Here is a 72,089-nt window from a genome sequence, read left to right as displayed (position 1 = left end):
GGAAGATCCCAGACTCACCAGATGCTGATCAAGAACAAAAGAACTAAGATGGCAATTGCTAGGTACTTTAGTATGAACATGAGACTTACAGATGCAATATGTTGTTGTCTTTGGAATTAAAATGTGATGTTGTATGACTAAAGATCAGTTGTATATAACAAAAAAGAAAAGTAGAAGACAGGATGATCGTGTCTATTCTCATACTTGAAAAAAAAGATTGACTAATTGAATTTCTTAGAGGAAGCAGTCAGTTAACCTTATCCTGCAGCATCGCAATCTGTTCATTCATTCTTTCTCGCTCACCTTCCTCATAAAATGACTTCAATCTGCATTAGAAACAATGGAGATTATCAAACTAGTGAGACATGGACTACCTAACAACAACATACCCAGTGTATTCCCACAAGTGGGGTATGGGGAGAGTAGTGTATATACAGACCTTACCCTTACCCTATGGGGGTAGAGAGGTTGTTTCCAATAGACCCTCGGCTCAAGAAAAGCATTCAGACAAAGAAAGGAGCCAAGAAAAGCATTGCTAAGCAGGTAGACATGGACTACCTAATATAACTAAAAGATTTTTGTTTTATCTCCAAGATTCGGACAAAGAAAGGAGCCAAGTTGGAGGAGTGCATGTGCATCTACGATAACTAAAAGAGAACATAAATAACATGCCTTCCGATCTCTTCTTTTAGCTGTAAATTCTCCATGGCAAATCTTGTAACTTCTTGGTTGCGATCAACCTGATTCCGTAAGACCTCTATTTCCTTCAAATGCTCCTCTTTCTCCTTTAGCAAGTGCATCTCGGCAGATATCTTTCCTGAAGCAACTGATTCGAGCCTTTTTATTGAAGCTTCTCGAAACCTTAGTCTCATCTTCAAACCCTGTATCTCAGCTTCCCTTTGTTTGATCTGATTACCCACAACATTACAAAATTAGTTTCTCTATATAAAATTCAGATCATTTCATTCTGTATCTCTCTTTTTTTCATTTACTTTCCCAAGGTATATATCGGTATATCCTAATCAAACATAGCAAAGAGGAGACGGACTACCTAATATAACTAAAAGATTAATGTCCAAGAAATGGATTGTGTCCAAGAAAAGTATTCCAGATAAACAATAAGGATAGATTTGTCAATTAAGTCCTATTTGTGTTTATGTATTCCACAGTTCTGAATTAGATGTTTGCTTGGACCCTCTGGCCTCATTGTAAGACCTTTTGACACCTACGAATATATAAAATGGCAACTCAAGTAATGAAAACCTCCGTAAAACATACCAGCTGCATCGCTGCCTGATTTTCAGCAGTTAATGCTTGTAATGCGATGTCTTTATCCTTCTCCCTCCTAAAAGCTCCAATAAGGGCAACTTCATAGTCTTTTTTCTGAAATTACAAGAGACTTAACCCCTCAGTGCAAATAATGGAAGAGATTTTTCCTCATTGCCAAGTTAAGATATACCTACCTTAGACATCCGTTTATCTGATGTAAGCGGACTAGATAATCCATGAAGCCCTTCCCATCTAACAGTTGCAGGCGATCCTGGAAAAGCAACAGTCCAAGCATCATTTTCATGGTTTTCAGCTCCTCCATCAACCTTACTCCTAAGATGTGCTACTTCTTTCTGAAAGGTAAAATAAAGTTATTAGGCACATCAACATTTAGAATATGGCCATTAAGAGCACAGATCATTGGAAAAACTTTTATAATCCCTATCATATTACTGCTGTACCGGAAAAGCATATGACAAGACATATTGTGATTGGTGACTAAATCAAAAGCAGCAGTGCCTATACTTCTGCCATAAAATAGACATATAACTTTCACCAGTATAAGAAACTAAATCTGAAAATTATTAACACAGAAGGGGAACACTAACATGCATATTCAATTTTACTTCTAAGATACATAATGGATAAAAGCCAGAAGGTTATGCAAGTTATTCAAGGGAGTTCTGTCTGCCTATGTGAAGTAAAACCTCATTATATCACAAAATCCTTTCAGCGAATACCAGCCAACATCAGCACCTAGTGGCATAAACAGCTATCATGTCACACACGAACACATCTCAAAGAATGTCGTGGGACATGCACAAGATATTATTCGTATGCCTAGACTTCTGGTATTACTTGTTGCCTTCGCTTCGGTTTTCTAATTGCACTACTTAGTGATAGTTTGTGTCTTTGCTTGGTTTGCTTGTCATCGCCCCTTCCCTTTATTTTTCCTAAGCCGAGGGTCTACCGGAAACAACCTCTTTGCCTTCTTAAAGCTGGGGTAAGGTCTACGTACACACTACCCTCCCCAGACCCCACTTGTGGGAATACACGGGGCTTGTTATTATTGTTGTATCATTGTCATTTGTCAATCAATTAAACTCCTGGTTGTCATTTGTCCATCAATCAAGGTTTTCTCTCAGGATTTGTATAAATTACCGAGGTGCAAAATTCTCTTGGTCTCATGTTCTTCTTCCTTTTGGAATTTGGAGGGTTTTCTCTTTTCCTTTTTTTTCCTTTTGGGCAGGGGGGGTGGATTTCAAGCTGCTTGAATCAAGAGAAAAAAATAAGAACGTTGAAAATATACCTTCAGATTTTGAATCTGTATCCTCATTGCAAGAACGTCTCCAGAAGCATCTTCATTTACGACAGCCTGGGAAAGTAAATAGTTATCAGGGAAAAAAGGAAAATGGTTGAGCCTTTATCGATTATAGAGAAGTAAGAACTAAAAGCACATATCTTCATCAATGTCGTAAAAGTAAGATTATTGAAAACTCCTACGCAGAGAATGAGAAAACAAAATGTCTTTGCATCAAGAAAGTAATCTGTTCCCCTATAACTTGTAGCATCTCATAGACTATGAACCTAAATTTCTAATACTATGCATAAGGTACTTGAATTGCAGTATCGCACACGTTAGATAAAGTGGCATATCGAGGATACTAGCATTTAACTTTCAAATATTCTCTTGCTGATAGCTGCATGTTTATTACTTTATTTAAATACCAAATGAAAAAGAAAATTCTCTTATTAGGTGATTTCATAGGGGGGAAGAAATTGAAAGCACATATGATCAGGTTATTTGCTTGTGAAATGACCATAAGAAAGCCACCAGTGTCCAAGAGTAGCATACATGATTTTTGATGAATTTGGCACGTTGAGCAAACTTCAATGTGCTTAGAGTCTCCAATGAACAGCTGCAAGAATCAATCATGTGTTATAGATTATAAAATCACTTGCTTAAAAATTACAACACTTAGTAGGGTTTTGATCTTAAGTACATACCAGCTGGAAGGACTAATATTTGCAATTATACATGTTTTTGCATTCCCTCCCAATGAATCCTGAAAAGAAGGAAGAAATATAAAGTCAATTCAACAGAAAACTTTTAGATATTCTGCAGTAGGTCCAAAAAATGTAGCAGGAAGACAATCTTATGTTTTCCATGTTAAGAAAATATGAAGGCTAGAAAAGGTTACTTTCACTTAAACTACTAGCCTAAAAGCAGAGAAAATGCAAATGAATCACGTTCTTAAGTTACAGCTCCTCATAACAAAAATATAAAAGTAAAATCTCTTTGAGTGTCGAACAGTAAGAAAACTATGTTACAGCTCCTCATAACAAAAACATATTAAAAATGAGAATATTTCTGGACTAACTGAATCAATTAGATGTATTCTTTCAAGCAGATTAACTCATAGAGAAAACAATTGATTTTCCTTTGAAAGCTAAAATAAACCTATTCACCTGGAGTAGAAATGTGAGCTTTGAATCTCGGTAAGGAACATGTTGTGACTTTCCATTAGATATGCTGACCAAGTTCATAATCACTAATCTGCACATCAGAGAACCAGATCGGTAGTGTACTTGTAGAAAGACAAAACAAGAACAGAAGAACCATAAATGATTAGGATTAAAACATGATATTTACCCCAATGTTGAAAGAGATTTGTTGATGTTAGTAGCTTCCTTTAGACGTTCACCTTCAGCTCCTGAGCTTTTCTGCCTGTGATTTAACAAGTGCAGTTAGAAGAAAGTTTCGACATCAATTATCTTCTCCGTTTTTCAGAATTATTCTCCTTTTTACCTTTCAGAGCCTGCCAAATCGACAAGGTTAAGACGAGCAAACCGGTGGTGAGTTACTCCTTGAGATTCCCACTGCAGATCAGTAATGTGTAAATTTATGTACCGGTATGGAGGCATATGTATGAAAAGACTAATTCTGACGAGCTGAAGTTAAGATATTGCACTTACTTTGCTCTCTATCACACATGTAAAAACACTGTGTGAACGGCTACTAGCACGATTCATGTTGGTTGCAGCTACCTTTCTGTTTGCAGCACCCTGAAATGTAAAGAACATTATGAACGTCAAAACCATAACTAACAAGAAATTGGTGGTTTTACTTTTTGCGTGCAATTTATTTCATTTTATTTGTGCTTTTCTAGGTTAAATTAATAAAGGATAAGATTGTGTCACATTAATCTGGTATCAAAAGACAATCTGGCCTTACTCTAATGAAGCTTGGCCAAGTTTGGCTATAAGGAAGTTAGCTTCAACGCTTTGATCAAAAAATTAGAAGATGCCAAATTAGTGCACTCTGTATGCACTTTTTCACCTTGTCATGTATACATTTATGTACCCATCGATAAGTTTAAAGGAAAATTTAGGAAGTAAGACGAAGAAAGACAAAATGTTGCACAATTTGAGTTGTAGTATTACAGTATGTACCCATACTGTTATTTTTTATCATCAGTGCCCACAGAAATTAGTAGCTAAACTAACCTAAAAGTCATCAGTGACAGTCACAGATTAAGAAAACTAGGTCAAAACCAGATATGATATACTTCGTAGAATTCCCAAATACATTGTAAATATTACAGTAGCACCTTTTAGGCTTTTAGGAAAATCATACACAGATTTACTGATAGTGATAACAGTATTGATCATACAACTTCTATATTCAGTAACTAATGATAGGATTATAGCATGTTAAACCAGGAAACAATACAAACATCTCATCACTAGTTTAGCAAGATACCACACTTATTTATGGGAAAGTGAATGTGAATGGTTTGAAAAGCTACAGAAAAGATGGAAACAACTCTCTTCAGTATATAAACAAAAGACAGTATTTTAACTTTGGAACAAGCAATCTTTAACATTGCCAACAATTCACTTGCTAGTAACAAAGAAAAGATACAACCGGTCAACCGTCTCACCCTTCATGTTAAATATGTGCACATTTAGAAACATAATGATCAGTGGAAGTAACAACAACAAAAATTGTTAAAACTGGCTATTAAGGATGGTATTCTTGATCAGCTATTAGGAACTCATATTTCTATCTTCAAAATCTTCAGCCGTGCAGGTGAATTTGTAACCACCTCAAAAACTATCAACAGCTTCTTGTCCTCGGTCTTTAGTGGAGTTTATACCAGAGAATTCACAGCCAAAAATAATAATAATTGATTCACTTAGAAGTGAGGAATATACCTGAAGAAGCTGCTGCATCACATCTCGAGCACTCGTAACTTCCACTTCTTTGAGATCTTCTACATGAATCCCCTTTTTAGTATCTTCCCTAATCTGTACAATACAAGAAAAATCTTCAGTTGTATTCTTCCATTTGGTAATGCAGTTTGCAACTTTTAGATCAAGCAATACATTCACTTTTGTTCAGGCAATTTGTTGGCTGCATTTAGAAATGAGGAATGAAATTATTATACTAGTTATATGTTGCAAGCCCAAAACACATTTATTAAGCATGGATTAGTCCTCATTTACACACCTAATTTAACGAACCATGGTGGAGTACTTATTATCAAGCAATACATTCACTTTTGTTCAGGCAATTTGTTGGCTGCATTTAGAAATGAGGAATGAAATTATTATACTAGTTATATGTTGCAAGCCCAAAACACATTTATTAAGCACGGATTAGTCCTCATTTACACACCTAATTTAACGAACCATGGTGGAGTACTTAGTTTAGCCTTCTGGAACAGGATTGCAAGCAATTAGCGGTTATCTTGCACTCAATAATTTCAAGGTCCTCAAAAAAGGGAGGACACTATTTCACCATGTTAAAAATGATGAATAATAGAAAACAATACATTGTCCCAGAAATGATTTCATGTTTATTTCGACAAGACTTCACTAAATTGCAAATTGGACGAAATGTTAGCAATTGAAATCAATACCTGCAAGTTGACTGAGGAAGGATCCAAAAGGTCAAGAATTTGCTCGTTATATATTTCTAAGAAAGAGCATCTACAAGTGAACCTTATATTTTCCTCCCTGCGTGCCTCCCTTTCCTGTACCAAAATACAGAAATGATCAACTTGAAATTAAAAAAATAAGATCAGCCTTATAATTGAAAACTGCATCCTAACTCTTCTATTCCAATCAAGAAGTCTTACATTAAATTAAGGCAAGAAGTGATCTAAGATACATCTATGTTACCCAAACCAACATATATAGAGGTACTTATTTTCCACAAGAAAACAGGAACAGTGAAAAGCAAAGAAACAAACACCTAGAAGTTGGACATATATGTATTCCACACTCATATCCACTACTTATACCCAGCATTGGGTGACAGTTGACCCATCCAGAGAAGATTGAAGTTTGTTGCCAATACTATATCAAAATCAAACCAACTTAGTTCCGAATTAAGTCAACTGTGGTACTGGTTCTCCACAATGCAGCGTATTGTATAAACTTTTGATGTTTTAACAGTATATGCCACATGCTTAATAGTTGTTCATTACTAATGCAAATATTCACACTTACCTTTTGAATTCTTGAAAACATGTACTCAAATACCCTAGGAGTCATCCCACAATCTGCACTATGTCTTCGGGTGCCTCCTTCAATATCTCCAAGCATGGTGTGTGTTTTTCCACTTCCAGTCTGTACAGGAAGACATAGGGTTGCTAAATACAAAACCAGTATAAAGTTCAAGTCTTCTTCACATTGCGATATGAAAATTGGAAAGTATTTCTGAAAGCAGATACTTGAAAGCTTAAGCTATTATTGAGCAACATACTTGTCCATAGGCAAACATACAACTATTGTAGCCTCCCACACAGTTTTCCACCATTGGTACTCCAGCAGCCTTAAAGAGCATCTCCTGTTAACCTAAAGATATGAGAACAGACCACATACATGACAAAGGAAAGACAATAATAATCAAGAAAAACAAACCTGAGTAACATTCTCATCAGCAACCATATCAAATGTAAAACGTGATTCTGGGTGTCCTGTCCAAGTGATGGTCTGAGAGCTTTCTTGTCTTACACATTTAGAATGCCCTTGTAAAGATATCTCAGAATTACTCAAGGGGCGTATTCTTATAATAACCTGCAGAAATCAGTCAAACAGAATAAACTTATCTCATGAGTAATTTAAGTTTTATCCCAATTCAGTAAGATATAACCAAAAACTACTGTATGGTCTACCAGGGAGATTGTTAGCAACTCACTATACAGCATTTTCAACCAATTCTTTTTCATTTATTTTCACTCCAAAGAATCACCTTTTTCTGTATTTCTCACTCCAAAATAATCACTTGATATGCTGTATTTTTTACACTATCAGTGTATTTTAACAAGTCATAGCAGGTTACTTACCATTTATTCTGGATTACAAATCAATGTTATTAAATAGATTTATCTATAATAATTACTACCTTTTAAGTAACCTGACCGTGTAAAAAGGCGCATAGAACTTAAACTCTTTTTTTAGAAACGAGCAAAAAAATGAAGGAAAAAAAACAGAATAATTACCTGGACATTGTGCTCTTTCCAGAATGAAGGATCTTCGCAGAACTCAAAGCTCCGGTTTTGAGACTCCAACATATCCTGGCTGTGGTAAGTGTCGATCCTGTCCTTAGCAGCTGATTTGAAGAGTCTGAGATTAGGAGTGCTCTTTACTGACGACAATGTCATTGAAGCCGGCGTGTCCATTGGAGTTGCTGTAGAAGAGTGATCTTGTTGTGACCTAAATCTGGACCTAATAGCGCTTGAATCTTCCGAAAATAACGGCATTTCTGAACTGTTAGGGTTTACAAATCGAGTTAGAGGAGATTTTGAGGGCAAAAGAATGGAGATTTCAAGGACCTTTTGGGGGATTGACGAAGAGTTAGCAGTGAGTACTAGAGGGAGAAGGGTTTCTGTAAAGGTATGGGGAATGGGGATTTGGGGTAGAGGAGAGAGAGGGGGGGGTATGGATTTTGAAATGTAGAGAGGAGGAGGAGACCGTTTGAGAGGAATTTGAAATTTTTGAACGGTAATATGGAGCCAATTTCTAGATAACCTCATAGTCAATAAACCCGACCCGACCCGCGTTTTGATTTTCTTTTCCCTTTTTGAGATATATCCCATTTTAATACTCCTAGTAGTAATATCGTTTGTAAAAATTACTATGCATTATTAATTGGGTGTTTGGTCAAAACAATTGGTCAGTTACGAATTATGTTGTTCATACGAATGATATACGTATAACTATGCAAGAATTTATATGTTATTTTAAAAAGAATAAAATGTGAAATGACAATACGTGTATAACATTATCTAGTTATGAGCACCTTAAATGACTTAAGTGCCCTTAATATAATGGTACGTATGTATAGTAAATTTCAAATGCATGGCTTTTATACTAAAACTTGTATTTCAAAATTTAAAAAACTTGAGAGCACAAATTCAATGTCACTCATTGATTTATTTATTTTTCTTTAAGAAAACAGGAAAGGATCTTAACTCAAAGGAAAGATTAATAAGAATAATTTTGTTTTCTTTCTCTTTTCTGAAATTCTGAAAAATATACAAAGCAACATATATATATATATATATATATATATATATATATATATATATATATATATATATATATATATATCCACTTTTGAAAAGTCAAAGAGGTGCTAGCTTGGCACCCTAGCATTAGCCCTTCTTCCAACGGTTACTTGATATTAGATTTCTTTGTTCAAATGATATTTAAAAGTACTAGACATGTAAATATAAGATATTTGTCTGATCTATATAAAACTCAATCATAGATGAAATTTTTGTTTATGTGGATGTATCATATTGTTCAACAAAATAAACTACTATTGCCGCCTTTTGAAATCACGCCGAGATAATAGAATCGATAAAGTAAATCGAAAATATGTTTTATTATGATCGATAAATCAACACATCCAAGAAATATGTGATCTTTTTTTTGAAAAGAGAAAAATATTGTTTGAAAAAGATGTTGCACGCATAGATCAAATGAAAAGAAGATACATTAAAGGAAACATAATAACAATTAAGTTTGCTAATTTGATAGATTTGTTCTCTAAGATATTGCTAACCTCAAAACTTGAGAAGTTGGTATACAAATTGGAACATGTCATCTTAATGAAATTATGTTTTCGTCAAGAAATGTATGCATTGTACTTTTTTTCCTTAATTAAGGAGTATTTTTATATATTAAAGTTTTGTCCTATTAAAGTTTTTAGTGAACTTTATAATGAGACAAGTGGTAATGCGTGTTAGTAATGATGTAACAATAACAACAAATTCAGTGGAATTCCACAAGTGAGATATGAGGAGGGTAATGTATACACAGACTTTAATTTTATCTTATGAAGGTGGAGAGACTGTTTCCGATAGACTCTCGGCTCAAGACCAATGAAAGAAAGCAATAACCAATTAATAGCAACAATAAGGTAAAAGGTAGCCGAAGCAAGTGGCAAAACATGTAATAATCAAGACCAAGGAATATGAGAAACAACTACCGGTAATAGTGAAGCACGGTGTAATAACAAGGAAATGGGAATAGAAAAAATATAAGACTAATGCTAATACTACCGGTAGGACAAGAAGCGTGTTAGTAATGATGTATATTTTTTTTTTTCCTTCGGTCAAACTTCTCCACACGATTTTTTTTTCTTCACAAAAACCATCATTGTGGATATCAAGGAAAGTTCTGAGATAAGTACTATTATTTGTGAAAATCCTTAAATTCTAAAGAATAACTCCTATCTCTTCATATTTATAATTGCTAATAGCCCTTATTTTCTGTTACTCCCAAATGGTTAGTAATTTATGAATCATGACACCATTTGGCATTCTGCTATGTAATCTTATAAATAGAAGTATTAGAAGTCATGTTTGACACACTTGAAAAGTAAAAAAGAAAAAATCTATCTTTTCTCTCAATATCTTATGATTTCTTCCTATATTTTCTTCTAGTTAATTGTATAAAAGGAGTAAATATATTTTTTTATTAATAAATATTACTCTGCCAGTGTAGACTCTGTTAGTTTTGCAGACAGGAACAACAAGACAAACACATAAAAACTAAAGGACCCCTTAATTTAAATTAAGGAAAATGGCCAGACCTGCACCTAACGTATCAATTCCAGTTTATAAATTCCCCTCGTTAACCTATTTTGCTATGAATGACCCTACAATTAAAAATCTAGTATAGTTGTGCCCTTAGTTCTTACGGCTTACTTACGATTTAAATAAATATTTTCTTAATTCCACGTGGCTATTTCTGACTGGCCATTAAATATGGCACACGCCAATTCGGATTTTAGCCCATCCATTACCCATCCAGATCGACCTGACCCAGTAAATATTCTTTTACCCACAAAACACCTGATGTTAGTTTATTTTCCATATATTTCATTACCAAATTACAGCAATTTCTCTCATCTCTCCTCTCCCATTTTTTAACTCGAAATCTTTGATAAATTTGAGTTCTTTTCTTTTTTGCTTCAAATGGCTGAATATTTCTTCTACTTCTTCTCGTGACCCAGGTGACGCTCGTGCTTGTTATTGCGGGCTGATAGCCAATTATTTTACTGCTACGATACTTATAAATGGTGATCATAGATTCTATAAATGTCCTTGTTACAAGACTAATGGTTGTCGTTATTGGGAATGACGAGATGAAGAAATTCTACCTCACGTATCAATATTTATCCACAAGCAAAAAATTACAGTGGATGTTGTTCGTCAATAAAGGAATAAGTTTAGGAAGATGGGAAAAGTTTATACTACGATAATATAGAGAAGTTGTTGTTTTGGTTAGTAGTATCCAAGTGTGGTGACCATAGGAATCTGCTGATCGTTGTGGCTTACAAAATTTGCAGATTGTTGTTCTCTTTGTGACTTGCAAGATGATGTAGAGAAGTTGTTTTGCTTAGTAGTGTCGAGATGTTATGATGTTTAATGCCTATTAGTGTTGGCATAATTGTTAAATGAAGAGAATTTGCAGGTTTTAGTTAGTTTAATGTATATATGTTTTAGTGTTAGTAGTTGAATTTGCACTTGTCTTTGTAATATATTTGGGTATTACTGTTTTCATTAAATTTGCAGTTTTCATTTCTTTTTTTATTGGTATGTTATGCTCATTGAAATCTAAAGTACTGCCACAAGAACCAACATCATGTTATGCATATTCGAACACAAACAACATCATCAATAGATAACAAGGCATTGTTATATGTAGCCAACAAAGATACTTATCAACCAATTGTCATAATGTACTTCACCCTAATATAAGCCCAACAAAAGATTTTTGAGATGAATCAATACAACAACTTTCACAACTGATTAACCACAAAAACAACAAAAATAAGTTTTGAATCAGTCATCACAAAAATAGAGTTTTGTTTCCTAAGTTTTAAAAGTCATTCGAACACAACAAACATTGCTAATGCTTGATCTTCTTAGCCTTCAATTTACCAACTTTTTTTCCTTTTCTGCCAATAATTGTCTTGATGTCATTGCTGCTTTGCCTTTCCAAGTGACTTTTCTTGGTGAATAGGGCAAGTTTATAGGCACACTGGCATCAGATTCATCACCCTTGAATACAATCTTCCTGGTACCAGTTGGCAATTGCCTATGCTTTTTCTTTTGAAGCATAGTCTTAGCTTCAGATATCACCTTAGGCCTCAAAACTGGATGTTTGTCTTCATCTTCAGATATTGCATCTCCATCTTCATAGTCATGGTCATCATCCAGAACTATTGATGGTGATGTTGGTGCCGATGGTGTGTTGGTGCTGCTGGTGTTTCACTGTGAGGGGATTGAGTAGAGGTGTTTTGTTGATGTGTGTCTTGGGATGTTGTCATTAGCCTCATTCCAGGTGTAGGAACAAAAATAAATTTAGAAGTTTGACTATTTTAGGGTGCTGTCAAGGGCACATCTTGTACTTCTTGGGAAGATCCTTCATCTTGGAAGAAGTGGCTATGTCTCCCTTTCACCTAGAAGATCAAGCAATTAAGGTATCACATTTAGAGTTATTGTTAAATTATTTGAAGTTAATAAAAAGGGAATGAGTAGCATTACCAAAGGACATTTTCTGATGTTGTGACCTCTCTCACTGCAGTATCCACATGTCATGACAAGTTCTTTTCTTGAAGCTGACCAAGCCCCCTCTCTCTTTCTTTCCTCATCCTTCTCTCTCTTTCTCTTTACCTTTGGTCGATCAACCATTTTGACTATTTCTGGTGGCTCCATTGTATGATGTGGTTCCACCTTTCAAAACTTTTCACCTCTAACTGGTTGTATTTTATGCATATACACATTCATGTGAGCTTCCTTTGAGTACCATCAATGCACTTCACTCAATGGCTCTTCTTTCTTGTCAATTAAAGCTCTAATTGCATGGAGACATGGGATTCCTGCCAAGTCCCATGTGCACTTCTTTAGTTGAAAACTAACAGTATACTTCCCTGGACCTACATGCACTTCATAATCAAAGTCACCATTAAAAATCAACTTCACACTCTTGTGCAATTTCTCTGAAATCACCTAATAACTCCATGGCATATGAACTGAATTCATCACTCCAAGTCCTACATTCATCTTCACGATCTTTTAACATTTTCATTACCTTTAAAACAAGGGAAAACCAATAATCAAACACTGATATAATAATACATAAAATCAGTTAGTTTCATAAAATACTATAATTTACCTTGATTTTAACCTCTTTCAACATCTTGATTATTGGTTTGTGTCTTGCCTCTAGAATTCATTTGTTAAATGATTCTGTAAATTTGTTGTCAACCAATTGGTTCTTGCATGTTGTGTCAAAATAAGCCATGCACTAGTTTTGTGGTGGGTACCAAATTAGATCTTTAGCAGCTTATTCAGAAATAGTTCCTAGGGTCCTCAATTGATCCTTGAATTATTCATCATAAGAGACCCAAACACACCACCACAATAGCTTTTTCATCTCTACACCCATCTAGTTCTTGCTCCAGTTAGCTTCTATGTGCCTAACACACCATCCGTGATGTGATTTGGGAACCACTGTTACAACAACATCAATCAAAACCTACAATAATCAAAATAAATAAAGAAGGTGAGTCTTTTAGTAGTTAAAGTAAACTAACAGTGAAAAATAATGGAAGTTGTTAATGATATTACCTTTTGCATGTCTAAAATGATTGTCATTCCTTCACCATCTCCCAACTTTAAGGAAGATCTCAACAGCCCCATAAACCACTTCCAAGTTCTATTTGTTTCTCTATCCATCACTGCCCAAGCAAGTGGATAAAAGTGTTTGGCAGAATCTTGTGCCATAGCTACCAGTAAAATGCCTTTGCATTTTCCTTTTAGAAATTGCCATCAGACCTATGAGGCCTCAACCCTACTTTTCATCCACTTTTCAAAGCTTGGAAGCATATATACATTCTAAGAATTCTACTCTTTCCCTCTTCTAAAATATCTTTTGATATGCTTATAACCACATATGCACCATGGTTACAGTCCCTCAACTCTTGAGCATAGGCCTTTAACCTATTATAGTTATCAATGTAGCCACCCTCCAACTTCTCTAAGACCATTCTCTTTACCCTCTTCATCTTTGAATAACTAGCATTAACTCTGAATTTATCCTCTATGTCCACCCTCATATCTTTGACCTTATACTTAGAATTATTTTGGACTTTGTTCTTGAAATAATGGGCTAAAGTATTGGGAGTAGCTTTTCTATTCTGAAATGCTAGACCACACTCATGTTTTGTATTCAAAGTCTTGATCTCTATTATCCTTGGATATAAAATACACAAAAAGACATCCAATATCACATTTGTATCTAACTCTACCAGTGTCACTCTTCTTAACTTTAAGGCCCTTCTTATTAGCAGCTGCATAGTACCCCACAACTCGTTTAGCTTCAGCCAAGTCTTTAAAACTCATACCCATCTCCAAGTTTTTATACTTGTTTAGTTGTCATTAACTTCTTTGTTCCTTTCTTTTCTAAATAGTTCTAACTCTTCATTATCATAATCACTAGAGTTAGTTTCATTAGCTTTCTCGTTATCAGTAGTTTCATTAGCTTCCTCCATATCAGATGAATCACAATCAGTTCCAACATCTACTCCTACTGTTAAGTTATAAGGTTTATCATGGTAAGTGATGCTAGGAGCTGGCACATGTAATTCACCATCATCTACAATAAATATTTGAATCTCATTGAATTGTTTTGACAGTAAAGACTGTAATATTCTAATGTCTGCATCACCCTCAATTAAAAAGCACCTGCCAGTAAAGCCTGTTACTAGTAATTGTTTTACCTCATTAAAACCTAACTTCTCAGTGTATTCAGAATAAATGTTTATATAAGACAAAAATCTATATCATAACCTATCAATACATGCTTCCTTTTATTAAGATACACCACTTGAGGTTCCAACACCCACTTACCCCTATGGTTAAAGACCAAATCAACCTTCTCAATCATTCTTCAAAGAAAACAGATGCAAACCATAAAAGAAACAAGAAAAAGGACCATCAGTAATATATAAAGAGAAAAGTTAAAGAGGGAATCTACCAATAAAAGGACAGAGATCACATACGGCCAAAATAAAGTAAACAAAATAAAAAATAACGAATAAACAACTGAAATCAACAAAGAAGTAGACCCCATATGAATAAAAAAAATAGATATCAACAACCATTGAACCCCTAAGTCTAATCCAACACAAAAAGGGAAGGGGCAACATGCATTCAATAATTGAGTAAACAAAGGCAAAAGCTTTGGATAAACGACCGGAATCGACAAACAAGTTGAGCCCATATGAATATAAAAGTCAGGCATCAACAATCATTGAGCCCCTAAGTCCAGACCAATACAAAAAAGGGAAGGCACCACATGCAACTGAAAATTTAGTAAACAAAGATAAAAGCATTGAATAAACAACTGGAATCGACAAAAAACGACAACCCCATACGAATAAATAAACCAGATGTGACCAAATTAAAACCCTAAGTTCATACGACATTAATCTAAGTGAGACCACATGCAACAAAAAATTACTACAATAAAGACATCTACTAATATTGAAGATACAATTGAAATATCACAGAACATCAAAAGCAACACGAGATGGAAGATTCCAAAAACCCTAAGCACGAAAACAACAATAAAGTCTTACTTGAATGGAAACAAGACTTTAACTTTAAAGAACAACTTGAATCCATCAACTTCAGTACAAAATCGTAGCAGGAAATTCCAAGATGTCAAACTCCAAAATAGCCGACCATTTTGCCATTTTTCCTTACAATATATGAAATAGGTGGAAAATGACCTAACATCGGGGGTTTTGGGGGTAAAAGAATATTTACTGGGTCGGTTCGGTCTGGATAAGTAATGAGTGGGGTAAAATACGGATCGGGGTATGTCATATTTAATGGCTAGTCAGAAATAGCCACGTGGAATTAAGAAAATATTTATTTAAATCGTAAGTAAGCCGTTAGAACTAAGGGCACAGCTATACTAGATTTTTAATGGTAGGGTTATTCTTATCAAAATAGGTTAACGGGGGGCATTTATAGACTGAAGTTCATACGTTAGGGGCGGATTTGACCCTTTTCCGTTTAAGAGCCCGTTTGGGCATAAGATTTTTTTCACTTTTTTCGATTTTTTTAAAACTTTTTTTCGAAATCAGTGTTTGGCTTTAAAATTTCCAATTTTCACTTGAAGATGAATTTTGAAATTTTTCGAAAATTTGAAAAACTCCAAAAAGTTATTTTTCAAAATTTTCACTCAGATCACTCACAAAAATTTAAAAACAACCCAAAATTATATTCATGTCCAAACACAACTCTAATTTTCAAATACCATTTTCACTTGAAAAAAAATCATTTTTTTTTTTTTTGAAATTTACAATTTTTATGTCCAAACGCCCACTAAATTATTACATATAGAGCAAAACACCAAGCATAGCAATAAAACAAGAAAACAGACGGAACAAAACAAACAAAAAGAAGAAGAATTACATTTTTAAGGAAAACCAAACTTTATTAGCAATAAATTTCTTGTATCTTCTTAAGAAGAATTGTCTCGAATGAACTTCTTGATAGTGAGCATCAACTTCTTGGAAGGCTTTGAATTAGGATAAATAGTGAAAAAACCATGTTGTTGTCCTTCAAACTCCACATATTCAATCTTCTTTCCCCATTCCTTCAATCTCTTTGCATAGTCTTCAGCTCTGTCTTTAAGAAGATCATATCCTCCAACAATTACAAGAATTGGGTCAAGATCAATCTTTTCCAAGTCTGGGCTGTTGGGCCCAAATGGGTTCACAAGTGGATGGTCAGTTGTTTCCCCTATTGGTACTGATAACCTCCAAAACCTGTAAATGAGGAAAGCAATATTGAATGAAATATACAATGAGTATCCAACATTTAGAGAAATATAATTGTTTTGACGTTCTAAAAAATAATAGCCAACAAAATTATATATATATTTATTATATAATATACAAATTTTATACTTAGCTAGGAAATGCAATTAGTTTCGGTCCCAACCAATTTTGTAGCCCAAACATTTAGATTGAGAAATTTTGGGTGAGCTAGCAGAGGACTGTTGAAAATTTGTGTCATTTACACTTTAGGCCATAGCTTTTGGTGGCAATTACTAGAAAAATTTGGTTATATCTAGAATGACGATGTATTTAAGCTAAGTTTTTTATTTTTATTGTGGAATCCACATAAGCTAGAGTTCTAAGAAAAAGAATCCTTAAACAAAATACTTCTTCATCGAAATCTCAAGAACAAAAGGTAAAATTTCAAAGAAGAATCATAAGAAAAAGCTGATTAGAATCTTCTATGAAACATAATTTGATTTTAAACAGAAACAAAATAAGTTATTTGATTATGGAACTCAATGTAATAATAAGTTTTTTGAATAAAAGTAAGAATTCTTGAGAACCTGTCAATGAGCTCAATGTTTAAAAAAGCTTCTTTAGGTCCCTCAGCTTCAAACTTTGTCCTTGTAGTCCCTCCAAAGAAAGGAAGCAAATATACATAACCTCTAACTCGAACCGGCGCCAGCTCGATTGATCCAACTCTAAGCCGAATTGCCAAATTATGCGCGATGTTGCCACCGGCTGAGTCACCTGAAATAAACACTCGGCTAAAGTCAGCAACATCTGTAAGCCACGTGTCAGGCTCATTAGACATGGCTTGATCTTGGAGCCATTTCACAGCCATGTAACCATCTTCAATGGCAGCTGGGAGCCGGTTCTCAGGAGCCAACCGATAGTCGGGGGAGATAACCACGGCTTGGAGCTCAGAAGCTAGCTTGAAACAATAGTTTTGGCAATTTGGCCACGTCCGTGAGCCGATGCAAAAGCCGCCCCCATGAATGTAGTAGAAGATGGGCAGCTTAGTGGCCGAAGTGGCCAAAGCCGGCTTGTAGAGCCGGAGTTGAAGGTTATGCATGGCGTCAAATACATCATCTTTCCAAAGAACTGAGCCATCATCTTGTATTGGTACTTCAAAACTTGGCTTACTTGATCTTACTATAGTTCCATCACTATACACCCTAAGAACACCTCTACATTCTTCGACTTCATGTGGCTGAACTGCACTAGTACTGTCCTCCATCACTCTCAATATGTGTTCTTGCTAGTGTGTGGAGTGTGCCTGTGTTTGTGTGTGTGTGTGTGTGTGTATTAAGATTAGAGGTGGAGGGGAGAAAACAAAGGAAGAGTTAATAAGGGGTGATTTTTTTGTTTTTTGTTTTATTTTATTTGGTGATGATAAGAAGGACAAAGTATTTTACTATACTACAAAGTTTGTATTTGTTTGTCACATAGTGTTAACACACACGGATTAGGTTTGGCACAGAACAAAATGATGACGGAAGAAATGAAATCTTTTGCCAAAGGAAATAAGTTTATGTGCCGGCAAATGCTATTTGACAAGGCTCAATAATCAACACCAGTTTGGTGGGATGTAACTATCCTTAATCTAGGCATAATTTGTAGTAATTGGAAGCCTGTAGAGTTCTCTTCAATTTATCAAAAATTCTTACCGTAAAATTATGATCTGAGCTTCTCATTTGCCCATATTTAGAACCTTTGCACAATAATCATTACCTTGTATAACCACCTATTTGACAATATTAATAATACTAATAAAAAAAATAGCAACTCGGTGCATAAAATATCCCGCATTCGTGCAGGGTCCCTGGAAGGACTGCAACTTAAGGGTGTAACGTAAACAACCTACCCTAATGCAAACACTAATGACTGTTTTCACTGCTCGAACATGTAATATATAGGTAATATGAAAATAACTTTGCCAATATTAATATTGACAAGAATTCAGAACAGGTGACTAAATTATACCCCTTCCTGTTCTTTACTTTTTTGGACTTGGCATCCATAGTCGCTTATATATGCATTTGGCGATCATTAGATTAAGTGATTACTTGATAAACTACTTCGGATAATTTATTTGATCTTTGTTCAGAAGAGGCGCTAGCTATATACTTAACACATGTAAACGTTATTTTCAGGGACGTGAGTAGAAGTACAAGAGGTTGCTTGCTAAAAATAGCTTGTCTAGCCTAGGAGGTGGAAGAGTTGGCTGGAAAAATAGTTAAAAACTCTTTCCTTACAATCTTCTCTGCTTTGGATAAAATAAGCTGTTATATTATTGCTCTAACATTTTAATGTTTCCATAGTTCTGACGCAACACTTAGCTAACCAGATGTTCAGTTTTTCAAGTATAAATACCACAAAAGCATTAAAAAGGAACCAGAAAAGAAAACAAAGAAGACTTGCTCATTCAGAATGCAGCTGTGCAAATAAAGTACTCTCCGGTGGTGATTTTTCACTATTTCCACATTTCACAGTTCAATTGTTATATTCAAAATTAAGCTACATAGGTATGCAGAATAAACCATTGTAAAGCTGTAGGATGAAAGACGGAAAAGTCATCTGCCATAGGAGCATAATATTGGGATTAAACCCTCACAGAAATAATATTCACGGTACTAAAAGCGAAATAATAATGTAGCACTGAGATACGGTAATTAACAAGAATAAAAGTGTGACAACGACACCAAGATTTTTACGTGAAAAACCCTTTTGAATAAGGGAAAAAACCACGACCCCGAGACGAGCAACTAATATCACTATAGCAAAGAATTTTATATTTTGTAGGTCCGAGTAAAATACTCCAAAGACTACTACAACACTCAAAAGAAATAACCCTCTTTTGATATTCCACCTCAGTACAATATCGCTCACTCTCTATTTTCCTCTACACAGTCTATTTCTCACAATGCCTGAGAAATACTCTCTGCAACTATTGTGTTGCTTCTCTTTCTGTGTGGTGAAATGAAGAAGCCGAAGCTCTCCTTTTATAGGAGAAATAGCCTACCTCTTCAACCAATCAGAATGAAGTATTGGTTGTAAATTTACAATGCAAATTTTTTCTTTCTTCTGCCTAACAATTTGACATTTTCCTTCTGCAGCCTACCATATTTGACAATGCAAAAGAAAAGATGGTTGCCAATCAAAGGAAGAAAGTTATCTTCCTTAATTTATGGGATGGACACCACAAATTTCCCCCTCTAGTCTCATTCACCTGAAGGAGGTAGCATTGTCTTCTAGTTTGAGTGCATGCCGACAAGTTCTTTGCATAGCTCGAACTTGTCTCTTGGTACCACCTTGGTTAACATATCAGCAGGATTTTCACTCGTGTGAATCCTTTTGACCTGTAAAGATTCGTTTTCCACCTGCTCACGAATCCAATGATATCTCACATCTATATGCGTTGTTCTTGCATGGTACATGAAGTTCTTGCTCAAGTCTATTGCACCTTGACTGTCACAATAGACGACATACTCCTTTTGATGCAATTCCAGCTCTTGAAGAAACCGCTTGAGCCATACCATCTCCTTGCCAGCTTCTGTAGCGGCAATGTACTCTGCTTCAGTTGTTGAAAGTGCAACACACTTCTGCAATTTAGACTGCCATGATATAGCTCCCCCTGAAAGTATAAACAAATATCCAGTAGTGGATTTTCTGCTATCAATGTCACCTGCCATATCAACTTTTTTATAGCCCTTCAAGATTGGATGAGATCCTCCAAAGTACAAACAATCTCCCGTGATACCTCTCAGGTACCTGAGTATCCACTTGACTGCTTCCCAATATTCCTTTCCAGGATTTTTAAGGAATCTGCTAACAACACCAACTGCATGAGCAATATCAGGTATGGTGCATACCATTGCATACACCAAGCTTCCGACTGCTGAAGAATAAGGAACTCTAGCCATGTTCCCTTTCTCCTCCACACTTGTAGGCCACATCTTCTTGCTTAACTTTAGATGACTAGCAAGAGGTGTGCTGACTGGCTTAGCATTCTTCATGTTAAAGCATTCCAGTACACGTTCAATGTACTTTTCCTAAGATAACCACAACTTGCTGCTCTCGAACTATTTTCATACCCAGAATTTGTTGTGCTGGGCCCAAGTCCTTCATATCAAATAACTTGGACAAATCTCCCTTCAACTTTGCGATCAACCCCTTATTTTTTCCTACAATTAACATGTCATCCACATACAACAACAATATAATAAAGTTATTTTCAGAAAATCTTTTGAAATATACACATGGATCAGAATATGTCTTTGTGTAAGTTTGACTTTTCATGAATGAGTCAAACTTCTTATACCACTGCCTTGGTACCTGCTTCAACCCATAAAGACTCTAATTCAGTTTGCACACCATGTGTTTTCTTTCAGCTACTTCAAATCCTTCTGGCTGCTCCATATAGATCTCCTCTTCCAAATCTCCGTGAAGAAATGCAATTTTCACGTTCAACTGCTCCACTTCAAGATCTAGGCTAGCTGATAAGCTCAAGATTGTTCGAATAGAAGTCATTTTGACAACATGTGAGAAAATTTCGTCAAAATCAATACCTTTCTTCTGCTCGAAGCCTTTTACCGCCAATCGAGCTTTGTATCTGACCAACTTGCCATTTCCATCTTTCTTGAGTTTAAAGACCCACTTACATTTGAGTGGTCTTTTACTCTTTGGAAGTTCAACCAGCTTGTACGTGCCATTTTTCTGCAAAGATTCCATCTCCCCTTGAATGGCTTTCATCCACTGGTTCTTTTCTGGATGAGACATCACCTCCTTAAGATTTTCTAACTCCCCCTCATCATTGATGAGGACATACTCCGTGGAAGGGTACCTGCATGACTCTGCCCTTGGCCGTTCTGATCTCCTCTAAGGTTAAGGTTGTTCGTCTCCCTGAGTGGGGTGATCCACTTGCTCGACATCATCATCAAGTTGCTCCCCCTGCTCAATAGCCTCACCAAGTTGCTCCCCCTGCTCGACAACCTCGTCGGTCATACTTTCTGCACTTGTGGGATTTCTAGAAGTAGAAGGAATAGTAACAAGGTTAGGAATAATACCATTCTTGGCCTTCTCTAGCATATCATCATCAGTTCCAACTTCACTTTCTCGGAAGACTACATCTCTGCTTCTGATGACCTTCTTCTTTACGGGATCCCACAATCTGTATTCGAATTCTTCATCTCCATATTCGATGAATATGAAAGGAACAGATTTATCATCCAGCTTTGTTCTATGCTCCTTTGGTACATGTGCAAAAGCTTTGCAACCGAACACCTTCACATGCGAGTAGGACACCTCCTTGTTGGTCCAAACTCTCTCTGGGATGTCAAACGCCAACGGAACTGATGGACTCTTATTGATCAGGTAACAAGCTGTCTGAACTGCTTCACCCCAGAATGACTTAGGCAGTTTAGCCATTCTGAGCATGCTTCTCACCTTCTCCACAATGGTGCGGTTCATCCTTTCGGCTACGCCATTGTGTTGTGGGGTTCCAGGAACTGTCTTTTCATGTCTGATCCCATGGTTCGAATAATACTCTTCAAATTACTCAAGCTTTCATGATATCATGTATTTTGGCATCAGCATCTAGTACCTTGTGTAATCCTTGTTGGATGAGCAGATCTCTCATCCTTCTTTGCCATGTTGAGAAACCGCTATATCCGTTAAATTTTGCTACCTCGTACTTTACTCCGGACATTTTGTTTTTCACCGAGTATAGTACTACCGACAATGAATAGTATTTCTGTGAACGAGCAGAACCTGTGCTCTGATACCAGTTATTGGGATTAAACCCCCACAGAAATAATATTCACGGTACTAAAAGCGGAATAATAATATAGCACCGAGATACGATAATTAACAAGAATAAAAGAGTGACAACGACACCAAGATTTTTATATGGAAAACCCTTTTAAATAAGGGAAAAAACCACGCCCCCGAGATGAGTAACTAATATCATTATAGCAAGAAATTTTACACTTTGTAGGTCCGAGTAAAATACTCCAAAGGCCACTACAACACTCAAAAGAAATAACCTTCTTTTGATATTCCCACCTCACTATAATATCGCTCACTATTTATTTTTCTCTACACAGTCTATTTCTCACAATGCCTGAGAAATACTCTCTGCAACTATTGTGTTGCTTCTCTTTATTTGTGGTGAAATGAAGAAGCCGAAGCTCTCCTTTTATAGGAGAAATAACCTATCTCTTCAACCAATCAGAATGAAGTATAGGTTGAAAATTTGCAATGCAATTTTTTTCTTTTTTCCGCCTAACAATTTGATATTTTCCTTCTGCAGCCTACCATATTTGACAATGCAAAAGAAAAGATGGTTGCCAATCAAAGAAAGAAAGTTATTTTCCGTAATTTATAGGATGGACCCCACACATAATATCATCAAGATATGCATTTTCTCACTTCACGATGAGAAGATAAGGACTTTGGGCTTACCCGTGCACAAAGCAATCCCAGGCTATAGCAGGGGTAGGGGTAGAGCGATACATTTTGAAAAGATATGAAAACAAAATATTTAAACAAATAGAATAGCCTCATATTTGTGCTTTAAATTTTCGTGTATTAGTGAATTAGCCTCAGAATACACGTCAATAATTACAAGACAAAAGAGAGAGAGTAGTATAGGTCATAGCCGTTTTGAGTATCCAGAACCAGCACATTTCTTGCAGAATACTAATCCTACAAAAAGAAGCACCCAACAAAAAGAGATTCTTTTAGCTTCAGAGTGCAGTAATATAGTATATTACACGAACCGATGGATGCAATCATATTTGAGACCAGATATTAGTGAAAGATCACTTGAATTATGTATCATTCATATATCCAGACGCAATTCATAGTTATCTAATCCGTTAAATGTTATAAGCATTCCATATTGATTACTTGAAGTTGGTTGGGAAATAAAATTGAAGCTGAAAGGTACCTGCACCCTTGCAAACTTTGCAGTCAACTAATCCTTTTTCAGTTGTCATCTTACCATCATTGCAGAAGACACACTTTGTACCACCTATGCATCAAAACAAATTAATTACTTGAATCTTCTTTTGCTTTAGAAACAAAATGAATACCATCAGCAATACAATGAATTTTGTAAAAATAATAATATACACATGATTTTGTACTTTTACGCTTGAGTTAGACCTTTTTGTTAAGTCAGATGGCTTCATTCATCTGTGATGGTAAAAGCTACATCAGAAAAGACTACACAAACAAAACGAGCACTTTCCTCTTGCTACCCTCTTTCTCCACAGGGGGGGAGAAAGAGAGAGGAAAAAGAGTTAAAAAACAAAACTATCAGAGTCCAATCCTGAAGTTAACTACAAACTATCACTAACATTTACTATACTCTTCCACAATAACTCACAAAGTTGTTAGCATCTTCCTCCTTAATCCTTGTTTGATACCTTCAATAAGTTATAACACTATGGACGAAATGAAGACTGCAGGAAGAACTAGGCTTCTGTTTTCCTTTTTTCTCCAGTCTTAAGCTATTAATATTTGTTTAAGTGCAGGGTCGACGGACTCATCCTAAAACAGAATTAGTAATACACAAGTACATCATAGATTAAGCGCACACCACCTTCGGGTCTGTCATTGCCAGGTATGCATGGCTAGCGGAAACATACCCTTCTACTTGATTATGAAGGCAAAGAAATTACCAATCCACTTGTTTAGAGTTATGTATATTCCGGATAATAGTTGCCTGCATAAATCAATAAAGCAGGACCTAACATAGCATATATGAACATCTTACTAGTTATTGATGCAGCGTTTAAATGGCTAATGGAGGAAGCTGTAGCTTATCGAACAATCCTGTAAAGCTTTACCATATCAATCAGTTGTCATTTATCTAGTTTTGATCGTGATCACAACTCTTACATGATTTTACAATACCATACAAGTACCTTTTTTTTTTTTTTAACAACCATACAAGTACTTAAACTGCTCTATTTAGTACTAATAGTTATGAATGGAGGTATCTTACAACTTTGGATCCCTCAGAGATTCTTAATTATACAGTTGGACTTGGCTTGTACAGATAGTTTCCTCTTAGGTCAATTACATCATTCTACATGAGGAATTATATATATGACATCGTTTATAGTTACACTAAACACCAGAATTACTAAAAGAAATTGGTATAATAATAGCTTCTTTGAGTTTCATTACTTCATCAAATCCTAATATATTCCCATTACTGTTGGTGTTTGAAGTGTCAAGGTTGAAGTTAGAATTCTGTGTTAGAGATTTAAAGAAATCATTATTCTAGGTAAGTGGTAACCATGTCATTAGCAGAATTAGTACAACTAAAGTAGTGTAAAAAAGGGGTAAAATTGCAAACAGCATAAGTTAAAAGACTCACCATTTCCAGCACACCTATCACAAGGAACTGGATCTCCCTGCAAATATTAATAAAAACCCAACTTTAAAAAAACCTAAGATAGCTTGATAAAGTGATCAAAAGGGGAACTTTATGACCTCCACAAGAAAAGAGATGCAATAAAAAGGAAACTTTATGAAACCCACTGAAAGAAAACAGAGAAAAAATTGTATACCTTGAGGCCAAGAAAGAGGGAGAGAGCAATGGCACCTAAAACACTGAAAGTGGCAAGAAATGTTTGGGTATCCAAAGGGGGTGAGTCAACACCAACGAAGAGCAAAATGGGGTGATGATGCTTTATTGCGAATGGGAATAGTTGCTGAATTTGGGAATAACATGATGACAATACTGGGATTTCAAGATTTGTTGAGAACTGAGTTGGGAAAGAAAATGAAGAAGGACAGCAAGTGAAAGGGCATAGAGATGAACAAATTGTTGAAGAAAAACAAGAAGAGGAGAGAGAATGGAGGGGATAGAGTGAGGAGTGAGAGAGTGTTGTTGCCATTGCAAGTAAATTTGTGGAGCTGAGAGTTCGGTTTATGCTCACTTGTCTCACTCTTGTTTTTCTTTTCTTTTTAAAATTTTCTTTTATCTTCCGTTTTTTCATTTTTATGGAGTATATTATTTGTTTCCTCGAGTATTAACAATTTTTCGGGAGAAAATACATCACTATTGACTTTCTAAAAGGAATTAAGTAATTGAGGATTTTGCATTAACTTATCCAATTTTAAACTCCACCTGGAATTTTAAAAAAAGAGAAGGGGAAGTAGGTAATAATAATGGCAATAGCAAGTTATCTCCTCCTATATAGTACTCTTTGTTATTCTATTTTTTTATCTCTTTTGGTGCTTATCAAATTCCTTTTGTTAGAATTGTTATTCACATAGTTTTCTCTATATCCTAGAATTCTCTCTAATTTGTTATATTTTTTTTTACAGCTTTTATGTACTGCACTTGGCTATATAAATTCAACCCCGTAATCAATACAACACAAGTTTTTCTTCTACCTTTATTACTCTTTATGGTATCAAGAGCTCCACTGTTTCAACGAGCTTGATCCTAATTTTTTTTCTACCCACCCACCGCACGCACAAATGGCTCCAAGTTCTCCAACTGTTGTCAATGCTGATAACACCTCCGGTTCAAAGACTGTTGTCTAGTTCAATCCCGTTGCTCAACTTCCCATCAAACTTACTGGTAGCCATAACTTCTCGCCATAGAAGGCTCAGGTCTCCATGCTTATGTGTGGGCGCAATCTCTTTGGTCACCTCGATGGATCGAAACCAAATCCCTCTCAGACTATCTTTGCAAATAACCAAAAAGTATCCAATCCTCATTTTGTTGCTTGGTTTCAACAAGATCAGCTCATACAAAATGATGTCTTGACATCTGTAGGCTCAACAATTTCCAGTACAGTTGCTTCTGCCGCCAATGCCAAAATGGGTTGGGATGTCTTGCATACTGCTTATGCAAACAAGTCCTAAACTCGTATCTTTAGTTTTCGAGACCGTCTAGCCCACCTTTCCAAGGACTCTCGCCCTACTGCAGATTATCTCCATCAAGTTCGCTTACTATGTGGTGAACTTACCACTGCTGGATCCCCCGTTTTCAATGAAGAATTGATTGTCAAGATTCTTACTGGACTTGGATTTGAATTTTGAGACCTTTCCGCTATTATCCGAGCTCGAGATTCAACAATCTCATACGAAGAACTATATGAAAAGTTCCTTGATTATGCGCTTTTTCTTCAGCACGAGGAAGTCAAAAAGACTCTTCTGTTCCAATAACTATTAATATTGCTCAAAGGACTACTTCAACTCCTACACGCCAGGGATCCAATAATAATCGGCGATCAAATGCGCCCAACAACAACAATCTCAATCAACAAAGTAACAATCAATCATGGCGCAATAATCAGCAGTAAATGCGCAACAATCAGCAAACAACAACCTTCCAACAATAATATTTACTGCCAACTTTGAGATGGTAGAGGATATACTGCTCGTGTATGTCAGACACGGTCTCACAATCATTTTCAAGTTTGCGCTAATTACGTTGCGCGCTTCTAAAATTAGCCAGCTCCGTAGATCATTGATAGTGGTGCAACACATCATGTTGCCTCGTACACTCAGAGTTTAGCCACTATGCAAGACTACCATGGTTCGAATGTTATAGTCATGGGCAATGGTAATACTATTCCAATCTCCCATACTGGTAATGTGAATATTAATGCATCAAATCACAAATTCCATCTCCAAAATTTCTCTGTTCTCTGGCCATTAAAAATAATGTACTCTCTGTCTCTAAGTTTTGACAAGACAATAACACCTCTATTGAATTCTTTTTCCGTTTTTATTTTGTGAAGGATCTAACTACGGGGGCGCCATTGGTTCGCGGATGGACTAGAAATGGACTGTATGAGTGGCCACTGGGCGATGTTGAAGGTCCTCCCAAATGCAATGTTGTTGTCCCATATCACCTGTGGCATCGACGACTAGGCCACCCTAATCATCGCGCTATGAATAAATTTCTACTTAATTTTTGCATTCCAGTTTCTGATTCAAAAAACTAGTATTATCTATAATTCATGTTATTTCAATAAAAGTCACAAGATGCCTTTCTCAAAAACTTCTTTACACAGTGACAACAAATTACATTTAATTTATAGTGATTTGTGAGGATCGTCTTCGGTATTATCAATCGACAAAAAATAATACTATGTTTTAATTGCTGATCAATTTTTAAAATATATGTGGTTGTTCACGCTCAAAGCTAAAACAGAAGTTTTGAAAATCTTACAAACCTTGCATCCCCTGCTTGAAAGACATTTTAACACAAAAATATTATCCTTGTACATTGATGGTGGTGGTGAGTTTCAAAATTTAGATTCCTATCTAAAAACACATGGAATTGAACACTTAGTGTCGCCCCCATACACACCCCGGGTCGACTTAGTTGAACGTTGTCATCGGCATGTCATTGAAATGGTGCGCACCTTGTTACACCAAGCATACTTACCTTTAATTTTTTGGAGTTATGCATGTCATCAAGCAGTTTATTTGATCAATAAGATGCCTACACCAAATTTATAAAATAAATCACCTTTTGAAATCCTATTTCAGACAGTGCCTAATCATAATTCCATTAAAGTCTTTGGGTGCTTATGATACCCATGACTCAAACCTTAATCCAATAAAAAACTAGAACCTCGATCTACAACATGTGTTTATTTAGGATTTTCTAATAAATTTTATAGCCATCAGTGTTTTGATCAGTTAATTCCAAAATATATATATATCCAGGGATGTAATTTTTCTAGAAGATAATTTTCCCTTTCAAAATATTTTTCCAGCTTTTAGAAGTAAGGATAATGTATCTTGAGATAATATTTCTATTGAACAACCAGCCAAAGAGGATAAAAATTCAACTTAAAAATTCCTCTTATCAACTCCCCCCCTCGGTGACTACATTGTCCACGGTCCCTCAACGCCCACAAGCTATCTCATCCGCTTCTGATGGTGTCTCTTAACAATCAGGTAATATTAATTCTCCTCATATTTTGACTCTTATTTCTCCACCTTCCAAACAAGCTCCACAACAGCCGAGAACTACTTCTCCTCCTTCAATCTTGGCACCTGGAGTTTTGCCATCACGGTCATTTATCACATATCAAAGAGAGAAAGATCGTCCACTCCTAGCCAAAATCCAGGTTTGTCCCACTCTACATCTACTTCGGCACTACATCGGACGCAACTGGCTTCTTCCCTACCTCGACCAGAATCCTCTCCCCCTATTCAGTCGGACCCACCAACCCAACCCCAACCAAACAAGCCAGCCACCAAAGTGCACCGAATGATCACCTGATCACAGAATAATAGTCTTAAACCTAGTCAATTTCTCACAACCACTACTTCATCTCAAAATATTCCCATAACCCATAAGAAAGCCAAGCTAATTCTCCACTAGAATTCAGCAATGCAAGCCAAATTTGATGCTCTTGTTCGCAACCAGACTTGGGATTTGGTTCCATGAGACTCTTCCAAAAATATGGTAGATTGTAACTACTATTCCGTATTAAATATAAACCAGACGGTTCTGTTGACAGGTATAAGGCTCGTTTGGTTGCCAAGGGATTTACTCAGCGTCCCGGACTTGATTACTATTCCACCTTCAGTACAGTCAAGCATGCTATTGTCCGCCTTGTCCTAGTTATAGCCGCTCAACTTGATTGGCATGTTCATCAGCTGGATGATAACAATGCCTTCTTGCAGGGTAGTCTTGATGAAGAAGTCTATATGCGTCAGCCACCGGGATTTGAAAGTTCTGAGAATCCTACCCATGTATGTCGTCTTCAGAAGGCAATTACAGCCTCAAGTAGGCTCCTCGTGCTTGTTATACTATACTCAAAAAAATTTCCTGCTTACTCTGGGTTTTTTTAAATTCGATCTGATTCCTCGCTCTTCATTTTGCATAAATATGGATTCAATGTATATATTTTGGTCTATGTTGATGATATTTTAGAGACTGGTAACCACTAACGAGGTGTTCATTTTGGTCTAAATATGGATTCAATGTATACACATTTCACTGAAGGATTTAGGACCTCTTCATTACTTTCTTGGTGTTTAGGTAATTCGTTCCTCTACTGGTCTCTTGCTCTCTCAACAGAAGTACACTATGGATCTACTGCATGAGGTTGCTATGGATAATTGCAAAGGTGTTTCTATAGGCATGACATTTACTGTTGTTTTTGACCCCTCACCCGATGATCATCTAATTGATGGTTCCTTTTACCGACGCATTATTAGTAAGCTTCATTAGCTTTCTTTCACTCGTCCCGATATAGCTTATGCTGTCAGTAAGTTGTCACAAGCTATGCATCAACCACTTATGTCGCATTGGGTTACACTTAAGCGGCTTCTCTGCATCTCCGTTCCACTACTTCCTATGATGTACACATTGCCAAGGAGAGTGACCGTAGACTGCTTGCTTACTATGATTCATACTGGGCGGGAGATCCTCATAATCGAACCTCCACCACTAGTTATGTTATCTATCTTGGTTGTTCTTTTATTTCATGGTCTTCGAAGAAACAACGTTCAGTTTATCATTTTTCTATGGAGGCTGAATATCAGGCAGTTGCAGCTGCTGTTTCCGAGACTAATTGGCTCACCCATCTTCTTCAAAAGCTTCAATTTCCTTTGACTGTTGTTCCGAGAGTTCTCTGTGACAATATCAGCACCACTTATATTTGTGCCAACCCTGTTCTCCATAGCCGCATGAAGCATGTGGCTATCGACTTCCACTTTTTCCGTGAGCAGTTTGAGCACAAACAGCTCGAAGTTACCCATTTACATGATGCAAATCAAGTTGTTGATCTTCTTACAAAGCCTCTTGCACAAGCAGTTTTCAATAAACATTTTTCCAAGTTGGGCGTGGTAGACCTTGATGCCAACCTTATCAGATTCCTTTTGTTAGGATTGTCATTCATATAGGTTTCTCTGTATCCTAGATACTCTCTAATTGTTACATTTTTTACAACTTTTATGTACTACACTTGGCTATATAAAGCCAACATACAACGCAATTTTTTCTTCTACCTTTATCACTCTTTAGGTGAAAGCTTGATGAATAGAGCTAAAGGTGTTAAAATTGGCAAAAGTACCACATCGGTGGATGACAATTTTGAATGGGAATTTCACCCTATAAAAGGAGGCCTAATGTTTAGGATTTAGACACACCTCTCATTTGCCTTTTATCTTCTTAAGGCATTTGTATCTTCTCTCTTTAATATTATTTCACTTGTAATTTTGGAGTGGAATAAAATATTAATTGTGTCTGAGGAAGTAGGCAAAATTGGCCGAACCTCGTAAATTCTGGTGTTCTTTTATTGTTGTCTTATTGTCTTATTGTCTTGTTTATTATTTAGTGGTTGTCATAATTTTTGGTATAGTAGTTGTGACTCATTCACACTATATACATTTGGCTTCCGCAACAATTGGTATCAGAGCCAAGGTACTGTCTAAGTATGCTCTGTGGTTGCAGCATAGTCTGATCTTCCACATCAGAAAAGATCTATCTTGGTAACTGAGTCAAGGTTCTGTCTGAGTATGCTCTGTGGTTGCAGCTTAGTCTGATCTTCCACACCAGAAAGGAAATAATCTTGATTTGTGTCGTCAGCTACTAAATAATATTTGTGTCAAAATGGGAGACAGTAAACAAGAAGAATCTACATCAAGTGTCAATAATACGTCATCGTTGGCATCTTCACTTATGACAAGAATTGTGTCAAATGCGAAATTTGCGGTAGAAATTTTTGACGGGTCAGGACATTTTGGGATGTGGCAAGGCAAGGTTCTAGATGTTCTTTTTCAACAAGGGCTAGATCTTGCCATTGAAGAAAAGAAGCCAGATGTTATTGGAGAAGAAGATTGAAAAATTATCAATCGTGTTGCTTGCGGTACCATTCGATCCTACCTTGCTAGAGAGCAGATATATCCATACACAAAGGAAATTTCTGCAAGTAAATTATGGAAAGCACTGGAGGATAAATTTTTGAAGAAAAATAGTCAAAATAAATTGTACATGAAGAAGAGACTGTTTCGCTTCACCTATGTTCCTGGTACCACAATGAATGAACATATCACCAGTTTCAATAAGTTGGTCACAGATTTGCAAAATATGGATGCAACTTTTGATGATGGTGACTTGGCCTTGATGTTGTTGGGGTCACTTCCTAATGAGTACGAGCACCTTGAAACTCCTCTACTCCATGGAAATGACGAAATTTCTCTCAAAGAAGTTTGTTCGGCTTTGTACAACTATGAACAAAGAAAGGGAGAAAAACAGAAGGGCGGAGAAGGAGAAGAACTAATTGTGAGGGGTCGTCCTCAAAATCAAATGAGGACTAAGAAGGGAAGATCCAAGTCGAGATCTAGACGCAGCAAAGATGAATGTGCCTTTTGTCGAGAAAAGGGGCACTGGAAGAAAGACTGTCCGAAGTTGAAGAATAAGGCCAGACATAATAATGGAAAGGCCATTATGGATTCAAATGTAGCTGATTGTGATGATTCAGACTTCTCATTAGTTACAACAGAGTTATCAACATCATCAGACATATGGTTGATGGACTCAGCTTGTAGCTATCATATGTGTCCCAACAAGGACTGGTTCGTGAATTTTCAAGAAGGAGAATATGGAGTCATCCATACAGCGGATAACAGCCCTCTTACCTCATATGGCATTGGTTCAATCATATTAAGGAGCCATGATGGAATGATCAGAACATTAACAGATGTTCGATATGTACCGGGTTTGAAGAAGAATCTCATCTCTGTGGGAGCCCTAGAATCAAAAGGGTTCAAAATCATTGCAGAAAATGGAGTGATGAGAATATGCTCCGGTGCACTAGTGGTAATGAAGGCCAATCGGAAGAACAATAACATGTACTGCTATCATGGTAGCACAGTTATTGGGACAGCAACAGTGACATCGAGTGATGACAAAGAGGCAGAAGCAACCAGGCTATGGCACATGCACTTGGGACATGCTGGAGGGAAATCCTTGAAAGCTCTATCTAATCAAGGATTGTTAAAAGGCGTAAAGACTTGCAACTTGGAGTTTTGAGAGCATTGTGTCAAAGGAAAACAGACAAGGGTTAAATTTGGTACAACGATCCATAATACTAAAGGCATTTTGGATTATGTACACTCTGATGTTTGGGGTGCTTCCAAAACACCTTCATTGGATGGGAAGCACTATTTTGTAACCTTTGTTGATGATTTTTCCCGAAGAATATGGGTGTATACAATGAAGAGGAAAGATGAAGTGTTGGAAATTTTTCTCAAATGGAAAACGATGGTGGGGAATCAAACAGGCAGGAGGATCAAGTGTATTCGCACAGACAATGGAGGTGAATACAAAAATGATCATTTCAATAAGGTCTGTGAAAATGATGGCATCGTCCGACACTTCACTATCAGACATACACCACAACAGAATGGAGTGGCAGAACGTATGAACCGGACTTTACTGGAGAAGGTACGGTGTATGTTGTCCAATGCTGGCTTGGGCAAAGAATTTTGGGCTGAGGCAATTACATATGCATGCCACCTCATTAATCGTCTACCATCTGCTGCTATTGATGGCAAGACACCATTTGAAAAATGGTATAGAAAATCTGTTGTAGATTATGACTCTTTGCACGTGTTTGGCTCAATTGCATACTATCATGTGAAAGAGTCAAAATTGGATCCAAGAGCAAAGAAGGCTATATTTATGGGGATTACTTCTGGAGTCAAAGGATACCGCTTATGGTGTCCAGAGACAAGGAATATTATATTCAGCAGAGATGTTACCTTTGATGAATCTGCCATAACAGATAAGGTGACAGTTGAAGATGTCAAACAAACTGGTGGTGCATCAAAGCAGGTGGAGTTTGAGGGAAAATTTATTTTTCCTACACAAGAAGCAGAGGAGGAAACTCATAAAGATTACCCTCTGGAAGAAGAGCCAGTAGAAAGGGAGATTCCAACTCAGGAACCTCGACAATAACTTGAATCAATAGCAACCAGCAGGCCAAAAAGGACAATAACGAAACCTGTTCGTTTCATAGAGACAGTTGCTTGTGCAACCTCAATTGTAGCTGATGGTGTTCCTACCACTTATAAAGACGCAATCCAAAGTTCAGAAGAAGATAAGTGGAGGATTGCCATGAATGAAGAAATGCAGTCCCTTCATCAGAATCATACATGGAAATTGGCCAATCTCCCGAAGGGAAAGAAAGCAATTGGGTGCAAATGGGTATTTGCAAAGAAAGAAGGATTTCCTAACCAAGAAGATGTTCGCTACAAAGCAAGATTGGTGGCCAAAGGATATGCTCAAAAGGAGGGAATTGATTACAATGAAGTATTTTCTCCAGTTGTAAAACATTCCTCCATTAGAATTATGTTGGCTTTGGTAGCACAGTTGGATTTGGAACTAGTTCAGATGGATGTAAAAACTGCATTTTTACATGGAAACTTGGAGGAGGAAATCTACATGAATCAACCAGAAGGATTCAAAGTTGCTGGAAAAGAAAATATGGTATGCAAACTTGAAAAATCGTTGTACGGATTGAAACAATCTTCTAGACAATGGTACAAGCAATTTGACAAGTTTATGTTGCGGCAAGGGTACAAGAGAAGCAAATACGATCATTGTGTGTATTTGCGCAAACTTAATGATGGTTCCTTTGTATATCTTCTCCTATATGTTAATGATATGTTGATAACTTCCAAGAATTCGGAAGAAATTGATAAGTTGAAGATTCAACTGAAGGAGGAGTTCGAGATGAAGGATTTGGGTGAGGCAAAGAAAATTCTTGGCATGGAGATAATAAGAGATAGACGTTCAAAGAAACTCTGTTTATCTCAGAAAGAATATTTGAAGAGAGTACTACAGCGTTTTGGCATAGATAAGAAGACTAAGCCAATTAGTACGCCACTTGCTCCCCATTTTAAGCTAAGTACTACTATGTCGCCAAAGGATGAAACTGAACAGGAGTATATGTCAAGGGTACCATACGCAAATGTTGTTGGTAGCTTGATGTATGCAATGGTTTATACGAGACCTGACATTTCACAAGCCGTTGGAGTTATTAGCAGATATATGCATAATCCAGGAAGGGAGCATTGGCAAGCTGTGAAATGAATTCTACGGTATATTCATAGTACTGTAGATGTTGGGTTAGTTTTTGAGCAGGAAGGCAATCGGTCTGTAGTTGGATATTGTGACTCAGATTTTGCGGGTGATCTGGACAAACGAAGGTCAATTACTGGTTATGTGTTTACTTTTGCAAAGGCACCAGTTAATTGGAAGTCTACTTTGCAGTCAACAGTTGCTTTGTCTACAACAGAGGCAGAGTACATGGCTATTACAGAGGCTGTGAAGGAGGCAATTTGGCTTCAGGGGTTGCTAAAGGAGCTTGGTATTGAACAAAAAAATATTACAATTTTTTGTAATAGTCAAAGTGCTATTCAATTAGCGAAGAACCAAGTTTATCATGCAAGGACGAAGCACATTGATGTTCGGTATCATTTCGTACGAGAAATCATAGAAGAAGGTGGAGTCACGGTGAAGAAAATTCATACTACGGAGAACCCTGCTGATATGCTGACAAAAGTGGTGACTGCGGTCAAGTTTCAACATTGTTTGGATTTGATCAACATTGTTGAACACTAAAGATTGAAGATGAAGACACAGCCAAAATTTGTTATTGAGAGAAAATTGAAGATGTGGATTTTTGCCAAGGTGGAGATTTGTTGAAATTGGCAAAAGTACCACATCGGTGGATGACAATTTTGAATGGGAATTTTACCCTATAAAAGGAGGCCTAATGTTTAGGATTTAGACACACCTCTCATTTGCCTTTTATCTTCTTAAGGCATTTGTATCTTCTCTCTTTAGTATTATTTCACTTGTAATTTTGGAGTGGAATAAAATATTGATTGTGTCCGAGGAAGTAGGCAAAATTGGCCGAACCTCGTAAATTTTGGTGTTCTTTTATTGTTGTCTTATTGTCTTGTTTATTATTTAGTGGTTGTCATAATTTTTGGTATAGTAGTTGTGACTCATTCACACTATATATATTTGGCTTCCGCAACAAAAGGCAGTTAAAAGAATACATAATGAGATCTCCAACATCTTTGTGGTACTCCTCCAATAAAAGTACGGAATCAGTTGTTTTCTTTCAATTTTTCTATTACTTAGTATATACGGAGTAGAAGAGGAAAGAACTTAAATGGAACAACATGAGAGTGAATATAGCCTACCTCAACTTGATTGAAATTGAAATGTAATTGATATTAGGGCACTCACTAATACCACTGACTGTAAGCTAAACGACTAAATAATTCCATTATTTTTTCTTTTGAGAAAGGTAAGCTAAATAATTCTATTCTACAGTAATAAGCTAAATACTGCTATTCTGCACTAATGTAAAGTAAAAATGTGCCAAATCTAAAACAGTGCACTATTAATTTTACCCATCAACGCTAAAACATATGAGAAGAAACACATGTCAAAATTTAACCCTTTAACCTCATAATTCTCCTCTTACTTTATTGATAATTAGGTCACATCCTTGAATACCGAAGCATGTTATATTCCTTGTTGCATTATGGCAGATGCCTATAAAATGCACTTGATTTCAAGTTATTATTTATTATACTATTCAACAAGAACTCAATAAGAAAAAATATTTTTCTGTTAGTAATTGTGTCACGTCAAAAATGAAAAGACAAGTTGAAATTACCTGGTAACTAATACTTACTTATACTTAAAAGGTACTTGGTAAATTTAAGAAATGTAACACTTTTTAGGAACATAAATTGGCAGAATTTGATTTGATATTCTTGGAAGATATTATTGCAGTAAATGATTATTGGCGTTTGGTTTTACAATAAGTTACTTGCAAATAATTATATATGAGATTGTATAGTTAAATATTAGTCCTTTCAAATGTAGAGAACGTTTATTGTTCATCTTGAATTTTATTAGGCAAGATCTGTAAATGCGTAAATATAGTAATTGTATATTCTGTAACTATGTTTGTTAGAGATGTGACATTTTAGGAAATATTTTAGGGACAAAATATTCAGAGAATATTCTTAAGAGAGATTTCAGGGAGTAATTTAAACTCATGTATATATACTCTTCTTTCTTGGAATGAGAAGGTAAGTCAGATCCTTCTAAAAGTTGTGCAATCCCGGTTGTATTATGGTATCAGAACTATATACAGTTTGAAATCAAAATCAACCTTTGATCCAAAATCCAAAATAGCCATGGCATGGGATGAAGAAGCACAAAAGAATGAACCAACCAAAAAGAAAATAGTGTTGGGTTTTTAAAGCTTAAATGTAGCTTAAAAGAGAGTGAATAGGAAATAGAGGGAAATTGAAAATATTTGAGTTTTCCTCCATTGTCCCATATTGGATGAGAAAAAGGTTTTTGATGGGTATATATACAATTGGTCTTCTTCTAGCTATTAAAGAGTTGAGAAGAAGGTAAAACTCGCGTCGTCATCGTCGCTCGCTCGACTCGGCTTCGGTCAATTGATTGATTAATTTTTTGGACCAAATTTATTTGTTAATAGTAAATATTAACAGAAATATTATTAAATATCCGTTTTTTTGTAAGCGAAATATTAATATTAAATCCAACGGAACAGTATATGCCCTTCGCTTTTTGTAAAAGCCATTTACAATATGACCGTTTTAGACAAACAATTTGCATCTCTTCATATTTGAATAAATAGTTTGCACCTCTTCAGTTTTGAAGAGTTGCTCCTCTTCAGTTTGAGCTCAACATTGGCTATAAATACCAGTCCATTCTCTCAGATTTTCAATACGAATTTTCTGAGTTCTCCTCCTTTCTTCTGCATTGTTTTAACTACAAAGATAACAACAGTAAGTGTAATTTGTTACTGATCTTTGTGTTCGCTGAAACACTGGGGTTTGAGGTACCGCTACACCAGTGTATAATTTGTTCTATCCTGGGAGGAAATAATCCACAACCTTGGGTGTTATGAGGGGATTAAATTCCTTAAGGAAACACTGTGAATTCAGTGGGCTCAGATTAAATTCTGTTTCTTTTACATTTCTGTTTATATGTTATTTTATCTTCTCCAAAATTATTTTACAAATACAGCTTGATAACAAGCTTAAGGAATTTAATATTTTCTGTATTTGTGTTATACTCACTATTTCTGGAGACTAAAACCTGTGTGATTTTCTACTCCAGTGGAGATTAAAATCTACGTAATTTTAACGTTTGTTTGTGTCATTCTTTTGCAGAAATGACGAATGACAACGGGAACCAGACTGTTTCTATGGTGACTGCCAATGCATCGACAAGCCAAATAACACCGGCATTGGTACCGATAGAAAAACCCGAAAAAATTTTTGGGATTGATTTCAAGCAGTGGCAGCAGAAGATGTTCTTCTACTTGACGACTTTAAGTCTGTAGAAGTTTATTAAGGAAGATGTTCCTATTCTGCCCGACGAAACTCCAAAAAATGAAAGCTTTCTCGTGACTGAGTCGTGGAAGTATTCTGATTTTCTATGCAAGAATTGCATTCTTAGCGGACTAGAGGACGATCCGTATAATGTCTATAGTAATATGGACGTCAAAACAACTGTGGATACCGCTTGAAAGGAAATACAAAACGGAAGATGTCGGGCTAAAGAAATTCGTTGCCGCTAAATTTTTGGACTATAAAATAGTAGATAGCAAGTCTGTTATTACCCAATTCCAGGAATTGTAAGCGATTATTCACGATCTCCTTGCTGAAGGTATAACTCAAATTAATACTAATGTTGAAAGTATTAATTATATTGTTTCTACTAACAAAATTTTTATTGAAGGTCTTGTCATCAATGAAGCATTCCAAGTTGCAGCAATGATTGAGAAGTTGCCTCCTTTGTGGAAGGACTTCAAAAACTACTTGAAACACAAACGCAAGGAGATGACCCTTGAAGATCTCATTGTTCGGTTGAAAATTGAAGAGGACAATAAAGCTGCTGAAAAGAAAGGCCGTGGAAACTCAACAATAATGGGAGCAAACATTGTTGAGGATAGAAAGAGGAAGAAGGCTTATGGACCGAAAAGCAACCCAAGCAAGAAGCGGTTCAACGGAAATTGCTACAACTGTGAAAAAGCTGGACACAGATTTGCAGATTGTCGTACTCCAAAGAAAGACAAGAAGAAGGGTCAAGCAAACATGGTTGAAAAGCACGAAGATGTCGATGACTTGTGTGTTATGCTTTCTGAATGCAACCTGGTGGGAAATCCTAAGGAGTGGTGGATTAATTCTGGAGCCACTCACTATGTTTGTGCTCTTAGAGAAGCGTTTACTACATATGCTCTTGTTGGACCCGAAGAGGCGCTTTCTATGGGAAATTCTGCGACGGCCAAAATTGAAGGATGTGGGAAGATATTTATGGAAATGAATTCTGGTAAGGTGGTGACTTTGAACAACGTCCTTCATGTTCCCGAGATTAGAAAGAACTTAGTCTCTACTGGACTTCTTGTTAAAAACGGGTTTAAGTGTATTTTTGTATTCGATAAGGTTGTAATAAGTAAGAATGAGATGTTTGTAGGAAAAGGTTACCTCACTGAGGGCCTTTTCAAGCTGAATGTAATGGTTGTTGAGAATAATAATAAAATTTCAGCTTCTTCTTACTTACTTGAGTCAAATGAATTATGGCATATACGTTTGGGTCATGTCAATTATAAAATCTTGCGGAAAATGATTAATTTGAAAGTATTGCCTATGTTTGAATGCGACAAATTAAAATGTCAAATATGTGTGGAATCTAAGTGTGTTAAACATTCTTATAAGTCAATTGAAAGGAATTCAAATCCTTTAGACTTAATTCACATAGATATTTGTGACATGAAGTCAATACCATCTCGCGGTGGAAAGAAGTATTTCATAACTTTTATTGACGACAATACTCGATATTGCTATGTTTACTTACTTAATAGTAAAGATGAAGCAATAGACTCATTCAGGCAATACAAAAATGAAGTTGAAACGCAACTTAAAAGAAAATCAAAATGATAAGAAGTGATAGGGGTGGTGAATATGAATCTCTTTTTGAAGAAATATGTTTAAAATATGGAATTATTCATCAAACGACAACCCTTTACACGCCCCAATCCAATGGGATTGAGGAAAGAAAGAATCATTCATTAAAGGAGATGATAAATGCATTGTTGATAAGTTCTGGTTTGCCACAGAACTTGTGGGGGAAAGCCGTTTTTACGGCTAACCGGATACTAAATCGAGTACCCCATAGCAAAACACAATTCATTCCATATGAAAAATAGAAAGGAAGGAAGCCCAATTTGAATTATTTTAAAGTGTGGGGGTGTTTGGCAAAAGTGCAAGTTCCTAAACCCAAAAGAGTAAAAATAGGATCGAAAATCGTTGATTGTATTTTCATAGGATATGCGACCAATAGTAAAGCATATCGATTTCTGGTTCATAAATCAAAAAATCCCGACATTCATAATAATACGGTTATAGAATCAGATAATACTGAGTTCTTTGAAAATATATACCCATATAAAAAGGAATGTGAGTCGATTGGTGAAGGATCTAAATGACCTCGGGAAGAAACAAAAGAAAGTACATTTAATCAAGAGGATCCAAGACATAGTAAACGTCAAAGAACGTCTACTTCATTTGGACCACATTTTGTGACTTTCTTATTGGAAAATGAGCCTCGAACATTTTAAAAAGCTATGTCTTCTTCAGAATCATTGCTTTGGAAAGAGGCAATCAATAGTGAAATAGAATCCATATTGAACAATCATACATGGAAATTGGTTGATCTTCCTCCTGGAAATAAACCTTTGGGTTCTAAATGGATTCTTAAAAGGAAAATGAAAGATGATGGCACTATTGATAAATATAAGGCAAGACTTGTAGCCAAAGGGTATAGACAACGAGAAGGTCTTGATTATTTTGATACATACTCTCCAGTTACAATAATTACGTCCATACGAATGTTAGTAGCATTAGCTTTAGTTTATGGTCTTGAAATTCATCAAATGGACGTTAAGACGGCCTTCTTAAATGGAGATTTGGAGGAAGAAATATACATAGAACAACCTGAAAGGTTTGTGGTTCCAGGTAAAGAAAAGAAGGTATGTAGACTTGTTAAGTCCTTTTACGGACTAAAACAAGCACCCAAACAATGGCATGCGAAATTTGACCAAACAATGTTGTCAAATGGTTTTAAGATCAATAAGACTCCTCAAGGTCTGGCATTGTCACAATCTCATTATATTAAGATAGTACTTGGAAAATTCAAGCACTTAGGGTTTAAAGTTGCAAAGACTCCAATTGACGTGAATCTTGCATTAGCAAAGAACAAAGGCCAAAACATATCACAATTGGATTATGCTCATGTGTTGGGATGCTTAATGTATATCATGAATCGTACACGACCAGATATAGCTTGTGCTATAAGTAAATTGAGTCGATACACGAGCAATCCAGGTCAATCTCATTGGATGGCAATGAAACGAGTTTTGGGATATTTAGAACATACCCAGGACTTTGCTTTGCACTACAGTAAATATCCTGCGGTGATTGAGGGATACTGTAATGCAAATTGGATCACCGGTTCAACTGATTCTAAGTCCACAAGTGGATATATATTCACTATTGGTGAAGGAGCGGTATATTGGAAGTCGTCCAAGCAAACTTGTATTGCCCGCTCTACAATGGAGGCTGAGTTCATAGCCTTAGATAAAGCCGATGAAGAAGTTGAATGGCTCCAGAATTTCTTGGAAGACATTTCATTTTGGCCCAAACCTTTGGCACCAATATGCATACACTGCGATAGTCAAGCGGCAATTGGAAGGGCTGGGAGCGTGATGTATAACGGTAAATCTCGTCATATACGACGAAGATATAAAACCGTTAGGCAATTATTCTCTAGAGGAATCATCACGATTGACTATGTAAAGTCAAGCGATAATGTGTCGGATCCACTTACAAAAGTCCTAACTAGAGAGATAGTTGAGAAATCATCGAGGGGAATGAGACTATGGCCGAGAACAAGCCATTGTGGCGGTAACTCTACCTAGAAGACTGGAGATCCCAAGATCTAGGTTTAAGGAGATCAAATAAAATTATTAATGACGGTTCAACATTGTCAACTAAAATTTTGGTTCATTCTCATGATGAGACAATGTTCAGTACCAAGGATAAAGCATTAAGGCTTTTTAATAATTTCTAAATTTGATACGGGGTATATCAAATAGTGTATCTACGGTATGACACGTTTAGGAATCGCCTATGTAAGTGTGAAGTGTTATACGCTTCAAGGAAAATTTTGTAAGGCGAGTTCTCTACGCACTTATGAAACCAGACAGTGTTCATGGCTGAAACGAACACAACAATGAGAGCCAAAGACGGTTAAGCGTTGGGTGTGTGACTTATGGTTGTCTAGGTATACACCAAAGTTCGACGGTTCAAAGATATCAAATCTACCGATTGACCGGGTATATCTGACATATGTTCACTACGGAAAGTTCAAAGGAAAACCTACTTATCCAGATGCAATTAATCCTTGCTTGCGAATCATACAGTTTTTCATGCATATTTCCGTGATATAGCCATTCCCCATTCATGTGGGTGATTGTTGGGTTTTTAAAGCTTAAATGTAGCTTAAAAGAGAGTGAATAGGAATTGGAGAGAAATTAAAAATATTTGAGTTTTCCTCCTTGACAAAGGGACATTGTCCCATATTGGAAGAGGAAAAGATTTTTGATGGGTATATATACAATTGGTCTTCTTCTAGCTATTAAAGAGTTAAGAAGAAGGCAAGCCTCGCGTCGTCGTCGTCGCTCGCTCGCTCGGCTCGGCTCGGCTCGACTTCGGCTTCAGCTTCGGATTTGGTCAAATGATTGATTGATTAATTTTTTGGACTAAATTTATTTGTTAATAGTAAATATTAACAGAAATATTATTAAATATCTGGTTTTTTGTAAACGAAATATTAATATTAAATCCAACGGAACAGTATATGCCCTTCGCTTGTTGTAAAAGCCATTTACAATATGGCCATTTTTAGACAAACAGTTTGCACCTCTTCAGATTTGAAGAAACAGTTTGCACCTCTTCGTATTTGAAGAGTTGCACCTATGGGTGGCATGTGGGTCGGGCCCGGTCCTAAGTGGGCTTCGCGGTCCCGGTCCTAAGTGGGCCGGTCCTAAGCGGTCCTGGACTTCACGGGCTTCTTGTTGGAACCGGCCCGGGCCCGGGACCACGAACTAACGATCCTGGGTTAAGTGGGCCGGTTCCGGGCCCAAGCGGGCCTAAGTGGACCCAACAGATACTTTCTATTTTTTAATTTTTTTTATACAAGTTAGAGAATAAAAATGATAATAAAAATATCTAAGGCAATTTGTAAATTATATTATAGAATTGTCACCTATATATATATATCTTAAGATGTATATATAGTATATCTTAAGATGTATACTATCGAATATGGCTTATATACTATGTATATCGAATATGGCTTATATACTATGTATATATACTATATTATACTATATATATAGCTTAAGATATATAAAAAGATAAAAATATTTTAAAGAGATATTCAAAGCAATGCGTTATAATTTTATTATAGCATTAAAAACTCATGGCAATATCTTTCTTAGTCTTCCTCCCCCTATGGAATGAGCACAATAATGTGCTAATACGACCATTGAGAAGAAAAAGAAACTAATCAAGATGTGCCAAAATACAAGTTACATATTAATTTACATGGTATCTCTTACAAATTTTATAAATCCTTCAAGACCCGGAGGAATTTTCGTTGGTGGTGGCGGAAAAGAAGCTTGGTCATCACCGCTTCCAGGCGAAGCATCATCCCCCGCAAGTTCAGCTAGCATTTCTTCGTAAGCTTCGTCTACCTCTGGTTGTGATTGAGCAAGTCCAAAATTTCTTCTTTCCGAACGGATCCAATCTCTGAAAAGTACTGATTTTTCCAAGCTCTCCCTCATAGACGCTCTATAATGACTGAGTTGAAGTTTTGCTTGACTGAAAGCGCTCTCTGATGCCACTATTGAAGCTTGAATAGTTAAAATATCTCGGGCCATCCTTGAAAGAATCGGAAAGTATTTTTCTTTGTCCTTCCACTATTCCAAAATATTAAAGGAGTCGTCGGGATTCACTTCCTCAATTCCCCATGACAAATAAACTTCAAGCTCATTTAGTTGTGAAAAATCACTAGTACTAGAACCTTGAGAACCCCTGAACCCTGCCCAAGCACTAAGTGCTCTTACTCCCGCAGTTCTTTTAGATGATTGAGAACTAGAAGAAGAAGGAGTTGGAACATTTGGTCTAGCATGATCTAATGTAACTTGATAAGCATTATAAATTATTTGAAGATTTATTTTAATTGAGGCTATTGCGTCCGGAAGTTTAGACAACTCCTCATCTTCAAGTGCTAAACCATTATAAACAGTTTCATACCAAAATTGAGGACCTCCTAATTTCATAGTAGGATTTAACAATGCAGCAACACCGTAAATAAGGGGAATAAGGAAAAAATATTTTTTAAACTTTTTTCTTATAGAATCAATAGCAAGTTGATAAATTTCCCCACTCTCTGAAAAATGATCAAATAAATTTGCAAGTTCTGCAATATAAACTAAACAGTTAGAAATAGTAGGATAATATTGCCAGAAAATTCATTTGTAGCAATATAAAATTTTTCTAAAAAATCTACAAGCATTTTAACATTAGCCCAATCCGCATTTGTAAGGTGCTCATCATTATCACTTACATGAGCATTAAACGTTGAGTTTATAGGGTTTCTATATATATGCAACAACTAAACTTTCATACATGTAATTCCATCTAGTCGGACAAGGTTTAGGAACCTTTCTTTCTCTTAGGTCAAATTTATCGCATCTTTTAAAATATTCTCTAAGTCTACTTCTACGGTTTGAATAAAAAAGCCAATTAAGAGCCATTTAACCTTTTTAATTTCAACATTTAAAATTCACATACCATCACCCACAATTAAATGGTAAATATGACAAATACATCTAACATGAAAAATGTTACTAAATGCAGGATTTAGTGTAGTGGTAAGCAAGGCTACAACATTTGTGTTACTAGTAGCATTATCCATTGAAACTGATATTATTTTATTATTAATGCAAAAATATCTACAAATATCCGTAATCGTGCTAGAAATAAACTGCCCTATGTGACGTGAATTAATTATTCTATAAGCAATAATGCGCTTTTGCATTATCCAATCCTCATCAATCCAATGACTGGTAACAGTAAGGTAATCACAGTCATTACCACTTCTACCAATATCAGTTGTAATAGAAACACGACAATTTATATGAGTAAATAAATAGCGCAAATATTATTTATATTCATGTTTATCTTTATAAATATCTCTCTTTACGGTTGTGCGAAGAAAACCTTTATAAGTAGGATTATAAACTTTTCTAATATAATGCACAAAGTGAGGGTTAGAAGAAAAACTATATGGTAAGCACATAACAGTAGCCATTTTTGCCAATTCTTCCCGATCTTTTTTTGGATCATAATATAAAATATCACCGGTAACAGTGTTAATTTCCGGTTGAAATTGATTTGACCCGGTACTAAGGTCAGCCTGACTAGGTGCACTTGTCCCCTCGGCCAAAGCTTTCATACGAAAATATCTAGCTTTATCTTGAGGGTGTAGCAATATGTGTCTAGTCAAACTTCCCGTCCCCTGCCCCCCTCCCCGACTTCCAACATATTTAAAAACTAACTCTTTGCCACAAGTTTTACACTTAGCCCTATTTTTTCTCTTAGTTGAGTAAAAAATGGCCAAACAAGAGATATTTCTGCCCGTTTAGAAGGTTGTCTAGAAAAAGTAGGGGCAGTAACAAGAGGGTCAGACGGGGCATCATTTGGATTATTATTAGTTGGGTTAACTTCAGGAGTAGGACTAGTGGGTGTATCGTCATCCAGTTGCGTTTCATCAAAATCTATTTCTTCATCATCATTTTCATCAATAGTTGGATTACCATAAAGAGTATTCATATATTCATGGTTTAATTGTTCACCGGGTGCAATATTATGGCAAAATTGACTCTCGGTAAATTGTAATAAACTATTATCGCTATCAAGAATAGGAGGTGTAGGACGGGTAACAGGTTTGGGTCGGGGAGCCGGGGGAAGTGGAGGAGGAACAAATTGGCCACTAGATTCACCACTCTTCGATTTTTCCATTATTTTTACTAAATATTTTTTTTAAGGAATAAGCCATCTTAATTAATCAAGCAAAGTAAATAAAACAAACAAAACTATAATATTAAAACTTAAGAGTTGGAATGAGTTTACCGAATTGACGAACAACTTGTTGAAAATTAATTATCGTTGAAGACTTAAAGACTTTAATTCACCAATTTTACAATTTTGCACAAAATATAACAATTAAGTAAGCAATTATAGAAGAATATTAGAGAGAGATTGATGATTTTTTGAGAAAAATGAAAGAATGAGAGGGTAGGGGGTATTTATAGTTGAAAATATGGGAAAAGTGTAATTATAAAAAGTTTGGGGGTTAAAACAAAGTTTGGGGGGTTAAATGGCTATTTTGCAAATAGCCAACGGCTATTTTGGCAGACCAAACGGCTAGTTTTTAAATGGCCAACGGATAATTTTTTTTTTAAAAAAAAAAAAAATTATCCGTTGGGCCCGGATAGGCCCGTTTAGGACCGCTTGAACCGGCCCACTTCTCAGCCGGTCCCGGTCCCAAACGGTCCCGGTCTCGCGGGCCTCTCCTATAGGACCGGCCCACTACCCAGCCCACCTCCCCACGGTCCCGATCCTATCTGGTTAGGACCGTTTAGACCCACCGCCCATTTGGGCTTGCGGTCCTGGGCCGGTCCCGGTCCTAACCGGCTTACATGCTACCCTTAGTTGCACCTCTTCAGTTTGAGCTCAACATTGGCTATAAATACCAGTCCATTCTCTCAGATTTTCAATACGAATTTTCTGAGTTCTCCTCCATTCTTCTGCATTGTTTTAACTATAAAGATAGCAACAGTAAGTGTGATTTGTTATCGGTCTTTGTGTTCGCCGAAATACTAGGGTTTGAGGTACCGCTATACCAGTGTGTAATTCGTTCTATCCTTGGAGGAAATAATCCACAACCTTGGGTACTAGGAGGGGATTAAATTTCTTAAGGAAACACTATGAATTCAATTGGCTCTTATTAAATTTCGTTTCTTTTACATTTCTATTTATATATTATTTTATCTTTTCCAGAATTATTTTACAAATACAGATAACAAATCTCACCTTACGATTTGACTTCAAATGACAACCCAGGAAATGTGATCTCGCAAGTGCAATTGCGAGGAGAAAACAATGAAGAATAGGCTCGTGCAATGCGTACCTCGTTGCGGGCTCGAAGGAAATGGGGATTTGTTGATGGAACCATCACACAACCGAAAGAAGGTTCTTCTGAGTTGGAGGACTGGTGGACGGTTCAGTCCATGCTAGTGTTATGGATTGAAAATACTATCGAACTAACTTTGCGTTCAACCATATCACATATGGAGAATGCAAAAGATCTCTGGACAGAAATTAAGGAGCGATTCCCTATTGCTAATGGGCCTCGAATTCAACAATTGAAATCTGATTTGGCAGAATGTAAGCAGCATCGTATGACCATAATAGCATACTATGAAAGGATGAAGGCAATATAGGATGAACTAGCAAATTACGAGCAAATTCCTGTGTATACATATGAAGGATGCAAGTGTAACATAGGAGCACAGTTCGAAAAGCAACGTGAGGAAGAAAAAGTGCATCAGTTCCTTATGGGATTGGATGACATGCTCTATGAGACTGTGAGGTCCAACTTGCTCGGTGCGGACCCATTGCATACACTAAATAGAGTTTACTCTATTTTAATCGAGCAGGAGAGGGTGAATACCATCTCTCCTGCAAAGGAAGAACAAGGCGAGTTCTTTGGACTTTGCGCTATGCAAGACCGCACTTCGAGGATGCCGATTGGTTCGGGTGAACGAAGGGATGGACTCTACTATTTTCGGGCAGTACCACAGACGATGGCATTAAAGACCAACGAAGCATACTCACTTGATCTTTTGTACAAGCGTCTAGGACATCCTTCTTTAAAAGTTACCAAGTTAGTTTAATGTTGTTCCCAATAAAGATACTGAGGTTATGAGTAAAGCTTGTGATGTCTGTCAACAAGCTAAGCAGATTGGAGATAGATTTCCTTTAAGTGAAAATAAACCTTGTGACAAGTTTGAACTTATTCATTGTGATTTATGGAGTCCATATAAAACTCCATCTTTATGTGGTGCTTCATATTTTTTGACAATAGTAGATGTCTATTCCTCTGTAGTATGGATATTTTTGTTAATTGATAAGAAGGAGGTATTACGCATGATGTTGAATTTTCTTGCAATGGTAGAAAGGAAGTATAATAAACAAGTTAAAATTATTCGAAGTGATAATGGGACGGAATTTACTTGCATGGAAAATTATTTTCTGGAACATGTAATTATTTTTCAAAACTCTTGTACCGGAACGCCACAACAAAATAGTAGGGTAGAAAAGAAACACAAACATACCTTAAATATAGCGCGTGCATTACGTTTTCAGGGACATCTTCCAATTAATTTTTGGGGAAAACGTTGGCTGCAGGTTACTTGATTAATAGAACTCCTTCCTAAATTTTAAATGAACAACCACCTTCTTATGAGTACCTAAGTGTATTTGGTTCATTGTGTTATGCTTATAACCAGGGAACCAAAAGGGATAAATTTAGAAGTAGGAGCCGTAAATGTATTTTTGTTGGGTATCTATACGGGAAAAAGGGTTGGAAACTATATGATCTTGAAACAAAGGAGTATGTGTATTTTATGAGAGTGAATTCCCATTTGCCGAAATAATGAACTTCAATTGGAACGTGGACATCGAATAAAACAACAACCCGTTCGCCTACTTGATTATGTTACTAATACAATCCAGAAATTGAGTCCTTCCACTAGTTCATCTGTTCCAAGGCATACCTCAGGTACGCCTTACCCAATAGCACACTATGTGAATTGTGACAAATTTTCTTTGCTATATAAAAATTTTCTTGTAGCACACTATGTTACTAATACATTCTCTTGAAAAAAATGAGACATGGGTGATTGAGAAATTACCACCTAGAAAGAAAGCGCTTGGATGCAAGTGAGTCTATAAAATAAAATATAAATTCTGATGGTTCGGTGGAGCGACTCAAAGCACGACTAGTGATATTTGGCAACCATCAAATAGAGGGAATTGACTACAATGAAAATTTTGCTTCAGTTGCCAAGATGGTTACAGTGCGGACAGTTTTAGCTGTAGTTGCAGCAAAGCATTAGGAGTTGCATCAAATGGACGTACATAACGCCTTTCTACGCGGAGATCTCCAAGAAGAAGTGTACATGAAAATGCCTCCAGGTTTCAAAGTACAACATCCTAATATGGTTTGTCGACTACGAAAATTGCTGTATGGATTGAAGCAAGCCCCGAGATGTTGGTTCACGAAATTATCAGCTTCCTTGAAAGAGTATGGTTTCACACAATCCTACTCTGACTACTCATTACTTACTCTACAAAAGAATAATATTCAACTTAATGTTCTTGTCTATATGGATGACTTGATAATTTTTGGAAATGATCATGGTGCCATCCAAAAATTCAAAGGCTATTTGAGTGATTGCTTTCATGCTAGAAATCCAAAAGGCATTTTCCTATGTCAACGCAAGTATATATGCCTTGGATATTATTTCTGAAATTGGATTACGAGGAGCCAAACTTGCAAATGTTCCTATGGGAATCAAACCATAAGTTAGCATGGGTTGAAGGACGCCCACTTGATAATCTAGAGAGGTATCTACGGTTGATAGGCCGTGTAATATGGCCATTAATTTGGCTTATTTTCAAGTGTGGGTCAAGTCTTCGTGACATTTGTCATGACATAATATCCACTATTAGGCCAAGGATTTCTTGCTATAAATAGATTAGTTTCTCCTCATTTGTAAACACACAAATTCAAGAGCTTTTCACTCTTGTCTTTCTTTCTCCTCCTTTATTTCATTATAGAGTATTTTGTAAGAGAGTGAGTGTTGGGAAATACTTGTGTGAACCCTTTCTTTGGAGTGATCTTGTGAAGTTATTCTCTTGGGGTATTTGGGACTAATTAGAGTATTTACTCTAATTTTATACTCTTGTTGGTATAGTAAAATTGTTCATCTTCGCTTGTGCACGTAGGTCACATTTGTCACACCCCTTTTTACCCCCCACAAAAGATAAATATGTTATCTGTTATGGATTGTGGATGGTGGGTTAAAGAGTTTCTCTAATTAAAGTGACAAACTTGAATAGAGATTATTTTATTTACAAAGTCGCCACTTGGAATTGATTTTTTGGGTGTTCCAAGTTACCTTTTGTTTGAATCCCTAATCAAAGAAAGATTTGACTCTTTTATTATTGGTCTGCAAAATAAAGTCCGGGTAAGGAATTCTGTTGACCGGGGAGAAGGTATAAGGCATTCCCCGAGTCCCGTGGTTCTAGCACGGTCGCTTTATTGACTAAAATTGGCTTGAATTATTTTTGGACAAACTATGATTTATTGGTTTTCATGTTTTATCTATGTCCGCTTTTATTATTAAAATATAAAATTATCTTTGAAACAAATCGCGCGTGTGAATTCGTTTTATTTATTGTGCCAAAATCATGTCACGAGTACGTGTACACAACTAATAACACTTTATTAATTATTAAGATTGTTTTGTCAAAGTTGCGTGAATGCATACCTTGCCTTTAATCTTTTTGGAATCGTAATTATATCACGCGGATGTATACATAATAACGATAATTTATTTATTAATACACGCCTAAAACATTCTAACGCATTTATAAATTATTTCCTAAACTACATTTGAGATGTATTGTGAAGCAAAGAGTTATGGAATAATCGAAAAAAATGGTTCAGCTTTTGTTCTTATTAAATTGGGCCTGGCAGATATTATTATGGCCCAAAGCCTAGCATGTATAATATAGCTACTCAATAAATGGCCTAAAAACTTCTGCTTTTAAAATACTACCCACACATTATCTAGTTATCATGCAATTTTTAAGCTTTAACTACAAGTAAAAAAAACTAACTATTATCAAATATTCAAGAACTACGCCAGTAAAACAAAATCAAGATATTCGACAAAACCAGCTAACACGATAATCAAGTGACAAAAATCTACATCACATTGAATAATGTTCACAAATTTCATGCTTCAAACGATATATTCACATATGTAGTAATCAAAACTTTAAACGAGAGTAGAAGGATGAACCTTAACGGAGAAATTTTCTTTCATGTTACTAATGAATCTTCAACGTCATATTAGAATGAAAAAACAAACGCCTACAAGCTTGAAAGCGGGCAGTACGTTGACTGGAGCTCTACCACACGACCTCGCTAATTCGACCATGAAGCTACACCGACGACTTCGACAAAACTCAAACTTGAAAAATGCTGCTGCGTTATGTAAAAAAAAATGGACTGTTTTAAGGTGCTTTCAATGGAGTTTTTGGCTGGTTTTGGACTGATTCTTTGGCTGGGAAAAGGGCTTTTTTTCTTGCTGATTTTTGTCACTTTGCTTTGGCTATTTTCGCAGCTGATTTTGCTGGAAAATAGTGTGTTTTTCAGCTGCTTTTGGAGCTGTTTTGGGGCTGATTTGGGTTGGGTTTTGGGATATTCTTGGAGGTGTTTTAGAGTTGGAGTTTGAGGTTATTTCTGCTTGTTTTTAGTGGTTAAAACTTGGAGTTCATGGGCTGAAAATGGAACTGAAGTTGCAGCTCTTTTAGTGATGTTAGAAGTTGATTTTTCGGATTTCTTTGTTGCGTTTTGGTGAGGGATTTGAGCTCATTTTTGGGCTATTCTTTGCTGGGTTTGAGGGCTGGACAGTGATGGTTTTTTTTTAGGAGGAAGATGAATGTGTAGTGAGGAAGAAGAAGAGGAAGTCAGCTCGTTTTTTTCTTTCTTTTTCAGCTCTCCTCCCTCCTTTTTTTGTGTATTATGTGTGTGTTTTATAGTTGAAAATGGGGTGTGGAGTTTGTGATAGGAGACAAGCATGGGGAACAAGGAGTGGAGAACAATGGAGAGAGTAGGGAGCAAAGTGTGGGGGGACAAGCATGGGGGACAAGGTACGACCTAAATTTGACGAAGGCAAACACTACAACCAACATTTCCTTTTCCGTTACGGTGTAATTGAGTTATGCACCGCTGAGCGTCCTGCTTGCATAGTAAATTGGGTGCATCATCTTGTCTTTTCGCTGCCCCAAGACTGCTCCTATATCATAATAACTGGCGTCGCATTTGAGCTCGAATGGTTGCTCCTAGTTGGGTGCAACAATGATGGGTGCAGTTATGAGTCTCTTCTTCAGCTCCTCAAATGCCAACCTACAATCATTAGAAAACACAAAGGGCTGATCCTTTTCAAGAAGTTTACATAAAGGGTTAGCAATCTTGTAAAAATCTTTTATGAATCGCCTATAGAACACGGCATGCCCAAGAAAACTTCTCACTACCTTGACCGTAGTGGGCGGTGGAAATATTTCAATCACATCAACCTTAGCATGGTCGACCTCAATTCCCTTACTGAACATTCGATTCCCTAAAACTGTTCCCAATTCAGCACCAAAATTGTCCCCACACATCTTTTGAGCACTCTTCTTAAATTGTGAAGACAATCTTCGATAGAACCCCCCACCATGGAGAAATCATCCATAAACACCTCCATAATGTCTTCAACCATATCAGTGAAAATGGCTAACATGCACTGCTGAAATGTAGTTGGCGCATTGCAAAGTCCAAAAGGCATTCTCCGAAAGGCAAAGATGCCATGCAGACAAGTGAAGGATGTTTTCTCTCTGTCTTCAGGGGCTATTGAGATTTGGTTGTACCCCGAATATCCATCCAAGAAATAGAAGTGAGACCGCCCAGCTAACCTGTCCAACATTAGTTCAATGAAAGGCAAGGGAAAATGGTCCTTCCGGGTGGCTGTGTTCAATTTCCGATAGTCCAGGCAAATCCGCCACCCCGTGACTGTACGAGTTGAGATCAACTCATTATTCTCATTTTGTACGACCGTCATCCCTCCCTTTTTCGGTATACGCTGAACAGGGCTGACCTAGTTGTTGTTAGAGACGGGGAAGATGATACCCGCATCCAGCCACTTGATCACTTCCTTCTTCACCACCTCTTTCATATTCGGGTTCAGCCGTCATTGATGCTCTCTGGAAGGTTTGTGCCCCTCTTCTAAGAGAATCTTGTGCATACAAAAGGCTGGGCTGATACCCTTTATATCTGCCATGGTCCACCCAATGATAGTCTTACATTCTTGTAACACCTGTAAGAGTTGCTCTACCTACACAGCTAGCAAACCAGATGATATAATAACAGGAAAAGTAGAACTAGTTCCTAAGAAAGCATAACTGAGGAGAGCTGGAAGTGGTTTCAGGTCCAACTGTGGTGGATCCTCTATTGATGGTTTTCCAGGTGGTGTTGCTCATTCTTCTAAGAGTAGGGGATCGAACTGAGGTTCCCTTTTCCAGAACCCTTGACCCTCGAGAGCCATGACCCACTCCACCAACCTTTCACCATCCATCTCTTCCAAATTCATCAAACAGGCTTCTAGCGGATCCTTGACATTAAGGGTCTCATCCTCCTCTTGCAGTATCACATCCACGTCCACCACTAGTGAGCAATATCCAAATTTGCTGGTTCTCCTCATGGATTGTTGAACGTTGAATATTATTTCTTCATTGTTCAACCTCATTTTCAACTCTCCAGTCTCACAATCAATCAATGCTCTCCCAGTGGCTAAGAACGGCCTTCCTAGAATGATGGGTATCTTTTCATCCACTTGACAGTCAAGAATAACGATATCTGTAGGGAAAACAAACTTCCCCACTTGAACAAGCACATTATCAAGAATTCCTGTCGGTCTTTTGACTGTGCGATTAGCTAATTGCAACAACATTGAGGTTGGTCCAGCTCTGCCAATGCCCAGTTTTGTATAGATTGCCAAGGGCATCACCTTTCCTTAAGCATTCTATTTTTTTATTCTCGGCTCACACTTTGCCAATTCTTTGAGGCACTTTCTTTTCCTTGGGGAACCAGAGAGACTTAACATAACTCTTTCTTGATAATGACATTCATTTTCTCCCTCTTTGATTTTTCCATGTTTTGGATCATTACCTCTCTTTGAATCCCTTCAACTCTTCCACTTATTCATTTTTTGCATTTTTCTTTTTGTTATTTTATTTTCTTGCCCTTTCCTTATCATCATTTATTTTTATCTTTTTGTGCCTTGATACCTATTTCAAGTTCCTCGTCTCTCCCCCCAAACGTATGTTTTTAGCCAATTGTTTCACAAGAGTGTTAAGGAAATCTTGGGTTCCAAGAAAGGGTCACGACAAAACAGGTAAAGGCTTGTAACGTGGTTATCAAATGAGAAAGGATCGAGGCTCAAATGGGTTGACTAGGGATAACAACATTGGTAGGCAATGGAAAATTTAAACGGGTCAAGGAAAGCCTACAATCACTTCTCAAGCCAAGCAAAACTTAAGATTTCGCCTTGAAACACATTCGGGAAAAGTTCTAGACCTTTCGCATGGGTACATGGACTAGAAACAAAGTATCTCACCCCTCACGCAACTGGATTATTAAATAGGATAGAGTCGAGGGCCCACAATGATCACATTCAAGCTTGAAAATCAACACAAGAGTCACAACGTCACTAACTAGAGCTATTTCTTCCAAAAACCTTATTTCTAACCATAAGCACGTAGTTAAGTGTGTTGGTACCAAGTGAAGCATGTATGACTCTTCGAGCATGAATCAATTAGGTCTTTTTATTCATTACTCCTACTGTTATTACCTAAACATAAAACAGACTCATTCCCTTAAGAAGGTTGTCGCACCATCCATCGTTGGGAAGAGTCACCTGGTTCACACAAAAACTACCTTTGGAAAGAATCGTGGCATTAAGAAAATCAAAGGCTTATTATCTACTAAAACCTAAAAGGAAGCTACTAAAACAAACAAAGAAGCTAATAACTCAAAAAGAAGCTACTAAATTAAACACTAACTAATAGGAAAACAAACATAAAGAAGCTACAAAGCAAAAACTATCGAAAGCATAATGAATATACATAATGAGGGAAAACAAGAAGATATATACATAATGAGAGAAGAAGAAAATAGTATCAAGTTATTACAAGCCAAATGTCTCAGAATAAACAAAAAAGATCAAATAAACTCCACCCCCTGAATAAAAAAAACATTGTCCCTAATGCTTAACAAAATAAGCGTAAAGGAAGGGTAAGAGTGAAGAAGAACTCCCTATAGCTCCTTGGATATCTCTGTGTCTATAGCAACATCAACTCCCTCAGTCTCATCCAACTGGAACTCATCATCCTCAACTCTGGTAGTGACTGGGTTGGTGAACATCTGACGTACTGCCTCGACAGTATCGACAGTAAAGTCCGGCTCCTCAGACTGGCCAGCTGGTACCACTGGTACTGTTGGTGCTGTAGGATCTGGGCCTGGATGGTGTGGGTCAACCAGCATATCAAAAGGGATATATCCAGCTGCAGTAAGCTTGGTAACCTGTCTCCGGAGTTTGTCCGCTGACTTCTTGGAGGCCTGGGACTTTCTCATCTTCTTTACTTCATTTCCCAACTCTTCGATCACTGACATGTGTTGTACCAAAGTAGCCATGATTGTGTTCTGATTCTCCAGGAAGCTTCTTCAATGTCTCTTCAACTGATGGGGGCATCTTAGGTGTCGGAATAGAAGAATGTGCTGCAACAGTACTGGATAAGTCAGACAGCTTTCCAGTGGCTGTCTGCATCCAGTTGTTGAGGCTAGACAATATCTGGGAGACTTGCAGTGCAGAAAGTGGAGTTGTAGGCATGGGTACCAACTTCAAAGCCGAGGTGGAAACTGTGACAGGAACTGCTGTAGGAACTGAGGATGGTGGTGGAGGCATGGCTGCCGTACTAGATGAAGGCTTCGCCGAAGTGGATGGAACATCAACTGCCTATGTAACTACCACCGAAGGCTCATCAGACTGGCATGTGGTGGTAGATGGCTAACCCTTTCTCTTAGATTTGTGTGCATTCATCAATGAATACCATGAGAAAGGCTTCTTCGCCCACACCTTTGTATCAAAGTCACTCGACTCTACCTTCATCTCCGTGAGATACTCTATAATGGTATTGGGATATGGGTAGGATGTGTCAGCTTGCCGGATAATCACAGGGATGTTGGCCGACATCACGGCACCCCCATTGATAGGATACCCGACCATGATGGAAGAAATTAGAAATGCCTGAGGGATTGGAAGATATGTCTCATTCTGGCACAGTTCTAGTCTACTGCATACAAAGGTTTTCCACCCCTTTGCCTCGAAGCTCAGAGTGATCTTATGAATAGAAACCCATGTTGTGATCCATGGTGGTGGTAGCCTAGGAGCTGCTAGAATATCTGTTAGCCAAGGATGACCTGCATCCCCAAGTGCATATTTCTCTAAGTACTTTGTGGGCTCGACATCATCAAATCCCAAGTAGGTGTTCAAGGTGTGCCGATCAAATCACACCTTGAGGTTTCACACTTTTATCACCTTTGTCCCTTTCTTGATATGCACCACATTGGCGTAGAATTCCTAGACAAAGTACTCCTAAGCATCCACCACGCTCTGGGTAAACCACATCCACCTTTTGCTCTCTCTAAACTGTCTCAATACTGCAGGGTTATAGCTCTCCAGATATTTTAACTGAAACTCCTTCTCTACTCTCTGTTTGCATAGCTTACTTAAGAATTTTAGCACTCAATCCAAAGATTTATGAAAGGTTCACTCATCTCTCTCAAGAGAATGTCTCAAGTACGGCTTAAAGTACCATAGGCTTGCCGTTATTATCAACTTGTATTGTCTTTGTTATTGTCATTATAATATTGTTTGGCTAAATTTCGCACTACCCGATTTTCCGATCCTACTATCCCAATTTATGCATATCCCACGAGAAGAACATTGGGAAGCTGCACTACGGATTTTTCGATTTTTCAAATGAAAACCAGTGCAAGGTACTTTATTGTGTAGTGCATGTGATTTGAAGCTATATGACTGGTGTGATTCAGATTGGGTAGGTTGCCTTTTAACACGACGATCTCTTATTGAGTGGTTTGTGCTCTTAGGTAATTCACCAATATCTTGGAAGACTAAGAAGCAGCAGATGGTGTCCAGGTCATCTGCAGAAGCTGAATATAAATCTATGGCCACCGCAACATGTGAATTGAAGTGGCAAAAGCGAATTTTATTCAGTTTGGGGGTGACATATCCTACTCCAATAAGACTATATTGTGATAGTCCGTGCTGCACATTGCAAAAAATCCAGTATTTCATGAACGGACGAAACACATAGAAGTAGGTTGTCATTTTCTCCAAGACGCGATAATGAAGGGCAATATTTGTCCTTTCCTCTAAAGTGCAGCTCGCAGATATTTTTACGAAAGCATTGGGAAAGCAGCAATATTGACTATCTCCTTCGCAAGTTGCGCATTCAAAATCTTCATGCACCAACGTAAGAAGGGGGCTATATTAGGCAAGATCCGTAAATGCGTAAATATAGTAACTGTATATTCTGTATCTATATTTGATAAAGATGTGATATTCTATGAGATATTATAGGGACATGATATTCTGAGAATATTCTTAGGAGAGATTTTAGGGAGTAATTTAAACTCACGTATATATACTCTTCTTTCTTGAAATGAGAAGGTAAGTCAGATCCTTCTAAAAGTTGTGCAATCCCTGCTGTATTAAATATAGATGTTCATATGGCAAATTGTATACGGGAAACATACTACATAAATGGGGATAGTAGAGAATCAGTGGTGCATCCAATGTAAAGAGGCAAATGAAAGCCATGCACACTTGTTCTTTGAGTGTATTTATATTGCTACATTCTAGAGTAAAATTATGAGGTGGCAAGGGATACCAAGGAAAATTTTGAGTCTACAATATGAACTGATTTTGGCTAATGTACATATGAATGGGAAGAACACAATTGCTGAAGTCTATAGAATGTACTTGGCTAGGTGTATATATATCACATCTGGCAAGAAAAGAATTGCAAAATATATCAAGATAAGCAGAGGAAGGTGAAATTGCTAAAAAGGTAAGTAATTCAAGAACTGTTGCAGGGTTCAGCTGATGTCAAGACTAGCAGGAAGAATACTTTGGTATGTCAAAATTTTTAGTCTTAGCTAGTTGAGTAGTAGATAGGATATTTGGTGATTACTGCAGCTTGAGGCATTCTGTCTTTTGTTTTGCTTATTTATTTGGAAATTTTGTGAAACCTGTATATCTTTCCTGGTAAATAATATTTCTAACTTATCAAACAAAATGTAAAGAAAATTGGAAAGATATAAATATGTTACTGGGTGACACATTATTCATCCATATTAACGAATATATGAGTTACTAGTGTAGATAAAGATATAATAAGGGATATGACGATGTGGTGATAAAATGGTAAATGTATTAGTATTGCCATGGTAGTGATAATCAAGGCAAAATAATATAAAAATATATTTATGTCACGACCCAATTTCTTTTATAGGTTGTGATGGCGCCCAACGTCGCCGCTAGGCAAGCCAACGGTGAACTGACCGTACGATTACTCTTTTAATAAGTTTTCAAGTAATTAAATTCCATTTATTAAGAGATTAAGGAGTGGAAATTTAATAAAATAAAACGAAAACAACTGAGTGGTCAATTATAGCGACATAAATACTCCAAATCATAAACTCTACTAGTATGTGTGCCAAGACCTGGTATCACGGGTGTATGGGCAACTCGTAGAATATACAAAACTCTAACTACTGTCTGAAATAAAGTAGACAGAAAAATAGATACAAAAGAGAGACTCTAGGTGTTGCAGAACGGTTCAGTAAGCAGCTCACCACTAGTCATCGGGGTAACAAGAGTGCGCACCGATATGACCGCCAGATGCACCTGCCTCAGATCCTTCATGATTAGTGCAGAAGTATAGCGTGAGTACATAAATAACATGTACCCAGTAAGTATCTAATCTAACCTCGAAAAGTAGTCACGAGGGGTCGACATCGACACTCACTATGGGTTAACAATAAAATACAGGAATTCTAAATAAGCATGGGTTATGTAAATAATAAATATAGTTCAGTAACAAGCAGTAAATAATAATTCTTTTACTAATAATAAATTCTACGTCAATTTCTGTCATTAAATAATTATAATCGCCAAAATAACATCAAGTATAATTAGGCTTTGAGTATTATCACGCACGATTTATGCCGAGGTCGTATGACCCGATCCAAAAATATACTGTGTGCACTGCCGAGGGTCGAACGGCACGAACCATAGATGCATCTATTAACCTGCCGAGGTGAACGGTCCACTCCCATGAGAGTAGAGAAGTTAACCTCGCTCGCGGAAGTACTTGCGACGCGACTGGACATGTATTTCTCAGAGTTATTATATATTCCTCAATTCTTGCAAAAAAAAAAAAAAAAAAATCTAAATTGGAGAGTTTCAACCTTACAATCCTTAATCTCATGCTTTATTTTAGACAATTAATATGCATAATGAACATAATAGTGCAATCAAGGCATGATGTAAATCAAAGACTACGCGGATATCTCATGGAATATAACTACGCAGAGACTCTTGTCACCTAGTGTGTACGTAGCTACTCACACAAGTAATTCACAATGAAAATACACCTAAGGGGAATGATTTCCCTCTTACAAGGTTAGGCAAGAGACTTACTTCATTCTCAAGCTCACATTCGATCCACAAATATGCTTTAAATCTTTAACTTGGTGCCAACCAAACCGAAACTAGTAAAATATTATATAAATTAATCAATACATATTCAAATGTTCATAATTTAACTATTAGAGTAATTACCCAACCCAAATTGGAAGATTCCTAAAATGTACCCCCTGACCCACATGTCCGGATTCCGAAAATTTTCAAAGATAGTTGTTACCCATAACCTCACGAACTCAAATATATAATTTTCATCCCATTCCATAATTATTTTGTGTGCTTAAATTTTATTTTTATCAAAAACCTAGATTTTTCACCTATACCCATAATTTTCACAATTTTACATGTTAAAATTTATCCATAATCTATGTATTTAACTTAGATTGGGTAGGAATTACTTACCTTCAATAGCTAGGTGGAAAGTCCCCTCTAAGAATGTGATGACCTAAAATGTCATCTTTAAATTTAATAAGTATTTTTGTGTTCTAAGACCTCAAAAAATACCATTTATCATTCCTCGACTTGCGTGCGCAGCCCGTACAATTTTTCGGAAAGTTTTCATGTGAAAAATGGATTAAAATGTGAAATAGAGCCTTAAAATTTAACTGAGTTGACTTTGGTCAATATTTTGAGCAAACGGACCCGGATCAGTGTTTGACAGTTCTGGTAGCTCTGTATCGTGATTTGGGACTTGGGCGTATGCCCGAAATTTAATTTGGAGGTCCCTAACTCAAATTATGACCATTTAACGGAAACTAGTAATTTAAAGGCTAAAGATTTTCAAGTTTGATCACGGAGTTGACTTTTTGATATCGGAGCTGGAATCCGATTCTGAAAATTTGAACAGCTCCGTTATGTCATTTATTACTTGTGTGCCAAATTTGAAGTCATTCCGGATTCATTTAATATGTTTTGGCACGAGATTTGCAAATAGAAAAGTTTAAAACTCATAGTCTGAATCGAGGTATGAATTGCAATTTTGATGTTATCTGATATGATTTGAGACCCCGAGTAAGTTTGTATTATGTTACAGGACTTGTTGGGATAATTGGATAAGGTCCCGAGGGGCTCGGGTGAGTTTCGGATAGGCCACGAGATGTTTTGAACTTAGAAAATTTTGCTGGTATAACCGAACCTGTTGCAGGCCTCTGATCTCGCAATTGCGAGATCAGGCATCGCAAATGCGAACCAAGCAGGAATGGCAATTGCGAGATTTTTATCGCAATTGCGAAGAAAGCCTAGGCCAGCAGTTCTCGCAATTGCGAGTTTATCTTTGCAATTGCGAAGGGCCAATTGTCGCAAATGTGACATAATCTTCGCATTTGCGAAGGCACCGGGATTGTGGAGGGCATCGCAATTGCGAGTGTTTCTTCGCATTTGCGAAGCTCGGGTCGCAATTGCGACATATGCAGCTGAACAAAATGACTTTTGGACGGGATTTTTGATTCATTTTCCGAAATCTTCAAAACCTAAAACCTCAAGAGGCGATTTTGGGCGATTTTTACGGAAAAACATTGGGGTAAGTGTTCCTTATCCTATATTGATTATATTTTATGATTTCATACTCATTTATATCATGAATCCGTGAATTTATGGAAGAAAAATTAGATTTGTCTAAAATCTTCCAAAAACGAAAATTTAAGATTTGAAGGTCCATTTGATATCGGAATTAGATAATTTTTATATGGTTGGACTCGTCTCGGAATAGGTGTTCGAATTTCGTAAGTTTTTCCGAGATTTGAGATGTGGGTCCCACTGCCGAATATTTTAATGAATTTTGGATTTTATCCGAAAAATTAGTAAATTCATATGGAATTAATTCCTATGATTAGTATTGAATATATTGAATTGTTTGTGAATAGATTTGAGGCTTTCGGAGGCAAATTTAAAAGGAAAAGTTGTGGTTGAATAATTAATTGGAATTTGCAAAGCGAGGTAAGTGTCGTGGTTAACCTTGACTTGAGGGAATAGAACCCTTAATTTAATTGTTATGTGTATTGCATGTGAACGACGTATAGGCGAGGTGACGAGTGTCTATACATCGCCAAATTAATTGTTTGCCTGCTTACTTGAAAAATCATAAATTATTTTAAATCATAAATTAATTATTATAATAACTGTTTCTCTCCTATTCTTTGTCAAATACTAATTCTTGAATTCCTGCATTAATTGTTACATGCTATTTGAATTATGTTTTTTAATTGTTATTTGACATTTAGCATATTAAATATTAAACTGCCTATTTTCTCCCTGATTTCCATAATAATCTGCTATTTGTTATTGCTTGTTTCATAATTAAATTATAATTATTGTATGTTTGTTGTCTTATAACTTTATATTAATTGTTGTATTTATTGGGAAAATTTTTTCTATAAGAATTGATAAATGAATATGTTGGAGGAGCAGGTTGCACGCAGCAACAGAATTAATTATAATGAATATATTGGAGGATCGGGTTGCACGTTGCAACAGACTTATGAAAAGTCCATATTGGAGGATCGGGTTGCACGCTGCAACAGACTTATGAAAAGTCCATATTGGAGGATCGGGTTGCACGCCGCAATAGACTTATTAAAAGTCCATATTGGAGGATCGGGTTGCACGCCGCAACAGATTTATTAAAAAGTTGACATACATATATATATTGGGGGATCGGGTTACACACCGCAATAGATTTGATTAAAGGAATATATTGTGAGAGCGGGTTGCATGCTGTAACAGAATTAAATGTGAATATATTGTGAGAGCGGGTTGCACGCTGCAACAGAATTGAATGTGAATATATTGTGAGAGCGGGTTGCACGCTACAACTGAATTGATGGAAATGATAATTGGTCATGACTGCTGAGTTGACTTCAATTATTATAAATGAGTTACCTGATTTATTTTTATTATTGTTGTTGTTACTAATATTGCGTACAGGTAATGTAAGTGATCCGCCTTAGCCTCGTCACTACTTCGTCGAGGTTAGGCTCGGCACTTATCAGTACATGGGGTCGGTTGTACTAATACTACACTCTACACTTCTTGTGCAGATTTTGGAGTTGGTCCCAGCGGCGTACCATAGACTTGCTCGGATTTCAGCTACCAGAGGAAACTTGAGGTATAATTGCATGGCGTTCGCAGTTCTGAAGTCCCCGTCTATTGTACTTTAGTTGTGTGTTTATTTTCAGACATCTTTATTTTTTTTAGACCTTCATTTGTATTTATTCTAGAGGCTCGTGCACTTGTGATACCAATTCTGGGATGGTATTTAGATACCATTGTTTTTATGGATTATTCACTATATTTCAAACTTTGCTTCCGCATTTGTTTCTTTGATTATTAATAATTTAAAAATTATTTAAAAATTGGTTAATATTATTCTAATGTTGGCTTGCCTAGCAAGTGAAATGTTAGGCGCCATCACGGTCCGAAGGTGGAAATTTCGGGTCGTGACAGTTGGTATCAGAGCACTAGGTTACATAGGTCTCATGAGTCACGAGCAAGCTTAGTAGAGTCTGAAGGGTCGGTACGGAGACGTCTGTACTTATCTCTCAGAGGCTATTGAGTTTATGAACAATATCACTTCTTTCTGATTCTGTCGTGCGTTTTTATTCTATCATCGATGATTGAACCATTCTACTCTTATTCTCTCGCAGATGGTGAGAACACGTAATACATCTACCGATGGGCAAGGACCAGAACCCCCGGTGACAACTATGGCCAGGGGTAGAGGTCGAGGCCGAGGTCGTGCTAGAGGCCGAGGTAGAGCTCAGTCCAAAGCTCGAGCAGCTGCACCTGTTGAAGAACCTCAGGTGGACCTTCAGGAGGAAGTTCCAGTTCAGAATGTACCAGTTGGACCAGTTCAGGTCCCGGAAGGATTCATAGCTACTCTAGTGATTCAGGACGCTTTAGTCCGTTTGGTAAGTCTTATGGAGGGTGTGGCCTAGAACGGTACATTTCCAGTGGCACAAGCCATCTCACAGGCTGGGGGAGGAGCACAAACTCCCACTACTACCGCTCCGAAGCAGATGGCTCCCCAGACTCAGGCTCCAGCAGCCCCGCCAGTTGGGGTAGTTCAGCCAGTTGTTGCAACACAGATCGGTGATAGGCCCGCCATGTATTTGAGGCCTTATTGAGACTGGATAAGTTTACCAAGCTCTTTCCAGTTCACTTCAGTGGTACACCTTTTGAGGACCCACAGGATTATCTTGAACGCTGCCATGAGGTGCTGCGGAACATGGGTATAGTTGAGACCACTGGGGTCGATTTTGCTGTATTTCAGATGAAGGGTTCTGCCAAGAGGTGATGGAGAGATTATACATTGACCCGACCAGTCGGATCACCTGCACTTACCTGGGAGCAGTTCTCTCAGCTATTTCTGGAGAAGTTCCTCCCTATCACACCGAGAGAGGAATTCCGCAAGTAGTTTGAGCGTCTACAGCAGGGCAGTATGACTGTTACTCAGTATGAGTCCCGTTTTGTGGATTTGGTTCGTCATGCTCTCCTTTGACTACCTACGGAGGGAGAGAGAGTGAGGAGGTTTATTGAGGGACTCACTCACCCTATGAGACTTCAGATGGCCAAGGAAACCGGAAGTGAGATTTCTTTTCAGGCGGCTGCTAATGTCGCCAGGAGAATCGAGATGGTTCTTGAACAAGAGAGAGGGAAGAGGTATGATAAGAGGCCTCATCAGTTCGGTGGTTTCAGTGGTGCCTCATCTGGAGGCAGGGGTAATTTTGGTAGGGGTCATCCTCCCAGACCATTTCATTCAGCACTTCATGTATCTCCCTGTGTTTCAGGGAGTCACGGTCCTATTATGCCTTACTCTGGGCAGCCAGTATTCAGTGCACATTCAGCTCCTATCAGTGCACCACCACTCCAGAGTTACTACAGTGGTTATCCGACCCATCTAAGTCAGCTTCAGCCTCAGCAGCCACGACATTAGGATGGGTGTTATGAGTGTGGAAACATTGGCCACATCAGGAGGTATTGCCCTAGATTGGCGAGTAACAGGTCTCGGCAAGATTCTCGTGACATCATACCGGCACCGGTTGCTTCACCGCCTGCTCAGCCAGCTAGAGGTAGGGGTCAGGCAGCTAGAGGTAGAGGTCAGGCTATTAGAGGTGGCAGTCAAGCCATTAGAGGTGGAGGTCAGACCGTTAGAGGTGGAGGCCAGCCAGTTAGAGGCCGTCCTAGAGACGCAGTTCAGAGTGGTGGGGCCCAGACCTGATTTTATGCTTTTCCAGCTAGGCCTGAGGCCGAGTCATCTGATGCTATGATCACAGATATTATTCCTGTTTGCCATAGAGATGCTTCAGTTCTATTTGATCCAGGATCTACTTATTTCTATGTGTCCTCCTATTTTGCTTCATATTTGGTCGTGCCTTGTGATTCTCTAAGTACTTTTGTGTGTGTATCTACACCGGTGGGAGATTCTGTTGTAGTAGATCATATCTATAGTTCATATGTGGTTACTATTTGTAATCTTGATACTAGTGTGGATCTTCTACTTCTTGATATAGTAGATTTTGTTGTCATCTTGGGTATGGATTGGCTGTCTCCTTATCATGCTATATTGGATTGTCATGCCAAGACAGTGACCCTAGCTATGCCGGGGTTACCTCGGTTAGAGTGGAAATGAACTCCTAGCCATTCTTCCAGCAGGGTTATTTCTTATATGAAGGCTCGGCGTATGGTAGGGAAAGGGTATCTAGCCTATTTGGCTTATATTCGCAATCCCAGTGCGGATGTACCTTCTATAGACTCAGTACCAGTTGTTCGTGAATTTTCAGAAGTATTTTCTACAGATCTACCGGGGATACCACCCGACAAAGATATTGACTTCTGTATTGACTTGGCTCCGGGCACTCAGCCCATTTCTATTCCACCATACCGTATGGCCCCGCCAGAGTTGAAAGAATTGAAAGAGCAGTTACAAGACTTGCTTGACCAGGGATTCATTTGGCCCAGTGTCTCGCCCTGGGGTGCACCAGTATTATTTGTAAAGAAGAAAGAAGGCTCTATGCGGATGTGTATAGACTATCGGTAGTTGAACAAGGCCACTATCAAAAACAAATATCCGCTGTCAAGAATTGATGACTTATTTGATCAGCTTCAGGGTGCCAAGGTATTTTCGAAGATCGATTTGAGGCCTGGTTACCATCAGTTGAAGATTAGGGCATCTGATATCCCTAAAATAGCTTTTCGAACTCGGTATGGGCATTACGAATTCCTAGTGATGTCATTTGGGTTGACAAATGCCCCAGCAGCATTTATGGATTTGATGAATCGGGTGTTCAAGCCTTATTTGGATTCTTTTGTGGTTGTATTCATTGATGATATCTTGATTTACTCCAGCAGTCGAGAGGAACATGAGCAGCATCTTCGAAGTGTGCTTCACACCTTGAAGAATAATCAGTTATATGCCAAATTTTCAAAATATGAGTTTTGGTTAGACTCAGTTGCCTTTTTGGGGCATGTTGTATCGGCAGAAGGCATAAAGGTGGATCCTAAGAAGATTGAGGCTGTTCAGAATTGGCCTACACCTATTTCAGTTACATAGATCCAGAGTTTTCTGTGTTTAGCAGGTTATTATCGTCGGTTCGTGGAAGGGTTTTCATTTATAGCAAGCCCATTGACCAGATTGACCCAGAAAGGTGTCCCATTCAGATGGTCAGACGAGTGTGAGATGAGCTTTCAGAAGCTTAAGACCGCTTTAACTATGGCGTTAGTGTTGGTATTACCCACAGGTTCAGGATCGTATACGGTATATTGTGATGCATCTCACATTGGGCTTGGTGCAGTATTAATGCAAGATGGCAAGGTAATTGCATATGCGTCGCGGCAGTTGAAAGTTCACGAGAAGAATTATCCTGTTCATGACTTAGAATTGGCAGCCATTATTCATGCGCTGAAGATTTGGAGGCATTACCTCTACGGTGTCTCGTGTGAGGTATTTACTGATCATCGCAGCCTTCAATATCTGTTCAAACAAAAAAATCTTAATTTGAGGCAGAGAAGATGGTTGGAGTTGTTGAAAGACTATGATATCACCATTTTGTATCACCCTGGAAAGGCCAATGTGGTGGCCGATGCTTTTACTAGAAAGGCTGTGAGTATGGGCAGTCTTGCGTATATTCCGGTTGGTGAGAGACCATTAGCTGCAGATGTTCAGACTTTGGCTAATAAGTTCGTGAGGTTAGATGTTTCAGAACCCAGTCGGGTTCTAGCTTGTACAGTCGCTCGGTCTTCTTTATATGAGCGCATCAGAGAGAGGTAGTATGATGATCTCATTTACTTGTCCTTAAGGACACGGTACGGCACGGTGATGCCAAACAGGTTACTGTGGGGGAAGATAGGGTTCTGCGAATGCAGGGTCGTATTTGTGTGCCTAATGTGGATGGGCTTTGTGAATTAATTCTTGAAGAAGCACACAGTTCCATGTAGTTTATTCATCCAGGTACCGCCAAAATGTATCAAGATTTGCGGCAATATTATTGGTGGAGGAGAATGAAAAGGGATATAGTTGCATATGTAGCTCAGTGTCTGAATTGTCAGCAAGTTAAGTACGAGCATCAGAGACCTGGTAGTTTGCTTCAGAAGTTAGAAATTCCTGAGTGGAAGTGGGAGCGTATCACTATGGATTTTGTTGTTGGGCTCCCACGGACTCAGAGAAAATTTGACGTAGTTTGGGTTATTGTGGACAGGTTGACCAAGTCAGCACATTTCATTCCAGTGGTAGTTACCTATTCTTCAGAGAGGTTAGCTGAAATTTACATTCGTGAGATTGTCCGCCTTTACGATGTGCCCATGTCTATTATTTCAGATCGACGTACGCAGTTTACCTCACATTTTTGGAGGGCTGTACAACGTGAGTTAGGCACGCGGGTGGAGTTGAGTACAATATTTCATCCACAGACATACGGACAGTCAGAGCGCATTATTCAAATATTGGAAGATATGCTCCGCGCTTGTGTTATAGACTTTGGAGGTTCTTGGGATCATTTCTTGCCGCTTGCAGAATTTGCTTATAATAATAGCTACCAGTTGAGCATTCAGATGGCTCCATATGAGGCATTATACGGAAGGCAATGCCGATCGCCAGTTGGTTGGTTTGAACCAGGAGAGGCTCGATTGTTAGGTACCGATTTGGTACAGGATGCCTTGGATAAGGTCAAGTTTATTCAGGATCGACTTCGCACAGCTCAGTCTAGGCAAAAGAGTTATGCTGACCGTAAAGTTCGTGATATTGCATTCATGGTTGGAGAAAGAATATTGCTCCGGGTTTCACCTATGAAAGGTGTAATGAGGTTCGGAAAGAAGGGCAAGTTGAGCCCTAGGTATATCGGACCCTTTGAAATTGTTGAAAGGGTGGGTGAAGTAGCCTACAGGCTTGCATTACCACCTAGTTTATCAGCGGTTCATCCGGTGTTCTATGTGTCTATGCTCTGGAAATATCATGATGATCCGTCCCATGTGTTAGATTTTAGCTCAGTCCAATTGGACAAAGATTTGACTTACGAGGAGGAGTCGGTGGCTATTCTAGCCCGACAGGTCCGACAGTTGAGGTCTAAGAGTTATCCTTCAGTTTGGGTGCACTGGAGAGGTCAGCCGGTAGAGGCATCTACCTGGAAGTCCGAGTCGGACATGCGGAGTAAATATCCACACCTTTTCTCCAGCTCAGGTACTTTTTCTAACTCCGTTCGAGGGCGAACGTTTGTTTTAGAGGTGGAGAATGTGATGATTTAAAATGTCATCTTTAAATTTAATAAGTAATTTTGTGTTCTAAGACCTCGAATAGCACCATTTATCATTCCTCGACTGTGATGACCCAAAAGGTCATCTTATGTTTTAGAACTTGAATCTGCGCTCTTAAGCCTTAAAAATCTCATTTTTAACCTCTTCTATTTGCGTGCGCAGTCCGGGCAGGTTTCTGAAAAGCTTTTATGTTGAAAACTAATGAAAATAAGAATTTTTGCCTTAAAAGTAGATTTTAGTTGACTTCGGTCAACATTTTTGGTAAACATGCCAGGATCTGTGCTTTGACGGTCCCGATAGGTCTGTATCGAATTATGGGACCTGGGCGTATGTCCAAAATCGAATTCGGAGGTCCATAGCTTGATTATGAATTATTGATGAAAATTAAAAGTTTGAAAATTATTAGTTTTTAAGAATTGATCGATATTTGGCATTGTTAGTATCGGGGCCGTATTTTGGTTCCGGAGCCCGGTACAGGTTCATTATGATATTTAAGATATGTCTGTGAAATTTGGTGAGAAACGGAGTAGATTTGACGTGATTCGAACGTCCAGTTGAGAAAATAGAAATTTTAAAGTGTTCTTGAGAATCTCATTTGATTTGGTACTAAATTCATAGTTCTAGGTGTTATTTTGGTGATTTGATCACGCGAGCAAGTTCGTATGATATTTTTAGACTTGTGTGCATGTTTGGTTTGGAGCTCCGAGGGCTCGGGTGAGTTTCGGATAGGCTACGGGGTGAGATTTGGCTTGGAAAACTCTGCTGGGCATCTGATATTATTGCAGGCCCCTGATCTCGCATTTGCGAGATTAGGCATCGCAATTGCGACCTCTGAGAGGTTCGCATTTGCGAGCTTCTCATCGCAAATGCGAAGAGAATCTAGGCCAATAGTTTTCGCATTTGCGAAGCTCAGGTCGCAAATGCGACATCTACAGCTGATCAACATGACTTTTGGACGGGAATTTTCATTTATTTCCCAAATTTTCAAGACCTAAAACACAAGAGGCGATTTTCCAAAGACCATTTCTTCCCCAAATCATAGGTAAGTGATTCTAAACTGGTTTTTTTCAATCTTTCACTACATTTTTGTAACGACCCGACCGGTCGTTTTGAACTTTTGCGTTTCATTCGGTTGTTTGAGGGCATGAGTAGCTCCGTATGATGTACTTTGACTTGTGTGAATCGTCAGTTTTGGGTTGCACGTATTTCAAAATCGTATTGGAAGAAAGAATTTTATTGTTGAAGCTTTAAATTGGGAGAGTTGACCAAAATTTGACTCTTTAGTATTTGACCTCGGATTGGAATTCTGATGGTTCCATTAGCTTCGTTAGGTGATTTTGGACTTAGAAGCGTGACCGGAATGTAATTTGGAGGCTCGTGGTAGAATTAGGCTTGAATTGGCGAAAGTTGAAAATTCGGTGATTTCGGTCGGCAGTGGAAACATTGATATCGGGGTCGGAATGGAATTCCGGAAGTTGGAGTAGGTTTGTAGTGTCATTTGTGATGTGTGTGCAAAATTTGAGGTCATTCGGACGTGGTTTGGTTGGTTTCGGCATCGGTTGCCGAATTTGAAAATTTAGAAGTTCTTAGGCTTGAATCCGAGGGTAATTTGGTGTTTGGATGTTGTTTTGAGTGATTCGAAGGTTCGACTAAGTTTGTATGTTGATATATGACTTGTTGGTATTTTTAGTTGAGGTCCCGAGGGCCTCGGGGTGATTCCGGGTGGTTAACGGATTTGTCAAAGTTGGAAAATGTAGCTGAAGCTGCTGCTAGTGCTATTTCCGCACCTACGGAAGGAAGAGTCGCAAGTGCGAGGTCGCTGGTGCGTTTGGGGAAGCCGTAGATGCGGAAATGGAAGGCTAAGGCTGGGAACGCAGGTGCGAATAATTGGCAGCATCTGCGAGCCCGCAGGTGCGAGGCCTTGAGCGCAGATGCGGAAAGGAAGAGTTGGGCCAGTTCCCTAGAAGCAGAAGTGTTACGCAGATGCGTGCCCGCAGGTGCGGAACCTGGGGTCGCAGGTGTGGAATTGAGGGCTTAAGTGTTTCTCGCAAGTGCGAGGATTCGACCGCAGGTGCGGTTCCGCAGGAGCGGACATATGGCCGCAGGTGCGACTGTGCTGGGCAGAAAGCCCCAGCTCGTGTGTTTTGTCTTCATTTTCCATTTTTGGATTTGAGAAACTCGGGAGAGAGGCGATTTTTCGAAGGTTTTCAAGGAGCAACGTTGGGGTAAGTGATTCTAACCCATACTGGTATAAAATTCGTGAATCTATGGCCTTGTTCATCATTAATTAGTAGGATTTTGGAGTGAAAGTAGGGAGTTAGTGCTTGGAATTCTTAAGAAGTAATTTAAGGATTTGAAGGACCAAACGATGTCGGATTTTGATGAATTTGGTATGGTTAGACTTGTGAGTGAATGGGCTATCTAGTTTTATAAATTTTTTCGGATTTCGAGATGTGGGCCCGGGGGCCGGGTTTGAGCCAATTTCAGTTTTTGGTCTAATTTTGTAGCTTTTCCATTGGAATTCAATCCATTAGCGTATATTGATGGTATTGTACTGATTGTGATTAGATTTGGAGCATTTGGAGGCCGAGTCCAGAGGCAAGAGCATTGCGGGGTAGAGATTTGACCGGTTTGAGTTAAGTAATGATTGTAAATCTATTCCTGAGGGTATGAAACCCGGATTTTGTATCATTCTACTATTTTTAGTGACGCACATGCTAGGTGACGGGCGTGTGGATGTGCACTGTTAGGGATTGTGACTTGGTCTGTCCCGTAGCAACCGTAAAGTTGCAAACTTTGTTGAAACTATATGATACTTATATGTTTTATAAAGAGTTTCTGTAAATTGGGTTGAATGCCATGTTTGGGCCTTGTGCCAGTCTTGTTTGGACCCTTATGGGCCTTTTCTTACTATCCTCTCATTGTTTTTGATTGAAAATTTATACTCAGTCATGTTTATACTTGAGATGCCCGAGTGGCTTGAGAGGTTTATGACTGAGTGAGGCCGAGGGCCTGATTTGTGAGGATATTTATGGGATCGGGCTGCACACCGCATCATCTTGCATATTTATGGGATCGGGTTGCACACCGCAGCATGTTTGATATCGGCCGAGGGCCTGATTGTGAGGATGAGTGTGGATCGGGGCTGCCCGCCTACAGCATACTTTATTATTATAGTACGTGAGTTGTCCGTGCAGCAGCACGTGAGTTGTCCGTGCAGCAGGTGAGTTGTCCGTGCAGCACGTGAGTTGTCTGTGCAGATTATAGCGCTTGGGCTGAAGGAGCCCCTCTGGAGTCTGTACACACCCCCAGTAAGCGCAGGTACCTACTGAGTGTGAGTGCCGAGTGCTGAGTGACTGGGAGGCATGAGTGACTATGAGGTATGCCCGAGTAGCAAGAGTGATTGTGAGGTATGCCCGAGTGGCACGAGTGACTGTGAGGTTTGCCCGAGGGGCTGTATATGAGTGATGTTTTGCCCGAGGGGCTATTTATGATTTCATCATTTTGCTCACATTTGCATTTCTTTCCTCTATTGAAAACTGTTGAAAAATGTCTTTAAATGATTTTACTAGAACTAGGTTTAAACGAGATGTTTTGATTCAAATCCTGATTTTAAAAGTATGAGATATTCTACTGAGATTTTCCTGATATGAACGTTATATGCTTGATTGCTCGTCACTACTGCTCAGTCTTTATTTATTGTTTTTACTTACTGAGTTGGCATACTCATGTTACTCCCTACACCCTGTGTGCAGATCTAGGTGTTGCTGGACATAGTAGCGGTTGTTGATTATTCTAGTTGCAGA

At 37.7% G+C, this 72,089-nt stretch overlaps 2 protein-coding genes across 2 annotated transcripts in view; both read right to left on the bottom strand.

Moving 5' to 3' along the window:
* The window catches only part of LOC107761926 (kinesin-like protein KIN-12E), an 11,404-nt gene extending 3,149 nt beyond the window's left edge, over positions 1-8,255 (bottom strand). Inside the window, exons 1-17 of the mRNA XM_075221888.1 lie at positions 7,782-8,255; positions 7,201-7,356; positions 7,043-7,126; positions 6,787-6,906; positions 6,195-6,308; positions 5,488-5,580; positions 4,246-4,335; positions 4,079-4,149; positions 3,923-3,997; positions 3,739-3,826; positions 3,277-3,335; positions 3,125-3,188; positions 2,579-2,644; positions 1,464-1,622; positions 1,279-1,383; positions 673-908; positions 257-326 (exon numbers count right to left, since the gene is read on the bottom strand). Coding sequence (XP_075077989.1) covers positions 257-326; positions 673-908; positions 1,279-1,383; positions 1,464-1,622; positions 2,579-2,644; positions 3,125-3,188; positions 3,277-3,335; positions 3,739-3,826; positions 3,923-3,997; positions 4,079-4,149; positions 4,246-4,335; positions 5,488-5,580; positions 6,195-6,308; positions 6,787-6,906; positions 7,043-7,126; positions 7,201-7,356; positions 7,782-8,042 — 1,911 coding nt within the window. The 5' untranslated portion in view covers positions 8,043-8,255. The remainder of the gene's footprint in view (positions 1-256; positions 327-672; positions 909-1,278; positions 1,384-1,463; positions 1,623-2,578; positions 2,645-3,124; positions 3,189-3,276; positions 3,336-3,738; positions 3,827-3,922; positions 3,998-4,078; positions 4,150-4,245; positions 4,336-5,487; positions 5,581-6,194; positions 6,309-6,786; positions 6,907-7,042; positions 7,127-7,200; positions 7,357-7,781) is intronic.
* A 7,842-nt stretch (positions 8,256-16,097) lies between these two features.
* LOC107802943 (strigolactones hydrolase CXE15-like) lies at positions 16,098-25,628 on the bottom strand. Its single transcript, XM_075221887.1, has 5 exons — positions 25,240-25,628; positions 25,047-25,083; positions 23,607-23,690; positions 17,218-17,404; positions 16,098-16,639 (listed from the first exon to the last, which is right to left on the bottom strand). Exons 1-5 carry the CDS (start codon positions 25,567-25,569, stop codon positions 16,333-16,335), a joined length of 945 nt encoding a protein of 314 aa, XP_075077988.1. The 5' UTR covers positions 25,570-25,628; the 3' UTR covers positions 16,098-16,332.
* Between the last annotated feature and the right edge of the window lie 46,461 nt (positions 25,629-72,089).

This window comes from Nicotiana tabacum, chromosome 9 (assembly GCF_000715075.1).
Source record: "Nicotiana tabacum cultivar K326 chromosome 9, ASM71507v2, whole genome shotgun sequence".
Lineage (NCBI taxonomy): Eukaryota > Viridiplantae > Streptophyta > Magnoliopsida > Solanales > Solanaceae > Nicotiana > Nicotiana tabacum.
The sequence above is the reverse complement of the archived record's forward strand: the minus strand, read 5'-3'. Positions and strand labels throughout refer to the sequence as shown.

Bases quoted from the DNA above. Each gene is read 5' to 3' on its own strand.
- LOC107802943 (XM_075221887.1), bottom strand. From the start codon at position 25,569: ATGGCAACAACACTCTCTCACTCCTCACTCTATCCCCTCCATTCTCTC. The intron at 23,691-25,046 runs GTGAGTCTTTTA...TTTGATGCATAG, and splicing joins TGATAGGTGTGCTGGAAATG to GTGGTACAAAGTGTGTCTTC. The intron at 17,405-23,606 runs GTACCTTTCAGC...TGTTTATTTCAG, and splicing joins CAAAGTTTGCAAGGGTGCAG to GTGACTCAGCCGGTGGCAAC.